This window comes from Leuciscus leuciscus, assembly GCF_965113295.1.
Source record: "Leuciscus leuciscus genome assembly, chromosome: 2".
NCBI lineage: Eukaryota > Metazoa > Chordata > Actinopteri > Cypriniformes > Leuciscidae > Leuciscus > Leuciscus leuciscus.
The window spans coordinates 60,351,843-60,423,931 of NC_138726.1; the positions used below are offsets into that span (position 1 = coordinate 60,351,843).

At 39.7% G+C, this 72,089-nt stretch overlaps 3 protein-coding genes across 3 annotated transcripts in view; all 3 read left to right on the top strand.

The window, feature by feature from the left end:
* LOC309483512 (aerolysin-like protein) overlaps nucleotides 1-1,484 on the top strand; it is a gene marked incomplete at both ends in the record, with an annotated part of 5,475 nt that extends 3,991 nt beyond the window's left edge. Inside the window, one exon of the mRNA XM_082149391.1 lies at nucleotides 648-1,484. Coding sequence (XP_082005517.1) covers nucleotides 648-1,484 — 837 coding nt within the window. The remainder of the gene's footprint in view (nucleotides 1-647) is intronic.
* A 23,151-nt stretch (nucleotides 1,485-24,635) lies between these two features.
* Nucleotides 24,636-51,281, top strand: LOC309492440 (serine/threonine-protein kinase Nek3-like). Its single transcript, XM_082161418.1, has 12 exons — nucleotides 24,636-24,889; nucleotides 26,722-26,782; nucleotides 28,509-28,608; nucleotides 40,361-40,402; nucleotides 40,974-41,098; nucleotides 41,380-41,476; nucleotides 43,951-44,045; nucleotides 47,179-47,262; nucleotides 47,346-47,413; nucleotides 47,499-47,582; nucleotides 48,400-48,454; nucleotides 48,932-51,281. Exons 2-12 carry the CDS (start codon nucleotides 26,768-26,770, stop codon nucleotides 49,925-49,927), a joined length of 1,761 nt encoding a protein of 586 aa, XP_082017544.1. The 5' UTR covers nucleotides 24,636-24,889; nucleotides 26,722-26,767; the 3' UTR covers nucleotides 49,928-51,281.
* LOC309492452 (uncharacterized protein) lies at nucleotides 51,255-52,897 on the top strand. The gene has a single exon (XM_082161442.1). It carries the CDS (start codon nucleotides 51,280-51,282, stop codon nucleotides 52,789-52,791), a length of 1,512 nt encoding a protein of 503 aa, XP_082017568.1. The 5' UTR covers nucleotides 51,255-51,279; the 3' UTR covers nucleotides 52,792-52,897.
* The last annotated feature ends 19,192 nt before the right edge of the window (nucleotides 52,898-72,089 follow it).

A 72,089-nucleotide genomic window follows, 5' to 3' on the forward strand; every position in this document is an offset into this window, starting at 1 on the left:
CGGTGACCAGTGAAAGTGCAGTTCTGACTCTCTGCCCATTCATTTAGATAGGAGCCTGGTCTTGTTAGTCCGAAATAGCTGCCCGGAGGCGTTGCCAAGATGGCGGCCGAGTGGCACGACTTGCCTAAAAGGACTTTGGCTCAGGGGAGGGGTGGGATGATATTGGGGAGGGCAAAGGTCGGGGAGTGCATTATAGCACATTTGACACATTTTACCTCAAAACAAAATACAAACTAAGTAAAAGTAGCCTGATAATATTAATAATAATAACTTAATTATTAATTAGTTAATAATAGTTCATAGTTAAAAACAACTATTTTTGCAATATCTAAGCAGTTTCTTCACATGACATCTCAAATCTGAATATGGCATTGAATTGCCCATGTAGGAAAACTTACAAAAGCACATTTATTTCATGTTTGTACCTTGTTTAGTCAAAAAGATATATTGAAAAATAGATTTCAGCCTGGTGGCGGCGGCCATTTTGAATTTCTCAATTTTGAGGCATTTTGGGACATTTTTGAGCTTCATATACAGCAGATTTGGATTCAGCACCCCTTAATACCCCTAGAAATGTTGTACAATATAAATAATCACAAAATGCCTCCAGCACTTTAAATAAGCACATTTTCAGAAATTCTGCCTAGTCTAATGGGAGAGTTAATGAATTTGGTGGACGAAGTCCAAACTTTGATGCACGAGGACCGTATCAAGAGTTCAAGTTCACACCTGGTGAGTGTTTCACCTCACTGTCCCTGTGGGCGAACGGAGCAGGAACACGTCTTGGAGCCATCAAATTCAAGACCAGTCAGGGGAGAAAATTTTTTGCAAAAATGACAAGCTGGGGTTTAAGAAGAGAAAATCCCATGGATGTCGGCTCTGGATTTTGTTTGGGAGTTGTAGGAAGAGGTGGTTTTGACATTGACTGCATGGGATTCATGTTTCTCAAAGCAGTTGAATCAGCAGTTCTCACCGATGTCCACTATCCCACTCTCCACCAACTGATACCACAGGTGACAGTAGAAGAAATCAAATCCCTCACTTTCAGGAACAACTCCTCCGCCACTCAAAAACAAAAAATTGAAACCTCAAAGAAAGTGATCAAAACATCTTCATGGTCTGTGAGTGGAAGTTTATCTGCAACATTTAGTATGGAAGTGAAGGCTGGGATTCCAGTGGTTGCTGAAGGTACTACAGGATTCAGTGTCACCATTGGAAATGAAAGCACTTATGGTCGTGAGAACACAGATGAGAGAACCGAAACTCTGACTACAGATTTAGAAGTGCCACCATGGAAGAAGCTGCATGTTTCCATCACTATTGGCAGAGCCACTTTTGACCTGCCTTACACTGGCACAGTGAAGATGACCTGCAAGAACGGCAGTGTGTTTGAGTATGGAACCAAGGGCACATACAAAGGCATCACTTATTATACCCCTTTTCCACCAAGGCAGAACTGGTGCTGGTTCAGAGCCAGAGCCTAGTTTCAAATCGGTTCTTTGTTTTTCCACCGCCAAAGCACCAGCTCCGAACCAGTAAAAGTGGTTCTTAAGTAGCACCAAATCATTGCAGGGTCTAGAACGGAGCCAAGAAAGAACCGCTTGCGTCAGAGGCTGGGGGCGGGGTTACCGTGGCCAACAAGACTGAACAGAAACTTGTGACCGCCATTTTTAAATAGCAGCTAGTCGAGCTAATAGCAGCTCGATTATAATATCCGTCTATATAAGTTACGGCAAGATGCACGAACGCGTTGGATTCGCCGTGTTTGGATGCCGATTTATTTTCGCAAACCCATGAGCATCCATAGTAACGCAACGTCTATTATTGTTGATGCCTTGTTCGAGATGCATCGGAGCAGCGTGGACCGATCAGAGCTGCGGGAGTGTTTGGAGATCATACGACTCCTTGTGCTTTTTGATCGCTTTCGCAGTGCTTTGATTTCATGTGCTGATCGTTCTGCGAGAAGCCGATGCATCTCGAACAAGTCTGGTGTGTTTGTGTTTGGCGCTGCCGCCTGCCGCACTAGCGTTGCTGGGCAACATGATACGTATGCAGTGACGTAAGATATAGCTCTGTTGTGGCTCTCTGGCCGGTGGAAACGCAAACCGGTTCTAAGTAAGCTCGTCAGTCGAACCAACTCCGAACTGGCAATAGCTCTAGCTCTGAACCAGCACCCGGTTCTTGTTGGTGGAAAAGGGGTATATCATTGATATCAAAGTGGATACCAAGGAATCTCCTCTGTAATGTCAAGTAGGGCTGCACGATGTATCGTTTTAGCATCGATATTGTGGTGTGCGCATCCACGATAGTCACATCGCAGGATGTGGGATGTTAAGAATAGGTAGTTGATCCGTGATTCATGATCCGTATGGGCCAGCTGCTCCCCAGCCCATAACGCTTGTGATTCGCGGATTAATTGCAAAGTTTAACCAGCATAGAGTGAAAGTTTATCATTTGCATGTTTTTAAGTCCTGTCAGTTTAAACATCAAGCGCAAGAAGAAGACTGGAACTTGGGAGCTGTTTTCTGTGTGTGCGCACAGAGCCGGGCACACTCTAAAAACTAATTCATTTACATTTACATTTATTCATTTAGCTGACGCTTTTTATCCAAAGCGACTTACAATTGCTATATATGTCAGAGGTCGCACGCCTCTGGAGCAACTAGGGGTTAAGTGTCTTGCTCAGGGACACATTGGTGTCTCACAGTGGATTCGAACCCGGGTCTCTCACACCAAAGGCATGTGTCTTATCCATTGCGCCACACCACCTAATTCAGAGGACCTTTAGTCATTACTTCAATATATATATTGTTGTGAAATAAAAAAATCAAGTTCTGAGATACTTTTTACTTGTAATTGTTATTTTATTGAGTTGGGATGACACACAAATGCCTATTGATTAAATATACTATCATGACTTGTCAGAGTTTAACATTTTCAGTTAATCTGTTAATGTAAAAAAACAATTTGATGACGTGTAAACGGCCCACAGTTTCCGTGCGCATGTTCAAGGCCAGACGAGTGTGGCCACAGCTGAAACTCGCTGAAGCGTAATGTGGTGAATGGTAAGTAATTTTATGCTTACTGTAGAAATTTAGCAGAAATTCTAGGCTGATTTGGCTGTTGCTACTGGAATGGTGGGTCCATTAAAACTCATTCAGTCATCAAGTACTTTTCCCAGTTTATTTGTGGTGACATATAGGAGTAGACATTTCACAGATGGCAGTGATGGTAATTGTTGGTTTCTAAAACCCATGAACAAAACCATTAATAAATACGAACACAATTGCAAATCTTAAATCATACATCTGAAATCAGCTTTAACAATCAAATGAATATAACATTAAAGAGCTACTAAACATAACTAGAATTCAATATATCATATCAAACACATAATCCTTTAAACTAAACAAACAATCAAAAAGGAAACTTACATGGTCAACAACGCAACAATTCCACACAAGCCATGTCTGAACGACAGCTTTTTGGTTCAAACAAGAGGAGACTGAAACATAATTAGTAAGGGGCCACAGGTGCTCTTTATCAAGACTCAGTCAGCCAATCAGATCACAGCAGGATTTTCTACACTTACACATATTCGCATTCGCTCAGGATTCTGTTGGTGATAGCCTACTGTAACCAGATACCGAAATCTGGAAGTCCTTACTCTGAAATTTGAGCAGTGTTGATACGTTAATACGTTAGTCTGTGTCATCATCATATTCTTTATTCAGGACAAACATAAAAAATGGTCCATAGCACTATACAAACACATATAAATAAAAAAATACAAGATAAAACATATACAATAAAAATAAAAAAATAAAAGACTACAACAGTCAAAATTCCACAATACACAAAAAGAGTGTTCAAATATAGACTAAAACGCCAGTGGTTCCACAATCTCGAAGTGAACCGCACTCAATGCAGGGTTCACTAGTGTTGCGATGATGCTGTTATGTGACTCTGCTAATCTACACATACATCTGTACATGAGATTCCTGAGTACAGCAGGACACGTGAATACATTAACACTTACACACTTGGTTCTCCATTAGGTCACCTGATGGAGTTTTAGGACACCATTAGGTCACCTGATGGAGTTTTTTCGGTTCCTTGCCACTGTTGCCTTTGGCTTGCTCAGTTGGGGATATTTTGGGAATATTTAATTTAATTTGATCAATCAATAAATTTCACTAGAAACAAACCTTGTTGTATTATTTTAATTTAATACTGTGAAGCTGCTTTGATACAATCTGTATTGTGAAAAGCGCTATACAAATATACTTGACTTGACTTGACTTGACTTGACATTTGTGCCGAGGTAAAGTTAGCTAGCTGTAGGCTGTCCCTGATTGAGTAGCTATACTATTTGTTCAGATACTTTGCTCAAAACCAGTCGGAGTTATGTAGGGCCCTATGAATTCCGTTTTAGTTTTCCAAATTTTGTTTTTATTGTTTACAATTGTGACAGGCGCCCGCGCATGTTACTAAGAGAACGAGAGAGAGAGAGACCCTCCCAGACATCCCAAGTCTCCCGGAAGTTCCGGGAGTCTCCCGCATGTTGATCGCGGCTCCCTGATGCCCGCAAATTAGTCAAAATCTCCCGGAATCTAGAGCGAGCGACCGAGCAAGAGTTTGATTTGAAGTGATAAGTACACAGGTTAATTTCTAAGAAAATGTATGCTTTACATTGTATTAGAAAGGACAGTAATGGTAATACAGTTCATTTAAATGTTTTGAAAGGGAAATAGGCTATATTAAAAGATGAATGTTACATGTATGTTTAAAAGAGTAATCAACTTCAAATCAAATCAAAAGGGCTCAACTTAACTCTTGCAGAGATCAATTTAATTATTAAGTTCATGTTACTTAGAAATGTGTTTTATTGTGGCCAAAAAACTTCTTCACCTAACTTAAAACATTATGTTGGATCAACTTAATTACTTGCATTCATGTTGAAAATTATTAAGTTCATGTTACTTAGAAATGCATTTTATTGTGGCCTAAAAGGTAATTCACCATACTCAAAACATCGCTTTGAATTAATGTAATTCTGCCAGCAGTTTTAACGTAAAAATTCTAGTGGAAAACGTTAACAATTTTTTTTTTTTTTTTTTTTTTTTGACCCAATGTTTTATTTTTTAGAGTGCAGACATGTGCACAAAGTTCAGTTATGGAAGTAAAATAATGTCAAATGTTTTTGAAATAAAAAGCTCTCCATAGTCAACTAAAATTCAAGTAATGCGTAGTCACATCATATGACGCTTAGCCTCGATGATCCAATTGCAGCCTAATAGCATAAGTTGTTTTGAAATGCCATGAATTTCTGTTTATCCTTCATTCTAACTTATTTTGCCTCACGTAACAGTAAAAATAAGTTTCCATTAAATACGATACTTGATCATGATTAACATAAGTGTTTTTTATATGTAAATATCATTCAGAAACTGTTTTTAAAATTAAATTAATAAGAATCAATAAATAAATATTGATGCAAAAACATAAGAAATTACGTTTATTGATTATGACTGATATTTGCCATGCACATCATGGACCGATGCACACAGCGGCGCGCTGTTTAGTATGGCGGCAAATCAATGCCAATAATAAACGAGCGCACAACTGATGCGGGCGCGCGCGGTAAATGACATACGCGAGAGGATAACAGATCTACACGCGAAGAAACGGGAACTCGCGAGCTCATTCAAACCCTGCGCGCGCGCATGACATCATCTCTGCACGCAATACAAGCCCTAGCGTGCGCGCATGATCATTCCCCACGCGCTCGCGCTTGATCTGCTCTCGCCTGCTGCTTTTGCTCGCTCGAACACTTTTATTTTTGGCAGTCGAGGGGCGGGACTTACTGTTTTAATAACCTCAAATGTCATTGGTTACTTTTCCCCTTTTCCAGAAGTCAGTTGCGATTGGACGCCTGTCCAATGACTCGTAATTCACTTGACTTGAGACATGAGACATCACTTCATTTGTTTTATTTATTGTGTGTAATGTGATTTAATGCATTGTTAATATAGAATAGATTCTTACCAGATACTTTATTAACAGAAAGTCTTATTGCATTGTGTTGTTAAGAGATATTTAGGCTACAGACTATGACGCATTTCCATGGTTATTAGCATTGCAAATTGACCCAAATTTGTATACATTTTTACATTTTATATTTATAACACTGTGATTTGTGATATTGGCATTAAAATATCTAAAATAAATTGGAGAAAAATGGGAATGTAAAGTCATACAGGTGAAACTCGAAAAATTAGAATAAGTTCATGTGCAAAAGTTTATTTATTTCAGTAATTCAACTTACAAGGTGAAACTAATATATAGACTTGTTACATGCAAAGTGAGATATTTCAAGCCTTTATTTGTTATAATTTTGATGATTATGGCTTACAGTTTATGAAAACCTTTTCACAATATTCTAATTTTGAATTTGTTTCTATTTTTGAACTTTTGCACGATGTTCTAACTTTTCGAGTTTCACCTGTATTTGCTGTATATCACCACTACATTACCACTATACTCTCATTCACCACTATTTACGTTTACCCAACCAAAATTATATTGGTTCTGAGAACCTCAGAAATGTAAAACGTGTCCATTAAATAGTTGCAAATATAACAAGGGCTTTGGGTGAAAGATACATTTGTTTATCAATATTCAAGAGTTGTTGTGTAAGCTTTTGTTATCATCCTGTGTATTACTATTATGTCAATTTTGAGTGGTTTATTATATTTTCTATTAAATGTAAAAGGGATTCTGGCTTCTCAAGTTAAGATACAGTACACAGCATAAATGATTACACCCCTCTAGACCCAACAAATTCAGATTTTTTTCTTTATCTAGGGCTTTTTTTTTTTGAAGATATGTTATGTTCAGATGGGGTGTAATCATTTATACGGTGTACTGTACTTGCCTCATACTTTCTCTTATTAGGTTATTAGCTTACAAAAAGTTAGATGGTTAAGATCACTATATAATATTTTAATATCTAATTTGCTGGGTTTAATTTTGTTCCTCTATATTTTGTAGCAAATTCTGAAAAGGCATTTGTAAGCTAATTCATGCTGTGTACTGTATCTTAACTTTGAGAAGCCAGAACCCCTTTTGCATTTAATAGAAAACATAATTAACCACTTATATTACCTAAAAATTTATAAAAGATTTGGTCAATTTGCAATGCTAATAACCATGGAAATGCGTCATAGTCTGTAGCCTAAATATCTTTTAACGACACAATGCAATAAGACTTTCTGTTAATAAAGTATCTGGTAAGAATCTATTCTGTATTAACAATGCATTAAATCACATTACACACAATAAATAAAACAAATGAAGTGATGTCTCATGTCTCAAGTCAAGTGAATTACGAGTCATTGGACAGGCGTCCAATCGCAACTGACTTCTGGAAAAGGGGAAAAGTAACCAATGACATTTGAGGTTATTAAAACAGTAAGTCCCGCCCCTCGACTGCCAAAAATAAAAGTGTTCGAGCGAGCAAAAGCAGCAGGCGAGAGCAGATCAAGCGCGAGCGCGTGGGGAATGATCATGCGCGCACGCTAGGGCTTGTATTGCGTGCAGAGATGATGTCATGCGCGCGCGCAGGGTTTGAATGAGCTCGCGAGTTCCCGTTTCTTCGCGTGTAGATCTGTTATCCTCTCGCGTATGTCATTTACCGCGCGCGCCCGCATCAGTTGTGCGCTCGTTTATTATTGGCATTGATTTGCCGCCATAGTATAGGACGGGTTCGTGTTAAAGAGCCGCCAACAAAGTAGGCTAATATTTTCACATAATGTTCTCTCTCTTAAAATGTAAGCGAGTGTCAGCATCAGGCACGTGCACACATAGACATCAAAGGGGGCTTGAGCACCTGCCCTTTTTATTCCTGGAGAGAAAGTGCCCTTTTTTCTGGGGTGCTTTTTTTTTTTTTTTTTTTTTTAATAATATATATTCCTGTTTGCGCACAGCTTCCCTGTCAAACAAATATATTTATTGAAGAATAGTATATCTAAATATCAGGTCAGGAGTTCTGAAGCGCGATTGTATTGCTTCCGCTAAAGAAAATAGTACGCTCCGTCTCTACGGTTAGAATCCTGTGAGTCCATAGCAACGCTCTGTTTTTCATGGCAACGGTCTGTTATACTCCGCACAGCGATCTGATATCAAGAAATAACCGCATTCTACTGTAGCCTACATTGGAATTCAACCAAGCCATGTAATAAAATAAGTTAGTAATAAAATAAGCATATATCACCACCAGATTTATTTTTATAAATCTATTTTGCCCTGTCAATTAGATGCAAATGTGCGCATTTTAACTAGTTGACGCCTAATTTGCATACAGAACGTCCCCAGTTAATGATCAAGAGTCTTTTCCCCTGAAATTTTGAAATCTAAATTGGTGAATTTAGAAGAAATCTACAGATGCAAACAGATGGAGGATACACTCTAAAAAATGTAGTAAATCTGAGTAACTGCATCTGGTACATTAATAAATAAAACTGAGTAGAAATAAGTTAACATTAAACATTAAAAATAGCAATATTTATAAATTAACTTTTTATTTATGAGTAATTAATAAATTAGCAGATTTTGCTATCTGTAACAAAACAGTTTAGAGTGAATATTTGTGTTGATTTTAAAGTGTTATGTATTCTGATAACACCAAAATAATTAAAATGATGTAGTGCCTTGTGCAAAAATAAACAAATTATTAGTAAAACACGCCCCTCTGCTTGATGCAGTTATTTAGGTTATTCTAAATATATACTTGAAACTAGTAGCATAGAAAATGTTTTCAAAACATGCACATTGTGGAATGGTTTCCTTTGCTGCTCTATAAACCTAGTGAATACTAAGGAGACCATGGTTTCTGTGTGAACTGATTATTTTGTAGACATCTTTTGAAAATGAAACAATTGTGTGAGTTTGAGGAAGATAAAATTAATTAACTTTTTAAATAATTTTTTTAAAAAAGGAAGTCAGAGTTGCGTTAATATATATACTTTTTTTGTTTAAAAATAAATAAATAAATAATAATTATGAGAAGTGCCCTTTATTTCACTTGAGCCCCTGCCCCTCAAAATGTCTGTGCACGTCCCTGGTGTGGATATTACAATACAAAGTTTCCTCACAGTAAATGAGTATCTGAGATGGGCTCTGATACAAATTAAGTACAGCCAACACGTCACATAATGAAAAGTTAGTATATCCCAAAAAAATAAATTAAATAAAAGTTGCTATAAAGGTGGTAGCGATTCATTACCGAACTAATTAGATGCTACCTTCACAGCTGGCGAAGTCGCGCTAGCTAACTAGCAAGCAGGCAATGCTAGAAAATTGGTTGAAACAACCAAGATAAAATATAAATAATTACGCTGTGCATATACAAATGAAGACCAGTATAAGCATCGCAAAGGGCCTCTGATACAATATAGACGGTTTCAACGGCAACAACATAAACAAACGTTACTGCGCATGCGCGCTTTTGTGGCCCAAACTTAACTTCCGGTAGAATCAATAACAACAGAGTTCATCTGTAGAAACAAACAAATCACATTAGCTAGCAAGTATGTCTAGCCAGTATTATTTGGGACTACCAATAGAAGAAAAGAGACGTTACTTGGCCAAACTTAAATGTGACAACGTTACACTACCAGACCCGTTCAACAAAATTTTGAGGCAAACATTTTTTTCTACAGACCTGGGGTGCGTTTCCCGAAAGCATCGTTGGCCAACTATGGTCGCAAGTTCATCGAAATGTCTATTGAACAATATTGGTAATGACGGAACTTGCGACCATAGTTGGCTAACGATGCTTTCGGGAAACGCACCCCTGTCTGATTTACCGGAGGTCAGTCAGGTAAATATCTTTGGATACTTACGGAGGCGTTCAAGGCATATCGCAGCTTGGATGCCTATAACTATTTTCATTCCGGAAAAGTTACAAAAATTCTAACACACACGGATGGAAATACCTGTGTCGTTTACGGGGAAATCGAGGCGGGTCAGACGCTTTCAAAGAGCTACTCCGCCTGGATCATTGCGAAGAAGTCCGGCGAAATCCAGAGTGGGCATTGCACCTGCATGGCAGGGTAAGTTGGCTATGGCTGGCTAGCTAACGTTACATTTTACAATAGCATTTAGATACACCTTCTCAATACTTGCATTTATCCCGTTGATAAAATGTCTATCTGCATCTATGCAGCAATGGAGAGGTGTGTAGCCATGTGGGTACGATTTTGGTTGCTGCGGAGCAGTGTGTTCAGGATGGACTCCAGAGTGGCCCATCTGTCACTTCAAAACCAAGTGTTTGGTCATGAGTGACTAAAAAGGGGAGCATTTTAACAATATTATATTTAATAATTATATCCTAGTCTTTTCAAATATCAGTGTACAATTGGTGGTATTTTGTACAACACTACATATGCCAATTTTCATTAATAATTATTTTTATTATCATGTATATTTATGTATAATGTACATTTCAAATATCCTTTCAGGCTGATCCACAACCAGTAGTTCAGTGTGATTTCTTGAAACCTGGCAAGAAGATCAAGCTACAAGCTCCCCTCTGCCTTCCCCCACTTAATCCAGATGGGTCACCAAAAAAGCTTTTTAAAGCCCTGAAAGTAAGTTATAGTTCATATATCTCTAACAAATCAACTAGTCGAATGTAAAAGATTCAGTACTTTTTTAATATATATATATATATATATATATATATATATATGGCAGTGTAGGTAAAGTCTTTTCACCATTTACTTTAGGAAGTTGTGCCAGGCTGTGCTCTCTTTTCCGTCATGTGTGACAGCAGTGAGACAGACACAGCCTCTGAGTCAGGTAGTCAGGATTTCACCAGCAGTCAGGGAGAACAGGATGCTCAGGGAGAGGAACTCAACGTGTTCAGCAGCTTAGCTCAGCCCCACAGTGAGCATGGTAGTGCTCTGAGCTGTCCAAAGTGCACAACATTTTATGAGGCCTTTGTTAAACTGAACCCAGATCAAGTGGTGGAACTAGAGAGAAACACTAGAAAACAGAGCATAGAACCACTCTGGCATGATGCGCGCAAGCTACGCATAACAGCAAGCACAGCCAGCAAGGTGCCTCAGCGTGAGACAACTGACCCGGCTAAGTTTATCACTGAACACCTCTACCCAAAGTTCCAGGGGAATATGGCCACAAGGTATGGGAAGGAAAGCGAGGGTCTTGCTAAGGATCAGATTAGGGAGAGGGGCTGCATAGTGGTGGACAAAGGGTTGGTGGTGTGTGCAGGAGACCCATGGCTGGCAGCAAGCCCTGATGGTATCATTGATGACAAGCTGCTAGAAGTAAAATGCCCTATCACACTCAGTGCTTGCATGCTTAATGATGCACTCACTGCCACAAACCAAGACATCAGAGTGGAGGGCGGGCAGTACATTGTGAACCCAAAAGGCCCCAGAGGTTACTACAGGCAGATACAGTTAGGGATGCACTGTCTCGGGCTGAAAACATCCTGTCTTGTTATTTGGACCCCATCACAGCACCTGGAACTTGATGTGCCTTATGACAATGGTTTTGTCTCCACATATATGCAAAGGCTACGTAGCTTTTACTTTAAACACATGCTGCCAAAAGTTGTGGATGAATTTGTAGAGGGAAGACTGCAGTTGAGTGACAGCTACATGAAAATTTTCTCAAAAGCAGCTCAATAGTGCTGATCTGAAATCAGTTTTACAATATATATATTTTTTTTTTTCTTAAAGCATAGGTTGTTCCTGCCTTTTTGAGCACCAAGCTTTTTCACTTTTTACATCAAATACATAAATACATTAAAAACGGAAACTGTAGTCTGTAGTACTTTATTCATCAGTCAATAAATCAGTTAATCAATAAATCAGTTAATCAATAGTTGTTGGTGTTCATTACTGAATATATCATTTCATTTTATAATTACAATCCATTTGAAACATTGTGATACAAGTTCAACACTACAAATATTATAATGCATGTGTTTGGTATTTTAATATATTTAATAAAAATAAAAAAAATAATCCCGTAGGTAAAAGTATCAAATTAAAGGGTTAGCCTTTAACGGAATGAGCCTATGTGTACTTTTCTGTGAGCTCTTCTTGGTAAATAATCCACTGTTATGTCGCGGATTGTCCAGAACACAAAACGCGCTTGACCGGAGAAACACGCGATCTACACATCATCATCAAAGCGTGCAAGCGTCCTCTAATCATGACGATGATATACATATCAGACACGTGTTAAAACCTAAGGATGTCAGCTTTACAATCATATGTCAATCATGTCTCTAGTCCAGTCAGATGCTGAAACAGTCGACGAATCGAGAAGGGTCTGTGGATCGAATCAATGGAGCAGATGGGCGGGATCACGGCGTTGTTGGTGAGAGGCGCGTCATGTGATCAGCTGATTAGCAGTGACAGAGACGAGTGAGGGAAGATTTGAGGGGTATATTTGTATTTTGTGAGCGTTTTAGATTTAACAATGGCATCTGGAGAGGGAAAAGCAGCAAAAAGAGGTGTTATCTTACGTTGAAGCGATATTAGAAGAGCTTGAACAGAGCTTGAACGAGAAAGTGACGATGCATCATGCAGCGACTAGTAATGACTGAAGTAACTAAGAGGCGCTGGATTTGACGGGTAAGTTCATTTATAACTGCATTTATAATGATGATAATTATTTTATCATTTTTATTTTGAAATTGAACAGTACAGCAACTGAGCCAACTAATTGTTTCTTGACAGAATATGTGGAAACTTGATTTAGCATTTATGTTTTATTAGCAAACATGAGTTGCATATTCAGTATTTGAATAAAATCAGACTTGAATAAAATTATGTATTTTGCCTAATTTATATATATATATATATATATATAACCATGCAAACAACCAGTTTGTGTGTAATAAAAACAATTTACTTTGTGTTACAGCCGAGACACATCTGAGAGATGGGCCTGAGACCTCAACACCCACCCATCATATTTCTATTTATGTTTTCAATTTGTACAAGTGGTCTGTTTTAATAGAGCATATAACATCTACAAGACTGTTTTGTAAGTTATTAGTGTCTCTTGAAAGGAAAATAAAATGTTTGTGTTTTTATTCACAAAACACAAACAATTTTAACGTTACTTGGTCTCTCATTCCTTTTTGCCATTTTGCATATTGTGTTTCTCAGATACAAAGATTAAACCTGAATGAAAATGAAGAAAATCTATCAATAATCAAGTAAAGTACTTTAAAGCCACACCGCGGAACTTTTGCGGGCGCTAGGGGCGCTAGACCTGTAACTTTCACGTCTAGCGCCCCTAGAGGCCACAAGCGCCGCAGCACTGTCGCAAAAGTCTGCTCCATGAGTATATCAGAGCCTATGGTCACGTGATGGCCGTAAAGCGATACGTTCTCCAGGTCACATGACCTGGCCAAGGACGGTCCGTCTTCTCCAAACTTACATAGGCGGTATTTCAAGAGGGCAGCCCCGCTCGGAGCATTAATAGTGTCAAACGCTGTATATTGGCCTGAGGAATCATTTAAAATAACTTGTATGCGTCAACTCTTTAGGTCACAAAGTCCACGGTGTGGCTTTAACATATATTAAAAGTAGGATTTTTGGGGTAATGTCCTTTGTAAAAACATTTTTTGCATTTGAGTATTTGAAAACTCCAAAGGACACATATAGGCGCTAAAATTACACTTAGCCTCCCTTCGGTTACATTTGAATAACTCTAGTTTAGAATTTGATAGAGAAAAAGGGTTTTTTTTCTGGTGGATACTGGCATCTAGTGCAATCAAACAATATAATCAGAAGGTCCCAGAGCAAACAGTACCTGAATTACAGACTTTCAAAGACAGGATTCTGGGAAAAAAATTAATAAAAATGGCCTATTTTTTTTGTTTATCATAATATTTTAAACACATACAATGCTATTTATGAAGTTTTGCAATCTGATTTAGTAAATGTGAACGGTTTTCTGTACAATGACACCAGTTTTTTAAATTTCCTACACTGTATGTGTGTAGGGTGAATATTTAAACTTGGGTTGTGTTAAATTCAGGCGGAATTCCAAAATATGCCTTGGAGTGGAAGATGTTAAGGTTGAGTGATCATGACAGCATATATATATATTTTTTTATCTAACGTTAATAGAAAACGTAACTGTTAGTGTTGTTTTTATTTTCCCCCCCATCTTCAAGTTTGCAAGACGTGTGACATTTGGAACCTCATTATGTTGTGATTCTAGGTTTGTATTACATTTACGTTGTCTTTGCCAGTCGTATTTTTACTCAGTGTAACGTCTTTTTCAGTTCAGCTATATTCAATTTGACCAATCAGAGCCAAGCTTTTCAAGTCGAAGTCGAAACAGACTCGAAGAGATGAATACTGCTATCAGAAGTTACTGGTAAGTTTTAGTTGCTGTTTACATAAATAAATAGCTCACTATTTTTTTTTTTTTTTTTCTTAGTTGGATTTGTCTCATGCATTTGCTAATATGACGTGTACGTGTAATACTGACGTTAACCGCTGTAACATGATGCTGACACTGATTTCTAGCAACTTCAGCTCTGAGTATATAGTCAAAGTCTAAAGTCTTTGATAAATGTGTTTAAAATCTATGTGGAGAGATTTGTCTCTGTCTTAAAACAACTATAAAACATTGTCCAATGCATCTGCAAAAAAACAGAATTAGTTATTATAACATGTACAACATGACATAAATTTTGTTTGTATTTGCAAAATGAAGCTGTGTATTTATTTCTGATTACCTGAAAATGTTGGCTTTATTGTTATTTTGTAAATGATCTTTGAAAAGTAAAAAAAAAAAAAAAAAAAAACTGACCAGCCAATTATGAAAGTGTGTGATTGGTGTTTATATTTGTTCAAGCTTGACAACCTTATTGCCTTTTTGATAACTTTCTATGGCTGCGTTTACACTTTTTGACATTAACATGCGACCTGTATCCGGAAGTTGTCCACTTACACATTTAAAAGGCAAGTGTAAACACGCTTCTTTATTTGCAATCAATTTCCAATCAGTACACACTTCCATAATTGGCTTGTCAGTTTTTTGCAAACTTTTCTAAAAAAAAGATTGTTTACAAAATCTTATTATAGATTAGGCTAAAGATGATAGATTTATTATAATGATAGAATGATGATAGATGATACTCTATTATTAATAGAGTTAAAGATGTTTAATTTGTATAATCTTTTCTCTTAATCTGGTGTCCTGCTTCAGACCTAATTTACATTTATGCAGGAAACAGAATCCGATCAGTTATCCAGATACAGAGGCTACTTAATGTGAACAAATGTAAACGCGCCATGCCTGACTGATATATAAATATGTATATATGTTTGTAAATCTCTCTCTTTTTTAAAATATTAATATTTGTTGTTTTTCAGACCAGCTGCTATAGAAGAAAAACTGAAATCTGAGTGCAGTGACAAGTGAAGAGTAGAGTAGTAAGTATGGTTTAATCTCATATCACCTCTGTTATAGAGATTTTTGAATCAGGCTTATTGAAAGGTGATTCGGTCAGTCTTGGTAGGAAAATGTTAGCAAAACGTCCATTTCAGGCTGTATCACGCATCTTTTTTTTAAATTATATTATTTAATTTGCCAATATTTACTTTTTTAACAAAGGTTCATTTTGCTTTAATATAAAAATAAACTCCTCTTTTTCCCCTTTCACAGACACTGTGATCAAACAATTTCCAACACGTCTGAGGTGTGAGCACTGATTCGAAGGAAATGCAACGAGGCAAACTCAAAGACCAATCACTCCAATTCACTTGAAGGATGAAGATGGTTTGAGTTGTAACAGTACTGTTTGCAGCTATTAATGACAGCACTTTATTGACTGTAGTTAGGTTTATTGACTCAAGTTAGTTTTTTTGTTGTTGTTTATAATACATCTGCAGATCACTGTATTTTATGTTAATGTATTTTTTTTTTTTTACAGTTTACATATGCTGCTGTACTGATGTACACTGGGTGTAGTACGTTAAAGTTTACTAGCTTTCAAAGTGTGTGTGTGTTTTATACAAATATTTTTTACTGTGTTTTACGGAATGATAATTTTTCACTGTATTTGTAATACATTAAAATATATTATTTTCATACTGAATGGTTTTATAAAAATGTATTTTTATTATACTAATAGTGGCTCTTATAGTGTTCTTCTAATACATTATTAATAAGCTGATATTATATTTAAAATATACTGGGAACACATTAATGTGAAGCTTAAAATATACTTAAACTGTAGTTCTAAAACATATTTAAAGTGTATTAAAAATACAATTTTATGAAGTGCTATTAAATTACACTAAATGTACTTAAAATAGGTCCATTTTAACACAAGTATATTAAATATATTACTATTACCTTAAAATTGAACTTAAATACATATTAAAGTCCATTTAGTATACTTTAAGATGTCTCAAAATAACACAATTAAATATATAATTAATACAGTACACGTAAAATACATTAAGTATATCAAAATAAGCACAATTTAAATATATTTCCTTTTCACCTGGGATGTATCACTGCTGCAAGCTAAACCACAACAGTGGCGTTTGTATTTATTTATTTTACATGTGGATTTTTTTGCTTTGATTGTAGCTGCTGTCATGAAATGGGACCCAGCTGCAACAGAGGCCCAAATAAAGTCTGTAGCCGATCATCTGAAACTGCTTGCTGCTATAAATGAAGCTTGTGAACCTTATAGCAGCCACATTTTGTTAATTGATATGTTATACTGTTTTAACAGCATTTTATAGATTATTTAAAGGTAAATTGTGTTAATTTATACTTTACTGTTCTGGCTGTTAAGTTTTGGTCCAGCAGAACAAAATAGTAATAAAAATATATTTTGAGATTTAAATAGTTGATTTCTTGGAGTGATCAGTTTGGTTTAGAGGAAAATGGTAAGCAGTTTATTACAGTTATATTGATAAGATATAGAAATGCACGATTATATACACTACACAATTTTTGCCAATTGAGTATTCAATATTATCAATATTCTTTAAAATCTTATTTAGGTCTATGGTCTGTGTGTCTGCAGTTTCATGACACGACAACCATTAACAATGAGTAACTGGGTTCTCTTACGAGAGGTTCTCTCGTATTGCGTAAGCTGTGCTTACGCAGCGGGAAAAGCCTTCTTTTCTCGAGATACTGAAACCAAAAATTATCCTTAATTTCATATATTGTCAACGCAGTGCAGCTGCAGGCAGCTGAGCTAGAGCGGCATACTGCGCGCTCATTGGCTGCCGCGCGGCAACTGCTTAAGCCTACCAGTGAGCCTGGCGTGACGTCACGCCCAATGAGGGCGCGCGCGACCTCGCGCGTCACAGCCCGCCAGAATGGGCGGCGTCAGAGCGTATATAAGGAAGGCTCGTAGGCTATATTCTCTGATTTCTGTCTTTTCAGCGAAGCACTCGCATCGCTGATCTCTGAGAGGAAACCGTCGCCGTGGCCTTCTTGGATCAAGCTAACGAGCCAGCTTAGGACAGCCTGAGGAAGCCGGACGATCTCTTCGCCGCCTTCAGCCTGCCGTGCCAGCTCAGCTATCCGGCGATACATATCCTTCTTGATAAGCTCTTTTGTGTGTGTTTGCCTTTTCTCCGCAGCACTCTAAAAGAGCACGAGGCGTTGTTGCAAATGCCTCGCACCACGTGCGGCTCATGCCGCTCGCCGCTCAGCGACAGAGACCGCCATCTCCTCTGCGCTCTCTGCCTGGGACGGGATCATGCAGCCGTCGCGTTTTCCTCGGGCGGCTGCGAATTCTGCGAAGAGCTGCAGATGTCGACCCTGCGGGCTCGACTCGCCCTCTTTACAGACACCGCTCCTGCCGTTGCTGGGCCGCGTAAGAAGAAACGCCGCTCACAACGCCCACCGGAGCCTGAGACACGAGCCAAGGCCTCGCCGGAGCCTCTCCCGCGAGCCTCGCTCTCTCCCTCTCCGCCCCCGCTCCCCGACGCGCAGCCGACGGCTCTCGCCCTCGATGCCGTCGACACAGCGGATGAAGCGGATGACAACGATCGACTGGACACGTGCTCTTTGATGGCGTCGGACAGCGAGGTGTGGTCCGGCTCCGCCCGATCCGCCTCCTCCACCAGAGCTTCCAGCAGGGCTCCCGCCGGGGTGGAGGCCGAGCTTCTCTGCCTCCTCACTATGGCCGTCGAGCGCCTGGGCCTCGAGTGGTCACCGCCAGAGGTACCCCCGCCTAACAGGCTCGATGAATGCTTCCTGACCTCCGGTCGCCAGGCCCCAGCGTCTAGACCAGCGCCGTTTCTGCCTGAGCTTCACGACGAGCTTGCTAAATCGTGGAACGCTCCAGTTTCGGCCAGACTCCGTTCTCCAGCCTCATCGACTCTCTCCCGCGTGGACGGAGCCACGGAGAAGGGGTATGACCGGATTCCACCGGTCGAACAGGCGGTTGCAGCGCATCTTTGCCCCCCATCCAAGAGATGGCGCTCAAAGACTGCCCTCCCGTCTAAAGCCTGCAGGACTACTTCGGCGTTCGCCAGCCGCGCCTTCTCCGCCGCTGGGCAAGCCGCCTCAGCCCTGCACACAATGGCGGTCCTTCAAGTTCTCCAAGCGGACCTCCTCCGCCAGCTCGACGAGGGAGAACTGGACAGATCGGCCTTAACCGACCTGCGCAGTGCGACGGACCTTTCCCTTCGCACGACGAAGACAGCGGCCCAAGCTATCGGACGATCCATGGCTTCGCTGACCGTCATTGAGCGCCACCTTTGGTTAACGCTAGCCGACATGGGGGAACAAGAGCGGTCCGTCTTCCTGAACGCCCCGCTCTCGTCTACTGGTCTCTTCGGCCCTGCAGTGAGTGGCCTCGTGGACCGTTTTTCTGAGGTACAGAAAGCGTCACAGGCCATGAACCTCTTCCTGCCCCGCCGCTCGAGCTCCGCTGCAGGCCGCTCTAACCAGCCTCCTGCACGCAGCTCCGCACAGCGGCCATCTCGACCCCCAGCCTCCCAGCAGCGCCAGCGCGGCCGCCCTAGGTCCCGCTCCACCAGCCAGCACAAGCCGCCGCCCCCGCGTGGGCCTCGGCCTAAGGTAACGCTGAAGCCCGAGCCTGCAAAGTCCTCCTAGCATCCGCCGGGAGGAAAAGACGGTCGAGTCCCGCTGCGGCCGGACCACCGTCAAAGCTAAAATGTATCCCTCTGCCAGTCCCCTTATCAAAGGCTACTGCAGTAGTGCCCACAGCAGCCAACGAGCCAGTTTTTCAACTCTCTCGCCTGCACACAAACGCCGTTTTTACGGCGACCCAGATAAATCGAATAAAGAGTGTAATATCTGGTCAGTCGGCTCACGCCGTCAGTGTTATGAGTGTAGTAAGCTTGCCCACTTCCCAGTGCTCATCACTACACACAAGCACAAATCCCCCTGTGTACCCCACAGAGTGCACTCACATAAAGCGCGCTACGGCCGCTCGAGTGATAACTGTAGGTCACGTGCCCACACTTCAGTGCTCACACCTACACAGTGCTCGCTCTGTCTCACACGCTTGGGGACCAGAACATTCTGCCACTGGCCGCGTGTTAATAAAGAGCCCTGTGCCCGCTACACAGCACGCACACTCTCATGTAAACACGCACGAGCCAGCCACCGGCTGTGTGTTAAAAAAGAGCCCTGTGCCCGCTACACAGCGCGCACACTCTCATGTAAACACGTACGAGTCAGCCACCGGCTGTGTGATAATAAAGAGCTCTGTGCCCGCTTTACAGCACGCACACTCTCCGATAAACATGCGCAAGCCCGCCCCGCTTCCGCGCCGCGAGCCGTCACACACAACGCTCTCTCACAGCGCCGTTCAGCCGGCTGCCGCCATCAGCGAACCCCCGTTCCCCCTCACTGCCACTGCGCGACTCGCGCTTACACCGCCACAGATCCCCCGTCCCGCGCTGTGCGGCGGGCGAGACTCAGAGGCGATTCGACCCCTAGCTATGAGTGCGAATGCATGGAAAGCTATTCAGGGAGTGTCGAAGTGGGTACTGAACACAGTGATAAAGGGCTATTCGCTTCAATTCGCTTGCCGCCCTCCGCGCTATCGCACTCGGGCCGAGACTATAGTGAAAGCGGATGCAGCGCATCTGCTTCACACAGAAATAGTGAATTTGCTGCACAAAGGGGCGATAGAACGGGTTCTCCCTCCGGGTTCCGAGGCAGGCGTATACAGCCGCTATTTCCTCGTACCCAAGAAGGGCGGAGCACTCAGACCTATATTGGATCTGAGATATTTGAACAAAACGCTTATGAAACGGCCGTTCAAAATGCTCACAACCAGTCAAATCCTCGCGCAGATTCGCCCGGGGGACTGGTTCATATCTCTCGACCTGAAAGACGCATACTTTCAGATTCAGATTATACCCCGTCACAGGCCATTCTTGAGATTCGCCTTCGACGACCAGGTATATCAGTACACCGTCCTGCCGTTCGGCCTATCCCTGGCACCCCGTACATTTACGAAGTGCATGGATGCGGCTCTCGCACCCCTGAGATCGAGGGGAATGCGAATCCTGAACTATCTGGACGATTGGCTCATTATAGCGCACTCAGCGGAGGAACTAGTTTCCCACAGAGAAGCGCTTCTCGGTCACCTGCAAAGCTTGGGTCTTTCCGTGAACTGGGACAAGAGCTCTTTAGCCCCCAGCCAGTCTATCACTTTTCTGGGTATAGATCTGGACTCGGCGGCGATGACGGCCAGACTGTCCGCACAGCGCGCGTGCTGTGTTCGACACCTCGCCGCCTCCTTTCAGGAGGGAAAAGTTTTTCCATTGAAAACTTTTCAGAGGTTGCTGGGCCACATGGCATCAGCAGCAGCTGTCCTGCAGCTGGGTTTACTCCGAATGCGTCCGCTTCAACGCTGGCTAAAAACGGAAATGCCCCGCAAAGCATGGATTTCGGGCCGTGCTCCAATCAGAGTGACTCAGCGCTGTGTTACAGCCCTGCAGCCCTGGCTGGCGGCCGAATGGTATCAGCGGGGAGTGTCGATGGGAACCATCGCACACCGCAAAGTGATCTCGACAGACGCGTCCAACATGGGTTGGGGAGCGACTCACGAAGGCAGTCCGATTTGCGGCCCGTGGTCGAATACGGAGAAAGACCTTCACATAAACTGTCTAGAGATGCTGGCGGTCGAGAAAGCGCTGAAGCACTTTCTACCGCTTCTACGGGGACACCATGTGCTAGTTCGCTCGGACAACATGTCAGTGGTGTCGTACGTGAACCGCCAGGGCGGAATCAAATCCAGAACCCTGTGCGCGCTCGCAGAGCGCCTCCTATCCTGGGCTCAAGGCCCGTTGCGCTCCCTAAGGGCAGCTCATGTACCCGGTCGTTTGAACGACGGCCCGGACAGACTGTCCAGGGACAACGTTCCCCCAGGGGAATGGTCTCTACACCGCCAGACGATACAGACGCTTTGGCGTCGTTTCGGCGAGGCGAAGATCGACCTCTTCGCCACGAGCGAGAACGCTCAGTGCCAGAGGTTTTTCTCGAAACAGGAGGACGCGCTGGCCCAGACCTGGCCCAGCGCTCCGCTGTACGCGTTCCCACCGATCTCGATGCTACCTCAAGTGCTAGCGAGGATCAGGGAGGCGAACTGCGCAGTGCTCCTCATAGCCCCGCGCTGGGTAAACCAACCATGGTTCCCCGAGCTAATGAGACTGGCAGACACAGCCCCATGGCCGATTCCGGTGAGGAGAGATCTCCTCTCTCAAGCCCGAGGCTCGATTCTGCATCCCCATCCAGAGCACTGGTCTCTGTATGCGTGGATAATCAACGATTACTCGTTGGCCTGCCAGAAGGGGTAATTAACACGATCACGCAGTCCAGAGCCCCCTCGACGAGACGGCTCTATGCGTCTAAATGGTCAGTGTTTAACAAGTGGTGTGTGAATATGGGTTCTAATGCTCGGACCTGTGGAGTTCCACAGGTATTGAAATTTCTCCAAGAGATGTTGGACGCGGGCAGGTCCCCCTCCACGCTCAAAGTTTATGTCGCGGCCATAGCAGCGTTCGCTGAGTCGGCGCGCGGCCGTGCACTGGGCAGAAATGAACTCATTACCCGCTTTCTACGCGGGGCCAGGAGAATGAACCCTCCGCGGCCCCCGTCGGTTCCTATTTGGGACCTGTCTCTGGTCCTGGAGTCCTTAAAAGCGCATCCCTTTGAGCCTTTGGACTCTGTGGAGTTGAAATACTTAACGCTTAAGACCGTTTTTCTGCTAGCTCTGGCTTCAGTTAAACGTGTGGGAGATTTACATGCGCTGTCCATCAGCGCGTCGTGCCTCGAGTTTGGACCTAACGACTCGTTAGCCATTCTCAAACCGAAGCACGGCTATGTCCCCAAAGTGTTAGGCACTCCCTTCAGGACTCAGGTCGTTACCCTATCGGCCCTGCCGTCCTCCAGCAGTGAGGAAGGGGTTAACCGCCTTTGCCCGGTCAGGGCGTTAAGGTGTTATGTGACGCGCTCTGCAGCCTTCAGGTTCTCAGAGCAGCTTTTCGTTTCGTTTGGCGGGCGCACCAAGGGTCGCGCCGCTTCGAAACAGACACTATCCAGATGGATAGTAGACGCGATTGCAGCAGCTTATGCGTCCAAAGACCTGCAATGTCCGTTAGGCATACGGGCTCATTCCACCAGAGGCATGGCCTCATCGTGGGCATGGTCCAGTGGGATTTCCATTGACGACATTTGTAGGGCGGCGGGCTGGGCGTCCCCCTCCACATTTGTTAGGTTTTATAACCTGGAAGTTCCCGCTATGCAGGCTAAACTTCTGTCAGTCTAGTCGTGTTTCATGTCCTGCCCAAGGGTCAGGCTGTATTACCGATTAGCTTGTCTGTTGAGCTGCACGCTCAGGGTATCAGTTACATGAACCGGCAGTGCCGTTCTGTGTTTTTTCCCTATGTGTGCTTATGAACATGCGCTGGCCCGCACCGCTGGCCACCTGTTTTGATCACCTCTATGTTTTTTCTATGAGTCATATGTGATTGTTAGGCTCGCACGGCGTGGACAAAGGGTTCCCGCTGCGTAAGCACAGCTTACGCAATACGAGAGAACCTCTCGTAAGAGAACGATACTTGGTTACTCACGTAACCTCGGTTCTCTCTAGAGAGGGAACGAGTATTGCGTTCCCTGACCGTGCTGAGCCTATCGCTCGTGTCGCTTCAGTCGACAGAAAACAGAGAATATAGCCTACGAGCCTTCCTTATATACGCTCTGACGCCGCCCATTCTGGCGGGCTGTGACGCGCGAGGTCGCGCGCGCCCTCATTGGGCGTGACGTCACGCCAGGCTCACTGGTAGGCTTAAGCAGTTGCCGCGCGGCAGCCAATGAGCGCGCAGTATGCCGCTCTAGCTCAGCTGCCTGCAGCTGCACTGCGTTGACAATATATGAAATTAAGGATAATTTTTGGTTTCAGTATCTCGAGAAAAGAAGGCTTTTCCCGCTGCGTAAGCACAGCTTACGCAATACTCGTTCCCTCTCTAGAGAGAACCGAGGTTACGTGAGTAACCAAGTATCGTTTTTCTGAGAACTAACTCACTGCCACTGTTTTGAAGTAAAGATTTTTTAAAGTTGGATTCTTGCAAAATGCACATATGGGATTTCCATGTCAGTATGGGTCTTTAACAGCCTTTGACATTTATACTACAGAAAACGCATTTAATACAACTTTTATTCTGGCTGCCTTTAGATGTCTAACAATTACGTATATTTAGCATGTCTTTAATTGACGTCTAAACAATGTCCAGAAAAGACGTATAAAAACGTTCATTCTGGCTCCTGTGAGGACGTCTTCTGGATGTCTTACAATTACGTCTTGTGTTCTAGACGACTTTTTGCTCGCTGGGCAATGTTACCTTCATCAAGATGGCAGTGTTTTCACTCTCACAATCTGAGGCTTCGAATCTTTTCCCGAAACAATCAGAGAAAAGCTTCAAAGATTTAAGAGGCTTCAGTTCTCCATCCCTAATCAATAGTTTTAGGCCCTTTTGTTTTTAATATTATTATTATTTTTATAATCTAGTTGAAATCTAGTTTATCTTAGTCTATGTGTTTGTATGGATGTTTTATTGTAATCAGTAAATTCAGTGTCCTTCAGTGAACCTGCAATGATGGTGAAAAAGTTAATAACGTCTGTAACTGTTCACTCATTTTGAGTCTGGTTTAAAACATTAACTGTCTATCTGTAATGTTTTCGTGTGCGGAAAAAAAGCGCCAACTAAACTAAACTAAACCAAGAGTATAGAAGCCCAAGAGGCGAAACTCTGTTGTGTTATGGGTAACAGTCTGTAGATGGCGCTGCGGAGTTTTGTTAAGTTTTTCAGTGCCATTGACTCCCATTATTTTTCGGCGTTTTCCTTCAGTTTTCAGTCCATAATGGCGGCCGCGCCGTCACGTACGTCATGGGGGCAACTGTTGCTATGGAGCGTTCTATTGAGTTTCGCCTCTTGGGCTTCTATACTCTTTGACTAAACTAAACTAGTCAATATTGAAACATCATTTGCATGTGTATTTTGTTCTTCCGGCTGTTTGATCTGTTCTTCCTCTTTTGAGGTGGGACTCAGAGAAGAAAGAAGAAGAAGGGCGGAGCATTGAAAGTTTGATGTTGTTCATTTTGGCTGATTTTCAACGATTTAGACCTTGTTTGCCTGTTATTTATGTTACGAAAATGGTTTAAAACTAAATAGAATATATTAGTTCCGTATGTTAAGTATAATTTAGTTTCTATCGTCGCGCTTTAAAACTCTTCAAGCTCGAGCTTCGTCCGTTTCAATTTTCATGAGGACGCAAAATACAGAAGAGCTTCGATCAAGACTGCAACCAGGTTAGTGTAGTGCAGTGGTTCTCAAACTTTTTTGGTCGCGCCCCCCTTTAAACCTTTAAAAAAATCTGCCCCCCCCTCCCAAAAAAATTATATATATATATATATATATATATATATATATATATATATATATATATATATAAGCGGAAAGTTTTTTTTACAATGAAATATGTGCAATGATAAACTTACAAGTGATTTAGGAAATTATTGAAGGCCTGCTTTCTGTATTTCTCCTTGAAAAATAAAAAATAACAAAATAACAAAATAAAATAAAAACGTGCAATGAAAAACAGGAATAGTTTTAATTTGTCATGTCATTGAATCAACAGTAAGAGAGAATAATAAACCAGAACTTTAACTTTTAATTTATAATTAAAAGTTAATATATAGCAGCTTTGGAGAGTGCCTCACGAGCTCAGCTTCTGGTTCTGCGCTCACCAGAGCGAGCACAGCAGCGGCCAGTGCCACGTTCACAATAGCAGCTCGTGATTCGGTCCGCTGAAGAGGTTTTTTTCTTTGGCGAGCAACTTCTAGGTTGGGCTTGTTCCAACGGTCTGAAGAAGAACGATTCAGTGTAATTGCCGTTCGTTGGCGATTTATAAAAGAAAAGAACGATTCAGTGTAATTGCCGTTCGTTGCCGATTTATAAAAGAAGAGCATCACTACCCGCTTTCACGCACTTGAACGCCGTAGTAACGTAACGGCTGTATTTTTTTTTTTTTTTTTTTTTGCAGATCTCCCGCGCCCCCCCTGCAGTAACGCCCCACACTTTGAGAACCACTGGTCTAGTGTGATGGGTTACTAGTGTACAGTTTGCAATAACTGATTGAATTTGCGAGGATTAAGTAATGACGCACCGTAAACCTGACAAAAACGAAACCAAAAGGGACATTTGATATATTAGACTTTGTTTGTAATAGAAATAAGCGTGAGCTCGTGATTCGGCTAATGCTATATGATTAGAGTCTACAGTATGTATAATTTTTACTCAAAATGAGCCCTTTGTAGAGAAACTTGAAACTTTATTTTACTGATTATATTACTGACCCGTTTCCACAGAGATGTTTGATTGGTCTGTTGAGGCTAAAGTGTGTCTTTGTATGGCCATGTGAAACTATGGGATTATTTTTTTTGCCTTTAATATCGTAACTTTTCAAGAAACAAATGAAAATATAAATAGACAGTGAATAAAATGTCTTTGAAACCGGAGAAAAAAACCTCAGTCACGTGTGTCGTATTTGCCAGAGTTACTTCCTGTGTTTTTACTGAGGTGGTGTTTGGACTGGAAGAACACAGTAACGTAATGTTAACTTGTTTTATGTAGTCCAGTGACGTTTAATAAAGTATTGTTTGAAATCAATAAGAGCTTCTGTAGACGTCTGACAGAAATACAGTCTATCTGGCTAATAACAAGTGAAAAGCGCAGTGAATGCAGCATTTGAAAAAGGTATGAAGTGATTGGCTGCCAAAAAACACCCTTCAATCTTTAAGGTTTTAAAAATTCATATTTTATTTATTTGTCTTCATTTATTGTATTATTTATTTTAGAGCTTTTATAGGAGACCATTTAAAATATATCTTATTTTGTCATAAATACAAAATACCTTCAACACAGTTTTGTTTTATAACACATCTTTTTACTGTGTGTGTGTGTATATATATATATATATATAGAGAGAGAGAGAGATAAACAGATAGACAGACACACACACACACACAGAGAGAGAGAGAGACCAATAATTATATTATATATAAAATTGTTTAAATACAAAAATTGGGGAAAAAAATCTGAGTAATGAGTGTTTATTTGTAATGAATTATTTTGTGTTTAGCAGATAACTGAAGAGTTGTGAATGTCTTCTGTGACGAGGAAACAAGATGGAAGAAAACCCTGTGAGTTAAAACTTATGTTCATGAACCTTATTTGAAGACGTAAAACTATTAATCTGCAATAGTTTAATTTTAATACATTTGATGTATGATGATTTGATAGATCTTTTATTGAATTTGTAATCAATTGTAAGTTCTGTAACAAGTATGGCACCGTATACCAAAATATTTGTTGATATTTTTTTTCCGCCTTTGTGCAAAATGGAAATACTATTTTAAATACTATACAATTAAAAAGGTTGACAGATGAGAATAAAACCCTTAAATGTAAAAGTAAACACATCTTAAAGGGATAGTAAAAAATTAAAATGATCCCATGATTTACTCACCCTCAAGCCACCCTAGATGTATATGACTTTCTTCTTTCAGCCAAACATAATCAGAGTTATATTAAATAATATCCTGCTCTTCAAAGCTTTATAATGGCAGTGAATGGTACCCTAGATTTTGAGGCCCCAGAAAGCGCATCCATCATCATAACAGTAATCCACACGACTCCAATAAAGCGAATGTAATGCTATGTGACATTGTTTTACAATTGCAAACTGAGTGTAAAACGTATAATGTGCTTCATGGGCAGCGCTAGGGAGGGGCTAGCAGGAGCTTCAGCACCCCAAGAAAGACCAAAGCACCCCCCAATAATTTCTGGAAGCATATATATATATATATATATATATATATATATATATATATATATATATATATATATATATATATTGCCTATAATTGCGCAGCTCCCCCTTGTCAATGATCTAGCACCCACTCAGCACATGCGTTAAAAATGATCTGCCGCCGCCCCTGATGTGCTTGTAGTTTTGCAGACTTGGTCTGAAGATTCGGCACATGAGTGAATGCTTTCACTGAGTGAGCCTCAAGTAACACTTTTACTCTGCAAGCAATTAAAAAACTAGCCTGGGAAAACCCAGACAATTTCCAGTAAATGTAGATTTGCTCTGCAAGTAGTCTGGCAAAGAGCTCATTCAAGCCCATTTCTAATCCGTTGAAATCGCGGCACCAATCAGAAACGTTGAGGCGGGCTTTACACGATGACGATCGCTCTGATTGGTTTTAGGTCTATCCAATATCCCAGAGGCATTTGAGCGACGTCCGTTGGTGAAGCCACCAACTTTTAGATGCATTATTATATTCAAATTGCAAACACATGAGGACAGTCTCCATGAAAGACCCACTGGCAGATGAACGTGCAACTACATTTCTCTCTGAAACGGTAGGAAATTAAATTAGATTTAATAGAGGATTTTAACTGTGACAAGATGATTGACAGGGAAGTTTACGTGACAGGATGCACGCGACAGATCCATCAAATGCATTAAATACATTTTCTTCACAAAAAAGAGTACATACTTTTATGGCGTAGTGTAACTTAGGCGAATTGGGACGCAGCATATGGCTTTACACGATGATGATCGCTCTGATTGGTTTGCGCCCAGAGGCATTTGAGCGACGTCCGTTGGTGACGCCCCTTTGGAAATGAGTTATTAATGAAGCTTTGCCAGACCATAACTCAGTTACTACTGAGAATGGTCTGGTTTTAACCAGGCTATTAAAAAACTGTAATGTTTCATAATCAGAAATTCAATAACAAGCTACCACAGATTTAAGGTTCACAAGGAATATTTAGTTTTAATATTTGTTTTCATTCAACAATATTTAATATGTGAATTTCATAGATTCTTTATTAAGAGGATGTATTTTCTCCCCCCTAAAGATGCATCACTATCGCAAACTCCCTGATGCCAGTGATGTCTGTGTTGACAGTGGTTTCAGTGATTCCTCAAATAAGAGCATTGGAAACCCTCCTTCATTCAGTAAGTAAATTTCACAATGAATTTGAGCAACAATAGTTTTATGTTATCAGCTTTAAACATCAAATCACCCTCAGAAAATGTTAATTTATGTTTGTACTAAATTTATTTGAAAACAATCATGTTTAAATCAAATCAAATCAAATCAAGTATATTTGTATAGCGCTTTTCACAATACAGATTGTATCAAAGCAGCTTCACAGTATTAAATTAAAATAATACAACAAAGTTTGTTTCTAGTGGAACTTTAAATACATTTCGTGGGTGTGTCTTTTTATCCTACACCTTTAATATGGGATCAATATCCCGTCAAACGAATTGCAGTCACGGATACAAAATTAATAAGCATGAATCAAAAATATAAAAAACACATGTAAAAATAAAACTTAAAACTTATGTTCATGTTTTCTTAAAAAATAATTTTCCTTGATTTTATTACTCTGTACTTTGTGCTCTCTTACATTTTCTGCTCTTATTTTACTCTTTTGGACGCTTCTGCTGTTTTTCTCTTCGCTCTTCTTTCCACTTTCTGCGCTTGCTCTTCCAAATGTTGTAGTTCTAGTTTCACTACTCATGCGTTGCTCATTCATATAAGTGAAGATAACAGTCAGCTCAGCTGGCAAAATTCTTTCCGTGTCAGGACACCGTTAAACTGCACGTGTGCCTGCAACTCGACCTGTTACAGATACACGTCTACCTGTCGATCCCTTTTCGTAAAATTTGTCATCCTAACGGCAACTTGTCACAGTTGTGCCTGTCTGACGATCCATCATTCACCTTCAATGCACTTACCTCTGGACCTGGCACCGCGAGAATCGATCTTCTCCGAGCAACACAACAGTGTTTCATCAAAGAATTCCCGATTGGAACAAGAAGTTTGAATGAATGACTCACTCGTAAAGACAGTAACTTGCCAACACCTACTGACCGTTTTACTTTCATATTTAAAGGGTTAGTTCACCCAAAAATGAAAATTCTGTCAGTAATTACTCACCCTCATGTTGTTCCAACCGCATAAGACCTTCGTTCATCTTCGGAACACAAAATATGATATTTTTGATGAAATCTGAGCCTTGTCTCACTCCTCCATAGGCTGCTAGGTGGCCCAAACTTGCTGGCCCAGAAAAGTTATTAAAGAGATCGTTAATATAGTCCAAGTGACTCCAGTGGCTCAATCTTAAGTATATCAAGCGACGAGAATACTTTTTGTGTGCAAAAACAAACAAAAATAACGACTTTATTACACTATTCATTTCCTTCTCTCTGGACCTCTAGTTGGTTCACGTAGTGTTTTTGCGCAGCGCGTCTGTGTTACACGTCACCACGTAGGCTCACTATTGGCCGACGCTGGTCATGTGTGTGATGCGTGGTGACGTGTAACACAGACGCGCTGCGCAAAAACACCACCTGTTGTGATATCTTGATTAATCCAAGTCCTATGGTAGAGTTCCCTCTTACTTGAATGTAGCTCACTCACTTGCCCTAACACACATGCACACTCACATACACCTACAGAACCTCTCCTGACTTTTCTCTTTCTCGCTCTCTCTGGTTCTCTATCTCTCCCTCCCAGTGTTGAAATTAAGTTATAATTGCCTCATTAAATTGTGATTAAATATGTTATCAATTCATTTTGGAAAGATATTTCATGTCTTTACTTGTCACTTTACTTAACACTTAACACTGCACAGTTGAAGTTTGAAGCTGTGTTGGTAGTAAAAATATTGTGATGGTAGTAAAATAGGTAGTAAAAAGGTAGTAAATTCAATTTAAGAATCTCTGTATAAACCCTGTGTACTGTGCTCATAGCCAATTGTTTCAGTTATACCAGATGACATATGTAGAGCGACAGAAATTCGACGAGGAAGAAGACGGAATAAACTTGCGTTTTAAACTATAAGAACACTATCTAAGGCTGCATCGAAAGGTAACTTCGCGTCTGATGCCATGTTGGATCCATAGATATAAACAAACTGCTTCGGAGTGTCGCATAGACGTCATCATCGTCAGATAGCTTTGCAGCTTATATTTTGATCAGTCACCACATTGTTTGCTATTCTGATCATTTTGCATAATATATTTTTTTGTATTTAATATATTTTTACTGTGTAGAGTTTTTTTTTTAAATAAATCTCGAACCACAGTGCTTCATGCTGCTGTTAAACTAAATAATATTGTTCATTGTAAATAACACATGATAGCTAAACATGTTTCAGAAGATCCTCTGTGCCTCTTGGTTTCATATGGATTAAATAATAGGATAAAATTCATTAAAGGGGTGGTAAAACACCTTTTTTCGAAGGCTTGATTGTGTTTGTGGAGTTCACTGTAACGTGTTCATGCTTCGTTTTTAAAAATTCGCATTATTTTTCACATATTTAACCATTATTCTACACCGCTCTGTCCCTCCTTGTAAAAAAGGTCGGATGATTTCCTGGTTCTATGAAGCCCCGCCCTCAAAAATACGCAATGGGCTCAGATTGGTTAGCTGGCCCAGTGTGTTGTGATTTGCTTCTACCACAACAACTCTTTTCCAAAGCAACATAAAATGGCCTCGCCCCCTTTATGTATTGTGTTCCCAGAGGAGGGGTTTATGTAAATACTGGGCTTAGTGATGTCAGCAAGCCCACAGGAATGTCGTGTAGTCCCTATCAGCCGTTTCTGTAGTTCTTAGAAATTGATTTCTTTAAATGCAAATATCTCCCTTTGCTTTAAACTTTGAACGTTGTAACTTTGCAGATGTTGTTTATGCTCAAACAGCAACATTACACACTAACTAAAGTTAGAAAAGTGAAATCGTGTTTTACCACCCCTTTAAATATTGAGACATTTAAAGCTTTAGACGTATTTTTTATTGTGACTAAGCTGCTAGTGGCTTTCGGTTCATTTTTGTGATGCGCAGTTCCAAGAGACAGAGACGACAGACAAACTTTTGTCGCTAGCCTAATATGAATAAAAGTTTACAGTTTTGAACAATGTACTCTTATTTGTATGACCCCAAAAGTATTAAGTTATTTTATGCCAAAATAAAACACGATTTTAGAACAATGCATAGCGCCACTCATCGTGGTGTGCCAAAATATGAATTATAAACTGCAATATTTCATTCAAACCAATCCCAAAACGCTTTGTGACATTTTGAAAAGCCATGCATTAAAGGGCACCTATTATGACCCTTTTCACAAGATGTAAAATAAGTCTCTGATGTCCCCAGAGTATGTATGTGAAGTCTTAGCTCAAAATACACAACAGATAATTTTTTACAGCATGTTTAAATTGTCATTTTTTGGGGCTCAGAAAACGTGCTGTTTTAGTGTGTGCCCTTTAAATGCAAATTAACTGCTGCTGCTGCTGCTGCACGTCACAGGGGGCGGAGCCTCACGAGCTCGCGCTCAGAGCCAGCAGGACAATATCATCTGATAATATCAGAACAGAAACTCTGTTGCGGTGTTCATTTCGACTCGGGAGTCGGACAATAATGCCCACAGAGCCAGAGAATATATGCTGTATGAGATAGAACAGGTATAGTTTAGTTTAATTATGGTTATAACTTATTTGTCATCTGCTTTTATCCACTATTAATACAAGCCTGCTGTAGCAGACCTCGTCCGAATGATGACCAAAATGTACAATAAACTTCACTGAACTCATCAGTATATCACGCAAAAGATGAGCGTTAGTTTTACTCCAGAGAATCACTGTAAGAGCTGAATAAACACGGTATAAGAAGTGCGCATTAAAGTCTTATCCATAAACTCTCTCTCTCTCCATTTAATTAGCATGGAACGTACACAGCAAAGTACACAAAACACTCGTTACAACTAACAGTAAACAAATATATACACACCTTTTCAGTGGGTGCTTAATAAACTGGTAAACCTTATATCCGTGAAACTATTCGATGAGCTGTCATAAAGTGTGCGCTCTCACTTTCATTTCTGCCGTGGTCAGTAACGTTAGGCCTGTCGCTCTGAAGACTGTAAGCTGGATTACGAACAGTACAGATCCATCCTCGAGTAACAACAAGAGTGAATGAAGACTGCTATGTTCATTCTTACATCCAACAACAACACACCTCAATCGCTTAGGAGACATTCTTGTCTACAGCGGCTCAAGCGTCGAACAATGGCGGACTCTGTGTCCAGCTCACTCAGGGCGGGTCTATGCTCAAACTGCAGTGTCAATCAACCGTTGTGGGAGGGGCCTGTGCAATTCTACGTCACACTGCATAGAATCTTAGAACAGCTCATTCTGAGACAGTGCTTATGATTTATTTTAGAACTAGACAAATCTCTCTAGATTAATAATCTAAAATGCATTAAAAATATAAAAATTACAGTAGTCTATGTTTGTTCGGGATTTGAACCCAAATCATCTAAATGATTGAAACCCTGAGTTCTACCACTCGTCCACAAATTCTCTCGCTGAGAAATGCTCAGAAGTTTGGTTGTCCAGCCGTGTGTGTTTGCTCACACGAGAGAGAAGCGCTCCTCATTTGTCTCATTCCTCTATAGAATAGTAAAAATAATCAGTGTCATTTCACCTCATTTTTAGGGGTTCAAGCATGAAATGCTGAAACCCTATTGTAATTGTAAGGATTTGTAAAACGCATCGTGCAGGCCAAACCGTAAGGCCTAGAGACTTGAAACCTGGCCAGATGGTAGGCCTCAATTTGGGGACAACCTATCAGAGTATGACCCCGAATGGCCCATAGGTGGCGCTACAGCAACCAAAAGTTCAAAATCGCTCATAACTCTTAGACCGTTTGTCCCAGGATCAAGTGTCTTATATCGTTGGAATCCGTGGCTCAAGGCGGACAAAATGGCTAAGTCACGGCAGTTTCCTGTGGCGTCGCTATGACAACCAGGTACTATTGTGGAGGTACTATCTGCAATGGAAAACGGAGCGAAAAGCGAGCCGAGTCGAGTCGAGTTGAGCTGGTACTGGTAATGGAAAAGCGCCAAAAGTCTCACCTTTCAAATGTAGTAATTTTTTAGAGACATTTAAACAATAAATACCGTTTTGTGACTCTTTAATGTGTCTGACAGATCGCAGTAGACTCAAGGCTCAGTTAAAGCTGCTCGTGAACCGATCATCTCTTCCTTCTAGTTAATTTATAGCATTAAAATAAACATGAATGAACATAAAAGGAATGTTGTTTTAAATTGCTAAGACGTCAGCACACTTTGTTTTTCAAATTTAAATCCTCCAATGTTAATCTACTAACTCTCCTGACTGCTTTGTGGGACAAAATGGCGGATTATGATTAGTCAGATCGCCTGTCAATCAAACTCCCTGCGAAGGGTCAATTGAGAATGCCTGTGCGCACAATCCTGATCTAATCGACAACTTTGCAGTTGCACATAGGAAAGCCCGGAAAATCCCGCTATAATGTAAGAGAGCATCTTTTTTATGTATTTGGACCTAGGCCAAACAATGTGTTATGGTGCGCTGTCACCAGTGTTTGTTTTTTGGGGTTTTTTTGGTGAGCGTAGGCTCCTCCTGATTTTGTTAGTCATCTCATCTCTTATATGCTGTGTATGATCATATCCTGCCCTATTCTTGGTAGCCTACTCGCGGACATTGCGTCATCAATGTCATCAATTGCGTCATCAAGGGGCCCGCCTTGATAATCCTACTTAAGGGCCCGGTGTTGGCTCGTTACGCCACTGAATATAATTGTCTAAACTCCTTATCAAAATTACATATTTACAACAAATTTGACACATATGAAGAGTTTGGTTCCAAAACGCGATAAACGCCATTTAAAAAAAAAAATTGAGTTCCCGCAAAAATCAGTATTGTATAGGGTCGGTATTGAAAAGTCAATTTTAAATTTTACGTAAAATGCGATATCCGCCGTGTTATTCTGTCATGTTTTAGTTTGAACTGTAGGATTATATGAATGCCTGGCTGAAGAGATGCGACTTTAATCTAGTTTTAAACTGGGAGAGCGAGTCTGAGCAACGAACAGTATCAGGAAGACTATTCCAGAGTTTTGGAGCCAAATGTGAGAATGCTCTCCCTCCTTTGGTGGTTCTGGATATCCTAGGTATGACCAAAAGCCTTGAATTTAGTGATCTTAAAGAGCGCGATGGATTATAGGGTGATAAAAGATCCGTTAAATAGACTGGAGCTAAGCCGTTTAGGGCTTTATAGGTCAGTAGCAATACCTTGTAATTAATACGGAACTTTATAGGTAACCAATGCAGTGATGATAAAATCGGTGTTATATGATCATATTTTCTTGATCTAGTAAGAACTCTAGCGGCGGCATTTTGGACTAACTGTAGCTTGTTTATTGAGGATGCAGGACAACCAGCTAGTAAAGCATTACAGTAATCCAGTCTCGAGGTCATGAATGCATGAACTAACTTTTCTGCATCAGAAACTGATAGCATATTACGTAGCTTAGCAATGTTTCTAAGGTGGAAAAATGCTGTTTTTGTAACATATGAAATATGATTTTCAAAAGACAGGTTGCAATCGAGTATAACACCCAGGTCTTTTACTGTAGAGGATAAAGTAACAGGACATCCTATGATGTTAAAGTTGTATTGTGCGAGGTTTTGTGGGCGGTTTTTTGAACCGATAAGTATTACCTCTGTCTTGTCTGGATTTAATAAAAGAAAATTACGGGTCATCCAATCTTTTATATCTTTAACACACTCTGTCAATTTGGAAAATTTTGCGTTTTCATCCGGCCGTGATGAAATATATATTTGAGTGTCATCAGCATAACAATGGAAACTAATTCCATGTTTCCTTATAATATTTCCAAGTGGCATCATATATATTGAAAATAACAGAGGGCCTAATACAGATCCCTGCGGCACTCCATAGTTTACTGGAGTTATGATCGATTTTTCTCCATTTAAATAGACAAAATGGTAGCGGTCAGATAGGTATGATTTGAACCAGCTTAGTGCTTGTCCTTGAACACCAGTATAATTTTGTAGTCGATCTAAGAGTATTGTGTGATCTATAGTATCGAACGCAGCACTAAGATCAAGTAAAACTAGTATTGAGATACAGCCTTGGTCAGAAGCTAAAAGTAAATCATTTGTGATTTTAACGAGCGCAGTTTCAGTGCTATGATGCGGTCTGAATCCAGACTGAAACTTTTCATAGATCTCATTTTGTTGCAAGAAAGAGCCCAGTTGAGCGGACACCACTTTTTCTAATATTTTAGACATAAATGGAAGATTTGAAATGGGTCTATAATTTGCTAGATTATTATGATCTAATTGTGGTTTCTTAATGAGAGGTTTTATAACTGCCAGTTTAAATGTTCTTGGAACATGACCTAAAGATAAAGACGAGTTAATAATATTGAGGAGAGGATCTTCCACTACAGGTAACACTTCTTTCAGTAGTTTAGTTGGTATAGGATCTAATAAACATGTTGTTGTTTTAGATGAAGTGATAAGTTTATTTAACTCTTTTTGTTCTATAGTTGTAAAGCACTGTAATTGTTCTTTCGGGGTGATAATTGAAGCTGAATTATAAGGCGCGATTGAAGATTGAACGTTTACAATTGTGGTTCTGATGCTTTCTATTTTCTCAGTGAAGAAGTTCATGAAATCATTACTACTGAACTGTAACGGGATATTTTGTTCGGGTGACGTCTGTTTATTTGTTAATCTAGCCACGGTGTTAAATAAAAACCTTGGATTGTTTTGGTTGTTTTCTATTAGTTTGCGGAGGTGCTCAGCCCTGGCAGCTTTTAGGGCCTTTTTATAACGTGACATACTGTCTTTCCACGCGATTCTAAAGACCTCTAAATTAGTTTGTTTCCATTTACGCTCTAAAATACGCGTTTCTCTCTTTAAAACATGCGTAGTATTGTTATACCATGGTGCTTTATTTTTCTCTCTGACCTTTTTTAATTTAATAGGTGCAACCACATCCAATGTTCTAGAGAGAATGGTGCTCATAGTGCTAGTTAGTTCTTCTAGTTCATCTGTTTGTTTGGGTTCAGGCAGCAGCTGAGACAGATTAGATAAGCAATTTGAGAAATTATCTATGGTGGATGGGAGGATTGTTCTGCCTGGTTGATAACGCGACGCCGCATGACATATTACAGCAGTACGTAATATGCAAGTTACCATGTAGTGATCAGTGACTTCATCACTTTGTGGAATGATATCTATATCGGTTGGATCGGTTCCATGTGATATAATTAAATCGAGTGTATGATTAAGACGATGTGTTGGTCCGGTGACGTTTTGCTTGACCCCAAATGAATTTAATAAATCTGTAAACGCAGCTCCTAACGCATCATTTGGATTATCTACGTGTATGTTAAAATCTCCAACAATTAGTGCTTTATCGACATTGACTAATAGGTCTGAGAGAAAATCTGCAAACTCTTTTAGGAAATCAGCGTAAGGCCCTGGCGGTCTATATACGGTTGCCAAGGCTAGAGATAATAGGGATGTTTTTCTAACATCTAAGAGCGTAACATTTAGTACAAGTACTTCAAATGAAATAAACTTATAACCCGTTTTCTGGGTAACATTTAGAATATCTTTATAAATGGTTGCAACACCTCCGCCACGACCAATCAGACGGGGCTCATGCTTATAACAGTATCCAGGAGGAGTAGACTCATTAATACCGAAATAATCATTTGGTTTAAGCCAGGTTTCAGTAAGGCAAAGTATATCGAAGCTATTATCTGTGACTATTTCATTTACAATAACTGCCTTAGGTGTGAGTGATCTAATGTTTAGAAGACCTAGCTTTAGAAATAGTTTTTGTTTACTAATAGCAACATTTTCTGTTTTAATAACAATTAGATTTTTCCTAGATCCTGCATTAGATTTATTATTTGATCTCACTAAACGAGGAATAGACACGGTTTCTATGCAATGTTCTACACTAGTATTTATATCAGTTGAATTGGTGCAGCAGAGACTATGATTTGGACTTTTGGTTACTAGTCAAAGGGTATTTAACATTTTGGAGATGTTGTCTGACAGAAGATCCGCTCCGAATCTGCTTGGGTGTAAGCCATCAGCACGGAAAAGCCTAGGACGCTCCCAAAACAGATTCCAATTATTTACAAAGAGCAGTTTCTGCTCATTGCACCATGACATTAACCATTCATTTAGCGCAAATAATCTGCTGAACTTTTCATGCCCTAGTCGGTACGTGGGAAGCGGTCCTGACACAATGATCGTTGTTTCAGGCGATGTGCTGCGTACCGTATCGATTAGATTCCTGAAGTCTTTCTTCAGAATCTCCGTCTGGCGCAGCCTGATGTCGTTCACTCCCGCGTGCAGGACCACAGTTCCGACGCGCTCGTCACCGTTCAGGATCTCGGGAACGCGAGCAGCGATTTCAGAAACACGAGCACCAGGAAAGCAGTGACTTTGCACCTTACTTTTACCTAACGTAGCGTGTACGTGCCGAACGATGGAATCGCCGATGATCACAGCATCGCGTTCTGTTTCGCGTAGAGGGGAGAAGCGGTTTTGTGTCGATAACTCGAAAACCGGGAGGGTCGGAGAAAGTCTTGGTCTAAACCTGACTCGCGTCTTCCGCTGCGGAACCACCCAGGCTTCGTGGTGGCGTGTTGGAGCCGGAGTGAACGAGACCATGGCTGATTTCGACCGATGCTGAGGAACGCACGGAGTAGACGCGGTCGGAGTCAGCGGGTTAGTAACGTTAAACACTGATTTGTGTGCATCGGCGCGTGATGTTTCAAGAGCCGAACACCGGTCTCTCAGCTCGGCCTGTCTCAATAAAAGGTTGTGGATCTGTTTCTCAACAGCTTCCAGCTCAGACTGCAGTGCGTGAAGCTCAAATGTGTCCTCACCTGCACCAAGCGGTAGACTACTTACATCTGATATATTCGCCATTTTAACAGATGGACAGTGAGTTAGCAACGAAGCTACCAGTGATGCTATCAATATTAATACTAATTTATATTATAAGTTTGTTTGTAAGTGAGTGTGGAGAAGACGCGTTCAGCCGTGATCCATGGACGTAACCTTTAAGAGTATGCAGCGTTGGATCACTAATAGGCTTGAGACGCGTCTGCTCAACAGTCCGCGTTGTAACTATGAGGTTTTTTAGGTTTTTTAGTGGTAGGGGTGTGCACGATAGGCGAAAAAAAATGTTTGTTTATAAGTGAGTGTGGAGAAGACGCGTTCAGCCGTGATCCACGGACGTAGTAACCTTTAAGAGTATGCAGCGTTGGATCACTAATAGGCTTGAGACGCGTCTGCTCAACAGTCCGCGTTGTAACAATGAGGTTTGAGCAGTAACATTAGTGCTTCTCAGTGAGGAAAAGTAGAAAATGTTCGTTGTAAGCGAGTTTAAAGAGAAAAATCAAGAATTATAAATCAAATCGATAGAGCTCCAAAAACAACAACGCATTCAGACGCAACGCATGATAATAACAGGACAAGACATTACTCACCGTGTTTGTTGAGTGTTTCTTACTCACCTGAGCTTTTCTGAACTCAAAGGCGCGAGCGCGCGAGAGAAAATAAATAAATAAAAATAGCTGAGCGCACACGGGTGGCGCGTTTACCATAGACAGTATTTACAGGCTAGCGAATTACTAGCGTGTTGTGCTAGTAGTAACGTAAGCTAGCGATGTCAGGGTTGGGTAAGCTGTATTTAGTAGTAATATAAACAACTAGAAATTGAAGTAAATGATGGTTCAAAACGAGGAAATACGAGGCTAAGACGGAGCTTACAGCACCGAAGCAGACACACTCACAGCAGGCAGCGAGAAAAATCAAGAATTATAAATCAAATCGATAGAGCTCCAAAAACAACAACGTATTCAGACGCGACGCATGATAATAACAGGACAAGACATTACTCACCGTGTTTGTTGAGTGATTCTTACTCACCTGAGCTTTTATGAACTCAAAGGCGCGAGCGCGCGAGAGAAAATAAATAAATAAAAATAGCTGAGCGCACACGGGTGGCGCGCGTTTACAGGCTAGCGAATTACCAGCGTGCTGTGCTAGTAGTAACGGAAGCTAGCGATGTTGGGTAAGCTGTATTTAGTAGTAGTATAAACAACTAGAAATTGTAGTAGATGATGGTTCAAAACAAGGAAAATACGAGGCTAAGACGGAGCTTACAGCACAGAGCAAACACACTCACAGCAGGCAGCGAGGCAGACAGGCTGAAGACTCCTAACCGTTTGAATGTTTAGTTCTGTCCTCATCGTCACTCATTAAGCAGGGCTGTTGTGTTGTGCGCGCCGTGGCTCCACGTGAAAGATCTCTCTCTCTCTCTCTCTCTCTCTCTCTCTCTCTCTCTCTCTCTCTCTCTCTCTCTCTCTCTCTAGCAAAAATGCATCACAGTCAAATAGTTCAATATTATTATATATAGAAGTGGCTGGCGAGATGAAATTTGCAAGATAATAATTTCTTAATAGCAATAGCACTTTCTTAATTTATCCAGTACCGACAGCAGAACCGATAACGTCCGAGCTTATCGATCCAGCGGTATTTCAAAATTCAGCACCGGGGCCCGTTTAATACCGGGTTTCGGTACCCATCCCTACTGAGCACTCAGAAAGATGCAACTGAAACTATCCAATAAACAGCTCATTTTAACAATCACTTTGCCTCATTCAATAATCTCGGTCCACTTTGTTGCTAAACTGACCGAGAAAAGCCCACGTGTGCTTTGAATGTTGTTATGTGCTGCATTGTGTAACACAATATACCGTTTTGTTTCTTTAAGTACTGAATTTGAACCTCTTGTCCTATTTTCATAACAGCACAAAACAATGAAAATGATAGCAGAGCAACAGCAAGAGCAGGTGAGTGTAATTAGTTAAAGTCTGAATGCTTCTATAACAATGAATGTGAGGGTCTTTTGTGATTTGCATATTTAAACTGAGTCTTCTGGCCTTTCTTAGCTGGGATGAAGTGAAAACTAAAACTTCTCTCAACAACCAGCTTATTAGTATACAAGTTAACACACATTCATTAAAGCAAAGTAAAGAGGGCTGCAACTGATCCCGTGTGTGTGTGTGTGTTAACTGTCACAGTTGTTTCTACCTTCTAATTTTTATTAACATAAATTGTATATACATATTTATATAATATTATGTAAATTAAATGGTAGTTTAATTTATATAATATTGTGTTATATTGAACATTGCACACCAAGAATTGCAACCACAACACATTAGTATTGTATACTAATAAGTATTAGTGTTAAATAAATGTATTCAATAATTAGCATTAATAATCAATAAGCATAAGGTAATCAGTAGCTACTAAATATATTGTAAATACTTTTTTGCCAATCATGTTTTTGAGTAATATTTGTATTTATATAGTGTTATTTTTTCTAATGGTAATTTTCGATTTGAATCTTGATTGTAGAAGTGTTAAAAAAACATGACTACAACATAACAGAAGAACTTGGAAAAGGGATTTCAGGAAGAGCGTTTCTGGTGAAAAATCCAGATGAAGATTCCCTTGTGGTTAAAGAGATCAACTACAGAGATGTAAGTAAAATCAAGAATTGTTTAAAGTATTGAACGTATTAATTAGGGACGGCACTGTCGTCTCACAGTAAGATAGTCCCTGGTTCGATGCCAAAAAAATTGTACGTGGTGTATCTGAATGTGTCCCAACTCTGGCATAAAACCTGTGCCAAATCTAAATGTGTGTGTGAAGTGAACCCTGCAACAAGTGGAAATAATGTTAGGAAGATAGATGGATTGATTGAACATATTAATACGATCCTATAGATAAACATCACATAGATTAAATGTGTTCTTTGCAGAATGTGAATTTTAATCTAGACGCAGCCACAAACGAAATCAACATCCTGAAGAAACTGCAGCATGGATATATCGTTGGTTACGAGGACTCCTTTGAAGGTGAGTCTGGTTACATTATAGAAAGAGAAGCATGACAATGTTCCTTCAGTCTGAAAGTAAATGTTAGTTTTTTTTTTAGAAAGTGTGAAACCTTTTTATGAGTGTGAACATCTAACAGTGAACATGTGGGGTTAGATGGGGTAAGATGAAGATATAAATAACCTAAAATGCTCAAAATTCTTACTAAAAATGCTAAAACTACCTTTATTATGTCTACATGATGTCTAGGACCCAGAGGAACAGCTCATTTGCTCTATATAGAGCTATAAGCCCATCTAGAGTCAAGAGTCATGAAATATCGTTATGTTATTTATTTTTTTCCACCAGAGGTCTGCAAAGACGCCCAATGTAAGATATTTTGAGTTGAATAAAACGGTTATGAATGAAATTGTTATTTTAAATTTAAATTAAAAGAATTTGAGGAATGTGCTTAAAGCTGTAGTCTACGATGTTGAAAATCGGTCGAGAAAGCCTGAGACGGTTGGGAAGTTTTAAAAAACTCATCCCGCCCCTCCACACACACACCCCTCCCCTCTGTGCTACCTGATCCCTCCCACCAGGAAACGACCTGAACAACGTCACTCAGTCAAGCTGTGATCACCGGTAGTAAACAGCGCATCTTGTTCAAATTCCGATCGGCTCGAACAGAAACGCGAGCGCCACGCGGAGTTTCAAGTGGAGCGGGGGATTGGATGAGAGCAGTTGACCAATGTAAGCTGTCCGGCCGGACAGCTTACATTGGTCAACTTCTCTGCAGGTGTACACCCAATAGAGTGAATGGATTTTTTTTCATTCTTTTTTCTCTTCATATTGTTAGGATTGTACTGTAGAACCATAACCAGCATCTAAATGAGGTTATTAATAATGAACAATCTTTGAAATCGTAGACCATAGCTTTAAATTACTATTTATTTATTTATTATTTATTGATCAAGAGACTTAAATTAAGTGGACACATAAGCTAACAGTCAACATGACGATCGATCCAGCACAGGACTGCAAACACAAGGAGAATAAGCAGGGAGCAAAAAAGGCAGGTAACGAAGGAGGACAGGTGGGGCAAATGCACCAATAATCAGGTAACAAGATGGGCGGGGTTAGCAAACACATGACAAGCCATGTGCTCACAACAAACATGACAAACACAAGCACATGACCAGTGAAAAACAATCACAAGCCATGTGTTAACACAAAACAAGACATGTTCATGCAGCTAATGATACTAATAAGCCACGTGTTCACACAAAACATTACAACATGAAAGCACACAGTCAGTGTAAAACACAAGCCGCATGCAACAGCACAAGACAAAACATGACATGAAAGCACAAAACACACAGACAGAAAAACACACGAGAATGAGTTAATACTCATTCCATGCACTCATGACAGAAGACAATAGGCTTGTTGGACTTGAACCGGCGCTGCACAGACGGATCGGTGAATGACATCAAAGTACCGCAAGAGCGATTAGAGAGCAGACGGCTCTGTGTGCTTTTGAATCACTCTCGCGGTACTTTGATGTCATAAACCGATCAGTCTGTGCAGCGCCGGTTCAAGTCCAACAAGCCTAAACACTCAGAGCATTAATATCCGAATCCCGACACAGAACTGATACCGAACATGACATTATTGCCGGAATCCGAACACCATGCTCCGAACATGAAACCAGGCACACAGACTAAGACAAGAAAATACAGGAGTCAAGTCAAGTCAAGTGTATTTATATAGCGCTTTTCACAATACAGATTGCATCAAAGCAGCTTCACAGCATTAAACCAAAATAACACAACAAGGTTGTTTCTAGTGTAAATTTATTGATTGATAAAATTAAATTAATATCCCCAAAATATCGGAGTGTCGGAGCTCTGTCACAAGAACAAACTAGACCGAAGTGACAGAACACTGACAATGTGAGGGAAGGATGAATTTTAAAGAGGTAAATTTTCCCATTGGCAAGAAGCCCTTAACTTTTAAAGAATATTGTATATTAATAACATATAGTGCATTTATTTAAAACTGTGTTTTGACAAATTAGTTTAATAAGTGAATAAAAAATGACAGAAAAATCAGCATCTTAGTATAAGAGATTATTCTGAAAGGTAAATTTATTACTTGTATATGACTTTTATACAGGCATATGAATACACTACCGGTCAGCAGTTTAGAATAAATATGATTTTGGGGTCACCAAGACTTTATTTATTTGATCAAACATACAGTGATATTGTAAAATATTTTGTTACTGTATCAAATAAGTGTTTTCTATGTGAATATATTATATATATATGATCAAAGCAGTGTGACACTGCAGACTGGGGTAATGAGGCTACTGAAAATGTTTTGGAAATAAGAGAATTCCCAAACTTTTGACTGGTAGTTTATACATATTTAATTTCCTACATTTGTAAATTAAAATATTCCATGATAAATACATCATTGGTTTTATTTTCTGGATGTTTTTTATGATGAAGAATCTGGGTACTTTTACATTGTGTCGGAGTACTGTGCAGGAGGAGATCTATACAAGAAAATGCAAACACAAAAAGGAAGTTTTGAAGAAAAACAGGTGAGTGTTTCATGCACTCTTGAGTCAGAGAGAGCTCATTCGCTCTAGAGCTGTTAATTATAGTATGTGATGCTAATTGCAGCTCTAATTATATTTTAGGATGTATTTTGTCAAAAGCATCGTACGCATTATAGTTTGTTTCTGGTGTAGTACCAAACTTTATCTTAATTTACTGTTGTACGTTGTGCAGGGAAAGAGGTTAAATCCACATGGATAAACCTTTGAGATACAGACACAAGGGAAAATACATTTTCGGTCAGCACCACCTATCGGTCAGGCGTGAAATAGCCAAAAGGCAATCGTCTCAGTTATGTATGGTAACCCTCGTTCCCCGAGGAGGGAACAGAGACGTAAGTCAAGACTGACGAATAGGGATTGCTTGCGGGAGCCAATCTACTTCGAGTGAAACTTAATGAGCCAATGCACATAGGCATGTGATAATTGCACCAGCTGCTGTGCAGGAGCTGATCGTGGAGGAACACACATATGGGGTCGCCGCAGGGACCGCTACATATGAACACCCAGTCTAGAACAGATTCCACAATGCATAGAAGTGTAGGCCTGGCATCAGACACTCCGTAACGCCTGACTGCCGCAGGGGTGACGGAGGAACTCAACAGGGTTTACCATTTCTGGAGAACACTACTGGAGCACACAGACGCACATATCCAGCCCAGCGGGGTGGGAGTGGCATTGCAAGCCGACACTAAGAACGCGTCCTTCGCGCTTCTGGCCACTGGGGGCGAGTATGCGGGAAGATACCGGCTATAGTATCTAGCGAACGTGTTAGGTGTCGCCCAGCCTGTAGCTCTACATATCTGTCACCGAATCGCCTTGAACCAGCGCCCAGGTGGAAGCCACACTTCTAGTTGAGTGTGCTCGCAACCAAAACGGGCAAGGCATGTCTTGGGACTGATACGCCAAGACAATATCATCCACTATCCAGTGCAAGCCGATGGGTCGAGTCCGGCGAGGGAAACAGATCTATCTGAGCGGCACAGAAGAAGTCCCATATCAGCTGGACCACTGGGGGATGGAGACGCCACTCTCCCGGAAGCGTAGGCTGTCATGAGAGCTCGTCGGCTGCACGATTGAGCACGCCAGGGATGTACGCAACGGTCACGGTGCTGTCCATACGGACCAGTACGTGCTTGCCCTGTAGCGCCCCTTGAGGTGCAAGGCGTACTGCGAGCAACTCGAGGCAATTGATATCCACCTGAAACGAAGGGTCCGACCACGGGCTGAAGGTTGGGAGGCAGTGCGGAGTGATGTGCACCCGGTATGTGCCGCTCTGCCACGCCCATCTCGGGACTTGGCCGTGAAGCCAGTGTTGAAGCGGTCTCATATGAAGCAATCAGAGCGGCGTTACTGCGGCTGCAGATGCTGTATGCCCCAGGAACCTCTGAAAAAGTTTCAGTGGGACCGCTGTCCTGCTCTAGATTGTACTCAAGCAGTTCATCACTGACCAGACACGTTCCTCTGTGAGTTGCGCTGTCTGGTTGACACTGACACAAAAAGATTCTCTGCCCGGCCCTCCACCAGGGAAGAGCAGCTGACTTCCTGTGAAAGCTTGACATCATAGTAGAGCTGGCTGTGACAGTTTTGGCTTTTTCGCAGGTGACTGACACCCTTGGCGACAAACCGACTGAGGGGAAGCCAACGAGTGAATCTGGTAGCACATTGGGACAAGCTCTTGGTTACCTCAGCCTGTTTCTGAACTGTGGAAAACCGCTGGGTACAGTCTCCAACAGTGTCTCCGAAAAAGGCCACCTCGATGTCTCGCACCTCTGCAAGGTTTACCCCTGGGGTGCTTCTGGACCACCATCGTGGACATAATCTAACTGAGGGCCAGTGCTGTGACTTACACCACGGTCAGTCACTATGCGCAGCTCAACCCCAACTTGGAACTACCCTTGTGTTTTTGGCCTTCCACAGACTTGTAGGGTGGCCCTCACATGCAGGGAAAAGGCGGTCTGCAATCACCAAGGGTAGTGAGAGAGGCTTGCCATATTGGCGCCAATATGCTTCCATACTGCTAAAGTTTTTCACACACATCCGGCAGCCACGGGGGCGGGGGAAGGCGATTACGCATCGCACTGCGCCCCCAGAGTAGCCCGGGAAAGTGTGGCTGTCAAGTCTGAATCTGATTCAGCATGAGCACACACAACATTACAGTGGAACTCAGCATCATCTTAATTTCCAGAGCGTAACAGCCCTCTCTCCGATACAGTAATCCCAGTAATCCCAGTAATCCCATCCGAAAGCTGCTAGGCATGCAAGACAGTGAGCGTGGCCGTCAAACTCGATGACACACGGCACGCTGAGTGCTCAAGCCCTCATGAGAGAAGCAAGACGAACAACATGCCGACGTGGTCATGCTCTCATGGGAGAGCATAAACCACCCACGAACGCAGTGTCAGCATGTTTGTGACGCCCTAGAGGAGTGAGGGGCCTGAGGAGGTGGTCTCGTCGGGAAACGCTCACTGTAATCCTCAGATCACGAGAGCTATTAGCCAAATTAGCCCTTTTCTGGTGCACCTCCTGAAGAAGCAGACTCATCTGAAGTTAAAAGTTGAAGTTAAAACACTCTCAGATAAGATTGCAGAGCAGGAATAGCATTCACCATCTGGCTCCGAAGCGAAAGACAAGGATGCGATGCACCTGCTGCTCATTATATGCTCACGCCGCGATGCACAGCAGCTGGTGCAATTATCGCATGCCAATGTGCATTGGCTCGTTTAGTTTCACTCAAAGTAGTTTCACTCTCAGCGACCAGAGAAATGCTTTAAAACATGCTGCACTTCTTTTTAAAGAATAGAAAAATTACACTAAAAACACTTTGGTGGACAAGCGACCTTAATGTCACATTTATTACAGAACAGTTTTCCAGTGATTACAGTTTGTTAGTTAGCTATAAAGTACTCCAGAGAAGAGCTAATATCACTCAGCCTTGTTAATACTCAACACTGAATGATACATTTGGGGCTATACTGTAAAACAAGCACCCTTTTTGTTTAAAAAACCTTTTTTCACTAATGGCAAATATGCAACCCTTTTTTAACTCAAATATACAAAATAAAACAAATACAATGCATGGAATAAATGACTGTTTTCTTGTTTCTTCTGTGTGTAGATCCTTGACTGGTTGGTTCAGATTTGTCTGGCTCTGCAGTATCTCCATAAGAACAATGTTCTCCACAGAGATATAAAACCACAGGTAAACATTGACCATGGTCATTTAATCATTTATTAACATGAAAGACAAATGTGTTCATGTGATGATTTATGGTGTTCTTCTAGAATGTTTTTCTTACTGAGGATGGTTACATCAATCTAGGAGATTTTGGATGCTCAAAAGTGCTGCAAAGGTGAAATTAAATATTAATAGGATTTTTGAAGAGATTTTGTCAGTTTCATCCATTTGAATTTACATGTTTGATTTTTCTTTTTAAGAGCTGATGAATATGCAACATCGGTTGTGGGTTCAGGTCTCTATATCAGCCCAGAAATCTATGAAAACAGACACAATTCAAAAAGGTATGCTTTCTGTTAAAGATATGATAATGAATACATTGAGGCCTGGTTTCACAGACAATTTTAAATTAAACCAGGATTAGGCCTTAGTTCAGTTAGGAGATTTTATAAACATGTCTTAGAAAAAAAAACAAAAAAAAAAACACATTACTGGTGTGCATCTTGAGACATACTTTAAGATATGCTTTCAGTTAAAACAGCTCAATAATGCATTTTAGTCCGAGACTTAAGAATTGTCTGCAAAACCGGGTGTTAAAGAACATGAAAGTTAAGCATTCAGATGAAGGTCATCCAAAACAATACAGTTAACTATATGTAATGAGTGACTGTTATAATAAAGTGCAAAAGGAAGAATAGTTCTGAGTAGTATTTAATCCAATAATCCATTTACATTTAATCATTTAGAAGACACTTTTATCCAAAGTGACTTACAAATGAGGAGAGCAATAGAAACAATAAAAATAAAAATAGGGCAACAATGTATAAGTGCTGTGAAAGGTTTTTGATGAAAAACATGCACATTGAGTCGTTTCTTGAAAATGGTTAAAGATTTAGAGTAGACAGGAGAACCACAGGAGAATCACAGGGAAACAAGACCTGTAAACTGAAACGACACCAAACTCAAAGAACACAGGGCTTAAATACACAGAAGATGACAATAACTAATATAATGGGGACAGGTGTAACCTAATTAACAATCAATGAGATTAACTAGAACACAATCTAGCAGGCAAACAGGGAAAACCAAATCAATCCAAAACAGAACATTGATGTGACACTATATCAACTGAAGTAACTAACTAAATTATACTGACTTTAGTGACATATGGTCATTGGGATGGTGGCTTCATGATCTCTGCATGCTGGATGTGTGGGTGAGTATATATATATATATATATATATATATATATATATATATATATATATATATATATATATATATATATTAGTTAATCCTATGGCTCAATCAATTAACTTCAAAGTGTACAAACAAAGAGAACAGTCCTAACCTATTTTAAGATCTTGGTAACTGCTATGGAGGAAAAGTTTGCCAAAAGTAAATATTAGTTTACATTTGCACACACAGAAATCTTCTTTTTTTTTTCTCTGCATTTCTCCTCTTCTCTAGCTTGCTTCTTAATCTTCGGTATCATAAGTCTGGAATTGTGTCCTACAAATACTGTTGGCTTTGCTTAACAAATTGCCTTTGTTCTTCTATGGCAAGATACTTTGGAGAAAAGTGTCTGAATTATAAATTCAGTCACATAAATAAAGGTCTTGGTTTTTAATATATTTTAAATGTTTAATAATCTAGAGGTTAATCTGACTTTTATTTTTCCTTTATCTGACAGTCAAACACCCTAGAGCGTCACTGTCTACATGCCAAAAGCTTGGAAGGAACCATACCCAAAATCTCAAATAGGTACTCTGAAGATCTAAAGGGATTAATCCGTCAAATGCTCAGCCGTGACCCTCATATGAGACCTTCAGCTGATGAGATTCTGGCAAAACCATTCCTGAGGGTTGCAGTAAATAGAAATAGGAGGATTCTAGATGCACTGCAGCAAAGGCTCTTGACTTCCATCAGTATCTTTAATGAGGCCTACGACATGCACTATAAAGACTTTAAGACTGTAGTTAGCGAGTGGAAAACAGCAACAGATTCACTAGAGGAGGTCCACCGTAAATGCACTGTAGGCAGTCTGACAGGTTCAGTGATCGGGGCAGCTGGAGGAATCACTGCATTGGTTGGTGCATGTTTGGCACCGTTCACATTCGGAGCGTCTCTGATTGTAGCAGGTGTTGGGATTGGTGTTGGAGTTGCAGGGGGTGCAACAGGTGCTGCATCCAACATTACCAATTCAGTCAAACAAAAATCACTCCGTGAGAGCTTTGAAAAAATTCAGCAGAACTACAAAAAAGCAAGTGAACCGATTCTTAAGTCACTCAGAAAACTGAGAAAGTTACTGAGAAAACTTACAAAGTTCAGTGATTTTGTCCGTAGCTCAACTCTTGATAATGTGCAAATGTCATGGAGAATAGGCAGAACCACAGTAGCATGTGTCACAGAATTTGTGGCTCTTGGAATGTTGGCAAGTTTCGGCAGAATTGCTGTTCAGTCTGCCGGTGTCAGGCGAGCAGTAGCTGCAGCTTCAGGAGTGTTGAGTGCAATCTTAGTCATAGCTGACGTCGCCTTCATCGTGAAAGATGCCAGAGAGATTCACCAGATGAGACAGGGAAGAGTAGATGATCCAGAAAAGGTCAAATCGCCTGTACTCAAAGCCATCGCGCAGATGAGGAAAACACATACAGAGCTTTGCCAGGTCTTGAATTCCCAAATCATATAAATTATATATCCGCGAATGAATTAGTTTGTGTGTCACCTGAACGTTTGATCACACTATTTTGTGTCATCATAATGAATTAACTGCTAGGATCGTGAAATGTAATGTTTTAGCCTGTTACTGATACGTGACTATTTGTCAAAAGATTTGGAGAGTTAAAACTGCTCAGTTTTACACGTTTAAAACAATCATACATAAAATAAAATTTGAACAAACCCACAGTATTTGAAAGTAATGGGAATATATTTCTGTGCAACACTAGGCTACTGTATTTAATTTCACTGCCATAGACTTGGTCACCAGACTTGATAAAAAGTGTTACTGAAGTACAAACAAAGTGCGATATAACTGTATGTGTACAATAACTAATATATATTTGCTTTCCTGTCTATTAAAACATATGCGAGAGCGGAGTCTCTGTCGACAGATCAAGTCTAAGTTTGTCCCGAAGCTTTCTCCATCCTGAAAACCTTGTTTTATTTCTCCGTTTGTCCCAAAGCCGGCTTGCCTCAGTTGATCTACATTTACATTTTTAATTTTTTATTTTTTTTTATGTTCTGTACTCGCAATCAGTAATCGTGAACCGTGATGACTGAACCACACAACAACGGTGTGCGTGATATTGTATCATAGATATACAGTACATACATAGAACCTTGTTAGCGGTTTACATATAGCGGTCCATTGAAACGGCCGCTAATGAGGAATCTATGTATATAATCTATGGTTTCTACAAGTGGAAACCGAGGATAGCGCTGATATTACGTAATTGATATTACTTGTAATGTCAATGACAAGGAATGAGCCATTATTTAAAACTGGAATTTCTCTGGATTTACAAATCCTTGAGAGCTGTAATGTAAGTACACAACTGCATTAAATATATCACACTGTGCAAGTGTTTTTTTGTTTGTTTTTTAAATATTACAAAAATCTTACATATTGTACCTTTAAATCGCATCAATATACTGTAATGCTGCTTGTCTTGGAAGGAAGAAAAAAAAGTTACAAGCTTCTCAAAAACTTCAAAACTCCAAAAAAGAGAATGAAAAATAATAGTCAGTGTATGGAAACTAATGTTCAAAAAAAACAAAACAAAAATAAACACTCCACTAACAGTTATAAAGTCACTGCAAACCAGGCAATATAATGAATAGCTGATTTAAATAATATGTTGATGCTAAATCAATTCTCTCTTCTGTAGATCACGTCATGATGCCACACTATTGAATCCAGGTCCTCCAGCACTTTATCGTCTGAACACAGAAAGAAAATATCTTGATGGGACTGATGAAAAGGTCAGACAGTGGACATATGGAAGAAGAGACAGAAACAAGCAGAACAAAGTCATACTGATGGTGGGAGAAACCGGCTCTGGGAAAACCACCATGATCAACACCATGATCAACTACTTACTGGGAGTGAAGTTTGAGGATCAAGAGTTTTATCAAATCACAGATGAAGGTGAAGAACATCAAGATCAGTCACAATCCCAGACATCTGAGATCACTGTTTATGAGGCGTTTGTTGAAGAAAACCCAACATCTCTGACCATCATTGACACTCCAGGATACGGAGACACTGGAGGAGACGAGAAAGACAGAGAGATTGCTGAGTATCTGAGCAGATTATTTTCAGATAAGGATGATGGGATTCATTATATTGATGCAGTGTGTTTTGTGATGAAGGCGTCTCAGAATCGTCTCTCAGGAAAAGAGCTTTACATATTTCACTCAGTTCTGTCTCTGTTTGGTAGAGATATAAAGAACAACATAGTGTTTCTACTCACACACTCAGATGGAGGACCTCCAACAGATGCTCTCAATGTCATTAACACAGCAGAAATACCCTGCAGAAGAGACGTGAGAGGAAAACCTGTTTACTTCTTGTTCAGCAACCAGCAGAAAGAAGAAAGAGACGAGCAGTATGATCATACCTACAGATCAGCCTGGGAAATGGGAGAGAGAAGCATGAATGAGTTCTTCAAACTCCTGGAAGAAGAGAACAGAAAAAGTGTTGAGATGACATTAGATGTTCTGAAAGAGCGAAGACGACTTGAGGCCTGTGTCTCTAATCTGAAGGACCGAATCTCTGAGAAAGAGTCAAAAACTGAAGAACTGAATCAGATTCAGGAAGCCCTCAGACAGAACAGAGACAAGATTGAGAAATGTGAAAACTTTCAGTTTGAAGTGATGAAGTCCTTCAAAGAAAAAGTCCCCATTGTAAATGAATGGTTGTGGAACAGTAAGGCAACCTGCTGCTCCGTCTGTAAGGAGAACTGTCATGAGTGGGGCTGCTGGGTGAATGATCTCTCATGGTGTGAAGTCATGAGTAACAACCACTGTACTGTGTGTTCAGGAAAGTGTCATTACAGTGTACATGTCAAAGAGGACAAAAAATATGTGCTGAAGACAGAGGACGTCACAATGACATTTGACCAGCTTATACAGGAGTATGAACGCAATAGTGAAAAGCCTAAAACCAGCTTTGATAAAAATAAATTTGATACTACTAAAGAGGAACACGTAAGTATCCTGAAAGAGTTAGAGAATAAAACAGGAATAGAAGAACAACTGAAGAGCGATCTGAAGAAGAAAATAAAAGAAAAGTCCAACCAGCTGCATGAAGCTTATATCAGCATCGTGAGTCTGTCTAAGATCGCATTAAAAGCAGACAGCGCCTTCACTCTTCTACATCTGGATTTCCTGATTCCCAGACTGAAGGAGGAGGGAAAAGATGAATGGATGAAGGAGCTGGAGGATCTGAGGAAAGCTGGAGAAGAGCAGAGAAACAAGGGAGCTTTACGTTATGTGTGGGAACACACTGGGCAAAAAATGTACAATTATTTCAGTCGTGGTAAAAAATAATAAATGCAACAAATCTGAAAATACATGATGAAAGAGCAGAATATATGTTAATCCATCAGTGAAAATGATTCTCAAAATGTCTTTACATTATCAAATTACTGAATATATGAAAATGTAACAACACAATACTTAGAAATAACAAAATTGATGAAAGACTATCATTTAAATGTTTATTGATTTATTTAGTCTCTACTGTTTTAGTAATTGTGGAAGACATTTAATATGTTATGTACTATGTTTGCTATATGTTTGATTTTCCTTTACTATTGGAATTAGATTGGTAGCTTAACAGGTTTCTTGGTGAAATAGTCTTATGTTTGTATCAGTGGCTGTGAATTCATCTGGAACTATTTTTAACCATGATATCATGTTCCATGTTCACCATTAGCTGTGTTTCCATCCAAAGTTGTGAATTAAACTTATGTGCAAAATTAGAATATCACATTAAACATTCGCAAATAAAGCACTGTTTCCATCCAATGTGTTCAAGAGAATACAATCGTCACTTCCTTGTAAAGTGCCACAAAGTATCAGTAATACAACTGAAAGATGCTGCAACCTGGACACACTGTTGCTTTTTTCCTACATAATAAATGACTTCGCCTCAAAGCGCACAGAAGAAACTCAATAACAAACACTGTCATGATATCTTGTGTTTAACATAACGATGCACCTAATGAGTGTGAACGCAATTGTGTCATCATTTTGATGATGGACTTTGACTCAAAATACTTAAAAAAAAAAATTGACTTGACATTTGACGTAGGAGAGAGCGGGACACAACCTAACACTTTTGATTTTCTCAGTTTGTGTAAATTCACTTGGGATTCAGAGAATCATTATTTTTTCCACATTAATTTTGGTTAACCACTAATTGTGGTTTTGTTTTATTAATACAGTGTATAATTTTTTTTCTTCATTTACCCCGAAAGAATGGAAGTGAAATGTGACAATATGCCCCACCTATGGACATGAACATGACCATATGACAGATTAATATGTTATCTGATCTAATCAAACAAATATACAAGACAAACTAAAATATGTTGTCAATAAAATACAATTATTTACTTTTTCATATAAAATAATGGCATTTTTTAATAATTAAAAATAAACAAATGTTTGAGTTTGGCAACAAACACACTGCAAAACACAGCTATACAGCACAGTTCAAAACAATAATAATAATTAATATTTTCTGAATATTGACTCAGTCTTTATTCACCTTTTTCTAATGGTTTCTCAATAGAATTCATAAAAGTATGTAATAGAATATCATAGGGGCTCATTGTAAGGCAGTGTGACAACATGCCCCGCCTGCACAACTGGGGTTTAAACACTGCTCGTGTCTTCTGCTATAGTTATATCAACATGAGAACCATCTCAACTGTTAACAGATATAAGATTAAAATGGAATATAAGATAAAAAAAATTAACTCAAGAAATTTACTTTTGCTATGGTTAAAGAAATGTTCAGTGATATCTTCCAAAGATTTTTCAATTGTGCACATTTTTTTTTTTCAATATAGTGTTGATATGGCAACTAGTAAATACACTAACTCTCGTCATGCTGGCATGTGTGGAAAGATGGGAACGTTTTTAACAGAATAAAATGCTACAAATAACAGGATGGTATGTGCTCTGATTTGATAAAATACTTGGCCTGAAAAGTTTGAGAACCACTGGTCTATAGGAAACATTTGGTCTTAGATTACCATGCTAAACTATAAAATAAACTAATCATTATTTGTAATAAATGAATAAATAATAATAAAAATCCCTTAATTCCACTAAAACTTGGTGTATATCTCATTAACTGAGGTTGTGAAAATGTTTTTATTTTATTTTATAAATTCTCTCCCCCAAAATGAAACTCAAATATTACATGTGTAGAAGAGGAAGTTCAGCTGCGCCCTCTGCTGGACACCATTATTACCCATTCAACAATCATACAGAAGAGCAAGGCTCTTACTTTTGAAAGACACACAATGACTTTATATACGATGCACTTTCAGATTTAAAACTTTGCAGGATGTTTTCATACACTTGGAGCTATGTTACACACTACATGAAAGGTCATTTTCAAAAATCCATAATAGGGTCACTTTAAGTGGTGCCTATTTCTTTACAGTTCATTTAAAGTATACTTTTATATATGTAAATCTACAGTTATATATTCATAGAACCTTTCAATAACATTTCAGTTAATTAGAAATGTATTAGCATTACACTAGTTTATTATAAAGAAGTTTTTTGTCAGTATTCAAAATGGTATATTAAAATTGCAAAAATAATTACAAAATATAGCTGCGAGCAGTGATGATGGGCCCAGGCCGGTGGCACCGCCACCCCGGTGCCTTTAGGGTAACTGTGCACGACAGGCAATATGAAGTTAAACCTGGTAAATGTAAAAGAACCATAGCATGTTGTCTGAATACACCACATGTTTTTTGCATCAGCTGGTACAGCCACATCCATGACATAATTTAAATTTAGATGGATTTAGATTTAGATTTTATCGGTTGAGTCAAAGATTCAATGATCAATTCATAAACATCGTTTGCCCTGTCCCAAATGGCACACTCCGAGCTTGTGGACTTCCTCAGAGTCCACACTTTGGTGACGTCATGTAGTGCAGACCTATAGGGCCCTTGGCGTGAGTTCACGAAGGCGCATTGAGAGGTTGTTTTGGGACAGACTTGATCGTCACGCCGGAAATAACGGTCTGGTTGTTGTTGGACAGGAGAAATCACATTTTTGTATCTTATCTCCATGTCAACTACACAGCCTGCTTTTACAGTTCTATACTTTGATATTGTGCATGCCACCTGGGCATTAGACAATAGATACATCATGCTTATTTAAATGATGTATACAGTTGTACATAATAATACATAAAGTTCCATTTGAACTAAGATTATAATTTTGACACATAATGAAAATGTGCATGAGTTTCAGATGAATTTACAGGTTTCAATATTCATACTATGTTTACATATGACTCAGTAAAGCCCTGACATTCAGTTCTATTTATTTAATGAATCATAATGCGATCGTTATTCAACACACTATTATTATGTTTGAGACATCAACCACTGGTCGATGACCATAATGTTTTTATAAACTGTAGGTAGCAACTGGTAAAATGTACACCTAGGTCATAAAAACTGTAATATTTTCTTCTCAGCCATGTTAACAATTATACGTGAGCGAAATCTCCTCCCATCCGTTGTCTGATTGGCCTTTCGCAAGGATTCCTGGGTAGTTAAAGTGCGTGGAGCCTGCTTCTATGCGGGCTTCGCGGAAGACGCTTCAAGGGTACAAAGTGGGCGCTGTTGAGCACACTTCAGAGCGTTAAAATGCTGAATGGGACGCCCTACGGACTCGTAGACTCAGCGAGCATGCGCAATTTAAGTCCACATGAAGTGCGCCATTTGTGACAGGGCCTCTCTCATTCATGAATGAATCAATTGTTTGAACGAATGAATCAATGACTCACTCATTAAGACGGTCGCCTCCCGCCACCTGTTGGCGGATTAGTGTTATGTTGAAAAATATCCTTCTTTCCAACGATTATTAATTCACTTATATTTAAAACAATCTCATAACATTATTTAATGCAATTGTTATTTTTCAGTGTAAAATATTTAATTTGATCAGGCCTTCCTAGGGTATCAGCCCTATAGTGTCTTATTGTTCTAAATAATTGAATATATTGATCACATTTAGAAATTAAAAATTAAAGATGAAGCATACATTTAACAAGACTAGGGGGTGCCCTTTAAAAGTGCAGATATTATAATATGCAGATTTAAATATATCACCACCCCCCACCATCGATTTGATTTGTGTGTGTGTGTGTGTGTGTGTGTGTGTGTGTGTGTGTGTGTGTGTGTGTGTGTGCGCACGGGCATTCATGTCTGTCCCTGAATTGCATGTCTTCAAATATTTATACAGAGGATTTTAAAATAAAATAAATAAAATCTGAAGGGGAAAAAACTGATTCTAGACTCTTTATGCATGTTACACATTTGTAACACTGATACCTAAAAAAGATACTGATTTATTAATGGCTCCGGCTAATTTTAGGCCAGTAAATCTTATTTATGTGGACTGTAAGGTGTTGGCAAAACTTTTAGCTTCACGGTTAGAAAAGGTTACCAAGTATAATATAAGGACCAAGTGGGCTTCATTAAAGTGTTTGCTATACTTAGAAAGCATCTAAGTAAATAAGTATAGATTCCATTCTGTATCTATATAATAGAAGTAATATGACACCTGAACACAGAGACCTCAATACTTGGTACACAATACACAATGACGGTACCATTCGATAGATCGTTTAAGAGTAGGGCTGGGTATCGATTCAGATGTTACAATTCGATTCGATTTCGATTCGCAAGCTCTCAAATCGATTCGATTTCGATTCTCGATTCGATTTTCGATTTCGATTCTCGATTCGATTTTTCGATTTCGATTCTGAATTAGATTTCGATTCGACTCAATGAATATTTAATACAAATCCTATATTTATTAAAAAAAGAAAAAGAAAAGAAAAGAAAAGTGAACATAAGTTTTCAAGTGTTTAATTAATAAAAAGAAATTAAGAGCCACAAACCTGTATATTAAACTCTTTTTATTTTAGGTACACTTGGGTATTAAAACAGAACCCAACTCTATATTTCAAATGCATACAATGAATAGACAGGATTTTGATGCAAGATGAAAAATTGATGCTGAAAATTGGACCAGTCAGAACAGTCGCATGTCTTGATCAAACAGGTTAACAATCCTCACATAAACCCATATAAAAACATTGCATATAATTTTTATCTGTGCCCTTCCTGTCTAACAGCTAGGCCATATACATAAATTGAATAAAGTTATCAAACAGTCTGTGCTGCATTAATTATAAATTATATATAGACTAATCAAAGTTAAAAAAGTTCTTTAGTCAAGAGCAGTGAGTGTTTTTCTCTGTTCCCTTTGTTATTTGATTAACTTTAACGACAGAGATAATTAGTGGCTACTGTGTACTGTCCCTTTAAGACCAGCCGCTGTTGACAGAGACGCGGATCTCACACGCGCCTCATTCTCTCACGAGTCATAACTCTTCACGTTCATCATAAGACTGCTCTTATGTTATGAAAATACTCAACAAAAAGACATTTTGGCATTATTGTGTGTTTTATTGTTCGTTCAAGCGCGAAAGATAACTCTATTCTGGGCTGTCTTGTGCGCACGCACGATATCATCGCAAGTTTTTCTGTGTCACAGTCAGGACATTCACAGGAAGCGAGATCTATTTTGTCTTGTCGCGTATGAATGGTTTAAAAGCATTTGCATGAATAAGAGCGGGATCATGTAACACTAGCCAAAGGATGACAAAAAATTAACAGATGCTGCATTGCGTTAAAAGCCCAGATTTGTTTATTTCATACAAAATCGCAGCATTTTGCGTCATATAGCCTAATTGCGTATAGGCTTGACATCGCGATTGCGATATGATTAAACGTGCAGCACTAATTGAGGTTATTTTATGATTTAGATAAAACTAACATAAAATCTCACAGCATTAGCTATAAAATTGAGTTTGCAAGCCTATATGAACAGTGGGTAATAGATAAATAAAGATGGAAAAAAATCGATTCTTGGCGTTTGAGAATCGATTTTGAATCGACCACATTTTAAAAAACGATTAATCGAAAAATCGATTTTTTTGCCCAGCCCTATTTATGAGTATGAATGTGTCATTTTGAGTAGAAAATGAATCCAGATGTCACAAAATGGCAAGTTAGCAAACTAAACTAAACTAAACTAAAAACTAAAAACAAAACTAATGATAAAACAACCTTATTAATTATTCATGCCCCAGTGCATGATGGGAACACTATTAGAAAAGTTAAGTAGGTTTTACTTAATTTTATATTGTTGATATGTATGCTTTAAGATTAAGCTCTACAAGCTTGAATTGAGTACAAATAAATTATTTACTTAGATGTTTTGAATTCTTGCCTGAATAATTTTTTTCATGTAGAAATTACTTTTCTTTTTTTTTCTTTTTTTTCAGTAGCATTTACTTCAGCACTGAATCATGTTTATCAGCAGCCGATAATATGAGAAGGCTAATTCATCTGATGTAGATGAACTCTTCAGAAAACACCCCAATCACGTCTATATCTTTAGATGCCGAAAAGTCTAAAAATATGACTAAACCCGAAATTTAACGGCCAAAAAGCCCCAATCCACCCTGTCGAAGTTGGGGTTTGGTCATATTTGTAGGTCCTGGGTTAGTTTATTATATAGAAATCTTTGAGCGGCAGTGATGACAAATGACACGTTTTCCTCATGTTTTACAGTATTAAGAGGAACTCATCAACATTAACCCTAACCCTAGACCCAAACATTATGGGAGTAGAGGAGGGGATAGAGCATAAGTTCATGTTATATGCGGATGATGTTTTGTTGTTATCTCGTGATCCTCTCAAATCTCTACTTCATTGAATATGAGCGTTATCCAATTACATTCAAGCGTGTCAGGATACAAAATAAAGTTGGAGAAGTCTGAGACTATGCCAATATCTATAACATGTCATTCCCATACAGTGACCCAAAAGGTATTTGAAGTACCTCGGTGTTAAACTAACACAGAATGTGGAGGATATAATGATGTTGAATTATGAACCACTGCTGTCAAAGATAAAAAAAATAATGTGGACAGATGGGAACAGCTGAAACTCTCTCTGGGGTAAAGTTAATATTGTCAAAATGATTTTTGCATATATTCAATTATATATCCATGATGATACCCGTGAACATTCCAGACCCTATCTTTAAAAGATATGACAACATTATCAAGGACTTCTTATCGGCAGGGATGGGCAGTATTTCAGATACATGTATTTAACATACCTATTTGAAATACAAAATACTATTTTGTATTTTATAGCCTTTGGGGAAAAAAATCTAATTTAATTTGTATCTAAATACATTTAAGATGAGTAGTTTTGTACTTTCAAAATACATGAAATTTTTGCCAGTCAACCTCTTCAGCAGGATACTGGGTTCGTGCAGAAACTAGTTCAGATACACCCCCAACCCCAACCCCAACCCCAACCCCAACCCCAACCCCATCATTCATGCATGATCAATTCTACTAGTGATTCAAGTTAAAACAGTGCATTATTCATACTTGCCGTCAGTTAACAAAGAATAAAAGAGCACAGACAAGTGGGACAATAACGTTAGCCAATCAGTATGGACCGGTTGTTGATTTGTATCAATAGCTTGTAAAATGTGTTTAAAGCAATACTGCATGTTAGGGCTGGGTGTTATGACACTATATATCATATCAATGACATAAAGTTTGAATTTATGGAACTTTTCCTAAATCGTTTACATATATAGGCCTATTTGTGGGGTAAGCAAATTTATTCATGCTGGAATATTGGAACGTTGGAGTGGAAAAAGAAGCACTTATGAATGATACACCACAAAAATCTTCAGCTTTTAGTTTTATTGTTCAAAATAAATAAATAAATAAATAAAATAAAAAGCTTCAAAAGAGTTTGAAATTCAGTTTATTCTGTGGAATCAAAACTGATATTGAGAATTGTGAAGCCATGATATATTGTTACTGTGAAGTGAAATAAAGATTTTGTTCATACCGCCCATCCATGTTCTTTGCTAGATAGCAGAAAAGGTTCCCACAGTTTTACATACAGTATGTTTTTTTTTTTTAATGTTTAAGTAATAGACTACATTGTAACCAGAAATAAATATATAAATGGCTACTATTTTGGGCAAGTATTGTCAAGTCAAGTCAAGTCAAGTATATTTGTATAGCGCTTTTCACAATACAGATTGTATCAAAGCAGCTTCACAGTATTAAATTAAAATAATACAACAAGGTTTCTTTCTAGTGGAAAAAACTTCCACGTTTGGTAAGGCTGATCAATAGTATTATTGATTGATTAAATTAAATGAAATATCCCCAAATGAGCAAGCCAAAGGCAACAGTGGCAAGGAAACGAAAAACTCCATCAGGTGACCTAATGGTGTCCTAAAACTCCATCAAGTGACCTAATGGAAAAGAAAAAAAAAAAACCTTGGGAGAACCCAGGCTCAGTCGGGGGCCAGTTCTCCTCTGGCATTTATGAACTAGAGGCCGGATTTAACTGTAAGATTAAAATATTATATGAATGCCTGGCTGAAGATATGCGTCTTTAATCTAGTTTTAAACTGGGAGAGCGAGTCTGAGCAACGAACAGTATCAGGAAGGCTATTCCAGAGTTTTGGAGCTAAATGTGAAAATGCTCTCCCTCCTTTGGTGGACCTGGATCCTAGGAATGACCAAAAGCCTAGAATTTAGTGATCTTAAAGAGCGCGATGGATTATAAGGCGATAGAAGATCCGTTAAATAGACTGGAGCTAAGCCGTTTAGGGCTTTATAAGTCAGTAGCAATACCTTGTAATTAATACGGGACTTTATAGGTAACCAATGTAGTGATGATAAAATTGGTGTTATATGATCATATTTTCTTGATCTAGTAAGAACTCTAGCGGCGGCATTTTGGACTAACTGTAGCTTGTTTATTGAGGATGCAGGACAACCAGCTAATAAAGCATTACAGTAATCCAGTCTCGAGGTCATGAATGCATGAACTAATTTTTCTGCATCAGAAACTGATAGCATATTACGTAGCTTAGCAATGTTTCTAAGGTGGAAAAAGGCTGTTTTTGTAACATATGAAATATGATTTTCAAACGACTTGCAGGTCTAGTATAACACCCAGGTCTTTTACTGTAGAGGATAAAGTAACAGGACATCCTACGATGTTAAAGTTGTATTGTGAGAGGTTTTGTGGGCGGTTTTTTGAACCGATAAGTAGTACCTCTGTCTTGTCTGGATTTAATAAAAGAAAATTACGCGTCATCCAATCTTTTATATCTTTAACACACTCTGTCAATTTGGATAATTTAGCGTTTTCATCCGGCCGTGATGAAATATATATTTGAGTGTCATCAGCATAACAATGGAAACTAATATCATGTTTCCTTATAATATTTCCAAGTGGCATCATATATATTGAGAATAACAGAGGGCCTAACACAGATCCCTGCGGCACTCCATAGTTTACTGAAGTTATGATCGATTTTCTCCATTTAAATAGACAAAATGGTAGCGGTCAGATAAGTATGATCTGAACTAGCTTAATGCTTGTCCTTGAACACCAGTATAATTTTGTAGTCGATCTAAGAGTATTGTGTGATCTATAGTATCACTAGTATTCTATCACTAAGTAAAACTAGTATTGAGATACAGCCTTGTGGTCAGAAGCTAAAAGTAAATCATTTGTGATTTTAACGAGCGCAATAACTTACTTTGCACAATCCTCAGCTGGATCCGTTGCTCCTCGAAACGAAACTGAAACCAGCAATTCTGAGGTACATATTCCAGGATTATTAATAATAATCAGAAATGTTTTTTGAGCATATTATTCCCTCAGGAAGATTACATGTTTTCTTGCGTGGCTGGATGTTGGACTCATGGATTATGTTCGCAAATCAAACAATGATTTGTCTCAAAACAATGATTAAAAAAAGCTGTGATATGTAATCATATTGGATGATGACAGGTGTCGGGGATCATTCTCAAGTGTCGTGATCAGCACTGCTGCTGTTGCATCAGTCAGTGGTTAGAACAGCGTATAGGCTGGTCAAAAAACGGGACAAGGGAGGTCACGCACGGGACAAATAAATTAGGCCCAAAATACGGGACGTCCTGGCTAATTCGGGACAGTTGGCAACCCTAGTGCAGCGGGTTCAGCAAAAGATGAAACGTGGAGCTAGACCACCACCCTTCAAGTGTGGAGATTGTGTACGTGCAAGAAAACCAATGCATGTACCAAAGGCTGGAGGGAAATTCATTGTTCTGTTGTCAATGTATAAAAAACTGAGACCATTGATTGTCTTTAGCGATGGAAAGAAATGGAACGCGGCTCACTTGTCTCTATAGTTCCAGAAGACACTCAAACTGCATTAGAGATAATCAGGTTAACCTGATTAGATGGAACTGAGAATGTTGTTCATGAGTCAGTTAAGTAGTAAGTAAGTAAGTAAGTAAGTAGACTTTATTAATCTCACACCGGGGAAATTCGCTTATTACAGCAGCTCCACAAAAAACAAAAAAAACAAAAGTATGGAAAAATACATTGAATAAAAATACTAGATAGACAAAAATAGATACAATAAGTGCTACATAGTGTTGTTACAGCAGTTTCTTGCTCTGAGGGTACACCAGTCTGTTGCTGAAATGTTGATGTCTGATGCTTAAAGGGATAGTTCACCCAAAAATGAAAATTCTGTCATCATTTACTCTCCCTCAAGTTGTTCCAAACCTGTATGACTTTCTTTCTTCTGCTGAACACAAAAGAAGATATTTTGAAGAAAGTCAGTAACCAAACGACTGATGGACCCCATTGACTTCCATAGTAGAAAAAAAAATAAATACTATGGATGTCAATGGGGACCAGCAACTGTTTAATTACCAACCTTCTTTAAAATATCTTCTTTTGTGTTTAGCAGAAGAAAGGAAATCATACAGGTTTGGAACAACTTGAGGGAGAGTAAATGATGACAGAATTTTCATTTCAGGGTGAACTATCCCTTTAAGAGCACACGGGCTACACAGCCTCCTCTGTGGTTTAAAGACTAGAGTAAAGTAAAAAAAAAAGAGAAGAAAAAAGAGTGAATAAGGGAACACTAGTGTTATGGTAGGGAAGTAATTGAAAACATTTGTTGAATGCGTTCATGTGTTTATTCATGTGCTAATACCAGAAATTACATTTATAGTTTAAGGGCATAATTCATAAATTGGGCTGAAAAATATTCATAAACTGCAATACTGGACCAGTCCACTAGAGGCTGTGAGAGAATCAAACATGCCACTTAACACAAAGAGCAGTGAGCAACATTACCACCTCAAACCACTGTCAGTAGCTTATATTATTATATTAATATTGTGTGATATTATATTATTGTATGTTATATCATTCCTCCAGTCATAATGCTGCATAAAACCTGAATTTAATAAATCTGCCTAGCAATTGTTGAGCAGTCATGCACAGGTAATTGTGATTGGTTAAACAATTCAAGCGCCGCCCTGCTATGCTAGGTATATGTGTGTATTTTTTATTTGTGTGTGTCCAGTTCATTGTTAGTTCATGATCTATATGTATATACTGTCAGTGGCCACTTTATTGGTACACCTGTTTAACTGCTTTGTAACACAAATATCTAATCAGCAGATCACATGGCAGCGACTCCTTGCATTAAGGCATGCAGACAGATCGAGACGATCTGCTGAAGTTCAAACTGTCACGTCAAAGTACGTGTCTTTGTTAAGGTGTTGTGAATGCTTGGCTGAGTCCCAATTCGCATACTATCCGTCCTAAATAGTATGCAAAACTAGAATTAGTACGTCCCAAATCGTAGAATGTTGAAATGAGTATTCCAAAGATACCCGGATGGTCATGCACACTCTAACGGCTAATATTGCCCACAACCCATTGCGTGCGGGAGGGAGGAGCTTTGTGGTGATGGTGGTGATGTAAACATGTCAGCCGGTGTGGTGAACAATCGTGTCCGATTGAAGAGATGAGTGAGTCCGAGCTGCGTCAATAGCAGAGGAGAAAGACCGCGAAATTTAAAAATACAACTTTTTTTTACACACCGGATGCAGCAGCGGAGATGCGCCACAGTTTTTAAGTGTAAGAATTCAAATGTTTAACCCTAATTAAAGTTGTATTTTATTGTCTCGTAATATTAATGGGTTTATGTTGTGCCAAAAAAAGTACAGTGTTTATCTTGTAGGGTAAATAAAAAGGCTCTAGTACAGTGTCATGCAAGTGTCTTTTTTTATGTATTTTTTATTGTTACTGTCTTAGATTTATACCTTACTATAAACTCTTATGAAAATAAACACCTTTTACTACACTAACCATAGTTTAACCACACTGACTTATTTGTAGTAATACTGTGGCTGTACAAATGTTAACTTTATCAGTTCAACCAAAGAAACATGGTTACTACACTTTTACTATAGTAAAAGCGGTTCATTTTCATCAGGGTATTTTTGAGTATTATACATAAGTATAAAATACGTTAAACAATAGTTATACTATAAACGTTAAATATTTTTAACTCAGAAAATAAGTAGCTTTTGTTACACACATTGCACATGACATGAATGTCAGAACCAGCCGCCTCACACACGACCTGCGTTTGGTTGATCTACGACGACGCCCTGCTTCACTCCTCAATTTGGTAGAACACATTGTAAATGTATTGTGGAAAAAATGATGAGGAAAAAAAGATGTGAATAGTAAATAAAATTATATTGGACATATAATAATGAATGAAATGTAAAATGTTTTGTTAACAGTCGCGGTGTGCATAACTAGGCAACCGCGTTCTCGTTCACGTTGCATGACGTCATCGAAGTATGTCCCAGAACGTGCATACTCTTTTGCTACACACTCAAAAGTATGTACTTTTTCCTCACAAAAAAAGTACATACTTTTAGGTCGTAGTATAAGTAGGCGAATTGGGACTCAGCCCTTGTTTCTGCTAGGATGATTGCCAGCACATGTTGTTAATCCGCGCTCCTGCTGATTTGCTCTTGTGGTCATGCGCTCCGCCATCAAAGCTGAGCAGTTTTGCAGAATCCCTTCTCCTGTAGCGGACCTGTGTTTTAGCTCTCTCCAATTGTTTTTGTGTATCATGATGTGAGATATATTACTGGTGTGTGAGATTAGTGCAAGGGGGATATTATTTGGACTGTTACAGGATTTCTTTTCACTTGTTTTATCCCTGAGAGAAGGGCGAGTTGAGTTGTATTTCAAGTTTTGTATGCATTATTTCTTTAATGTCTTAATTTAAGGAAGCCATTTAATTTTTGAATCCCTTATTTTTCTGCTGTTTATTAGGGAGGGAGTTGGGTTTAGTATTGTCTTTTGTTTGCATCGTCATTAAAACTGTTAGATTTGTATTGTTTGTTATTTTGTCATTTGCCTCCTCCCTGAAGTTAATTGCTTCCCTGTAAAGATCTTGAGTTTTCTTGGTCACTGTTATCATCTTATGTTCCCTACATAAATAGTTTTTGACAGTGGCTCTGAAGACCTTTAATTCATTTTGTTGATTTGAATTCTTAAATTTTTTCATCTGTTCTTTCTCCTCTACCTAGACAGGGGGGTTCATAACAAAACTGATCATCAGATTGGGGAAGAACGTGGCATGGTTGTGGTGCCAGACGGGCTGGTCTGAGTATTTCAGAAACTGCTGGTCTACTGGGATTTTCACAACAACCATCTCTAGGATTTACAGAGAATGGTCTGAAGAAGAGAACAAAAAACAAACAAAAAATGCCTTGTTGATGCCTGAGGTCCATCGTTACAACCGAGGTGCAGAAGAGCATCTCTGAACACACAACACATTCAACCTTGAAGTAGATGGGCTTTGGCAGCAGAAGACACTCACTCCTGTCTGCTGAGAACATAAAACTGAGGCTACAATTAACACAAGCGCACCAAAATCGTCACAATCAGTAAATGAGTGGCCAATGAGCTATTGCTCCACTACAATATAAGCTTGTTGTTCTTCCAGTTTTAAATGTTTGTTGGCCAACTATTTTAATATTTTAATAAAATATATTTTTTATCTGTACAGAGATAAAGGGAAGGGAAGGAGGCCTTCACAGGGGAGAGACTAGTTGACTTCAGGACTGCGTTGTCGTCGCGTCCATGCGCTGGTCTTTCATCAGATCTGGAGTGTGTGTGTGAGTGTGTCTGTGTGCATGCATGTCCTTCATCAGATCTGGAGTGTGTGTGTGAGTGTGTCTGTGTGCGTGCATGTCCTTCATCAGATCTGGAGTGTGTGTGTGTGTGTGTGTGTGTGTGTGTGGCACAGGTCCTTCATCAGATCTGGAGTGTGTGTGTGAGTGTGTCTGTGTGCATGCATGTCCTTCATCAGATCTGGAGTGTGTGTGTGAGTGTGTCTGTGTGCGTGCATGTCCTTCATCAGATCTGGAGTGTGTGTGTGTGTGTGTGTGTGTGTGTGTGTGTGTGTGTGTGTGTGTGGCACAGGTCCTTCATCAGATCTGGAGTGTGTGTGTGAGTGTGCCTGTGTGCGTGCATGTCCTTCATCAGATTTGGAGTGTGTGTGTGTTTGTGTGTGTGGTGCAGGTCCTTCATCAGATCTGGATATGGCCTTGATCCTGTGCACTGTGGTAAACCTCGGTATAAACAGACTAATATTAGCGTAGACGCCATTAGTCCGAGTTCCTCCTCCGAGTTCACACTTCCGTGTTTTCAGTTTAAGAATATTTATTTTAAACCTTCAGTTATGTTAACTAACATCTAAATAAATCACACTACACTGAACATCATATTTTGTTGGTAAGTGAAGTACAAGTGAAGTACAAAGTGAAATAAGTTAGATTGTAGTTTGCCAGAACCCTTACCAGAAATAACACAAGATAAACCCATTTTCACCTACAGGATATGACATTCTAAAGTTATAACATTAAAACACAACATGCCACAGAAAGTGTTCAAAAGCAGCGCATCCACTACAATTAATTTGAAAAATGTTGTAACTTCATTCTGGATAACGATTTCATGTAATTTGTAACTAAATTATGTATTCTTCAAAATAACTGATTACTGAAAAAATGCTGGATCACAGAGAAACTATAATCAAAAATGTATTACCTATAAAATCAAAGATTAGACAAGACCATGATGATTAAATAATCAGGACAACAGACAAAAACACCTGATCAACTTCCTCTTGGCTTTTCTTGCCATAACACATGTGCTTTATAAACACTATCATAGCAGCCAGAGAAAAATTTATGTTAAAGAGTCAAGGGTGTAAGGGTGGATTTGACTAAAGAAACGTCATCTGCAAGATGGTAAAAAACTGTATATTTATTGTCTATTACCACCCACTACTACTTGTACCAATGACGGAAATAAGTTACAATATGTTTTACAATTAAATTAAGTTATTAAATAAAGTTAACTAAAAAGTGTTAGTTAAAATCACTGTTGGATTTTCCAGGCTTGAAACAGGGTCTTCAAGGTCAATAATGAGGTGTGGTGTCACTTTGCTCTAGTTCTGTCTTGTTTAGACAGCCCCTATTATTCACTATATCATGCTGAATCAGTGAAGGAAAGAGAAACACAAGAACTGCAACTGATTTCCAGCCACAGTTTTAGATGAAATCAACTTAAGATAAAAGAAGACATTAAATCTCTCAAGATCTCAGCAGAGGAGGATAAAAAAAAAAAAAAAAAAAATGCTTTACCAGCTTCACTTATTACTAACCAGACTGACTTTATTTCTGTCATACATCTACAGAGGTTTAGATTTTGATGTTTAGTTGAAAATGTCTCATTTAAAAGAAAGAAGAGAAAAGCTAAAAAGTAGTTTATATAAATAATAATGGAAAAAGAGCAAAACAACACATACCAAAAAAAAACAAACAAAAAAAAAAACAACAACGTAGGTTTAAGTAATACAATCATAAGGAAAAGCTTGAAGACAAGTCACAACTAAACTGAAAAGCTCATCGGATAAAAGATCGAAGTACAATATATAAAGAACCAGGAGTCTGAAATATGTTCAATGATCTCCAGTTAGACACTTCTGAGAAACCACGTGATAAGCAAAGATGTCTATCTTACGTTACGTCTGAACAAAATGCGTCAAACCCTTCAGCTCATCAGGTATTCACCCATCACCCATTTAGTGAACTGATAACAGACAATGAGAACATCATGGCCGTTCTGGATTATTTACTCTGTTTGAGTGTTTGTATGTGGGTATGTTGACATTTTTGAGGAAAATGTCACATACTGCATTGGAAAATAGAAATGCTCTCTCTACAGATCAATCATGGTATTAGTAGCAAAGTGATTGTCCATGTTTATTCCATGTTTATATATATATCTTTTTTCTTGTGTTTAGTACAAGCCATGAGTGAAATGATGTACTTGTCAGACTTCCAAAAAGGACAAATCATGTGAGTCCGTTGGCATCTGTGCATCTGTACATGTAACCTTAACAGGCCGAGGAAGACAGAGGAAGAACAGTGGTTGAAAATGAATGATAGTGAATAATACACACAAACAAACCTATAGAATCTGTTTATAGAAACAAATCCTCTAGACAGTTTCTGGTCCCATTGACTTCCATAGTATATTTTTTCTCCTACTATGGAAGTCAATGAGACCAGAAACTGTTGGTTACTGATATTCTTCTAAATATCAGAAACTCGGCTGAATGGATTCGAAAACAGTAACACTCAACTGTTTAACTCTGGGGGAGTTGTAAAATGAGAGTATCCCTTTAAAGGTGCTCTAAGCATTGTCACACGTTTTTTAGGCCAAAACTTTTCACATCCAGCAAACATCTCCTCACTGTCCGCTAGCTGCCTGTCCCCTGAACACTCTGTAAAGAAACACGATCTCTGTAGACACCACAGGCTCCACAAACGGCAAGAAAAACAAACTGGCCCAGCCTGGACCACAAAACATAACAAACAGTGTTCCAGCCAATAACTGACAATAATGATTTGGGGGTGGGGGGTTAGTGCGCGTGCACATGAAGGGGGGTGTGGGGGGTGGAGGAGAGAGAAGCATGAAGAGGAAAGTTAGCTAGAGGAGTGTTAAGGAGGGCGGGTCGAGCTAGCCTCCGTTTTGTTTGGCAATACTTCGAACGTCAACAAGAAGTGACGTCACCCAACATCCCTTAGAGCACCTTTAAATCTCTCTCACATTTTGATATTTCAAACAATAAGAAACATCAATTTGATGTAATGTGTGGCACCAGTGGTTTCAACACTAGATCTAAAATAAGAGCAGAGGCTGATCTCATTTACCTCAATGGACTGACATGCTATGGATACAAACAAACAAACATTTAATTTTTTACACACTTAACAAATTAATGTAAGCGACATACAACTTCATATCACTCACGTGATAACACTTTACAATAAGGTTTCATTAGTTAACATTAGTTAAATGGTTAGTTCACCCAAAAATGAAAATTCTGTCATCTAGGCTCATGTCGTTCCAAACCCGTAAGACCTTCGTTCACAAATGAAGATATTTTTGAGGAAATCTGAGAGATTTCTGTCCCTCTATTTACAGTCTACACAACTACCACTCTGAAGCTTCAAAAAGAGCATAGAGAGATTGTAAAACTAATCCTTATGAATTAAGTGGTTTAGCACAAATGTTCTGAAGAAAGACAATCACCTTATATGATGAACATTCAACTCACACATCAGTTATGGTATCCGGAAGCTTAAACATGTTCCCTAAATGTGCGAGAACGAATTAGGTTAATTCTCGTGTTACGCAGCACGTTTGAGCTTCAGCAAGAACCAATGAGGTCCATTTTCGTGTTACGCAGCACGTTTGAGCTTCAGCAAGAACCAATGAGGTCCATTCTCGTGTTACGCAGCACATTTGAGCTTCAGCAAGAACCAATGAGGTCCATTTCCGTGTTACGCAGCACGTTTGAGCATCAGCTAGAACCAATGAGGTCCATTCCCATGTGACGCAGCACGTTTGAGCTTCAGCAAGAACCAATGAGGTCCATTCTCGTGTTACGCAGCACGTTTGAGCTTCAAGAACCAATGAGGTTAATTCTCATGTTACGCAACACATTTGAGCTTCTGCAAGAACCAATGAGGTCCATTCTCGTGTTATGCAGCACGTTTGAGCTTCAGCTAGAACCAATGAGGTCCATTTCCGTGTTACGCAGCACGTTTGAGCATCAGCTAGAACCAATGAGGTCCATTCCCATGTGACGCAGCACGTTTGAGCTTCAGCAAGAACCAATGAGGTCCATTCTCGTGTTACGCAGCACGTTTGAGCTTCAAGAACCAATGAGGTTAATTCTCATGTTACGCAACACATTTGAGCTTCTGCAAGAACCAATGAGGTCCATTCTCGTGTTATGCAGCACGTTTGAGCTTCAGCTAGAACCAATGAGGTCCATTCCCGTGTTACGCAGCACGTTTGAGCTTCAGCAAGAACCAATGAGGTCCATTCTCGTGTTACGCAGCACGTTTGAGCTTCAAGAACCAATGAGGTTCATTCTCGTGTTACGCAACACATTTGAGCTTCTGCAAGAACCAATGAGGTCCATTCTCGTGTTATGCAGCACGTTTGAGCTTCAGCTAGAACCAATGAGGTCCATTCCCGTGTTACGCAGCACGTTTGAGCTTCTGCAAGAACCAATGAGGTCCATTCTCGTGTTACGCAGCACGTTTGAGCTTCTGCAAGAACCAATGAGGTCCATTTTCGTGTTACGCAGCACGTTTGAGCTTCAGCTAGAACCAATAAGGTCCATTCCTGTGTTACGCAGCACGTTTGAGCTTCAGCAAGAACCAATGAGGTTAATTCTCATGTTACGCAACACATTTGAGCTTCTGCAAGAACCAATGAGGTCCATTCCCGTGTTATGCAGCACGTTTGAGCTTCTGCAAGAACCAATGAGGTCCATTCTCGTGTTACGCAGCACGTTTGAGCTTCAAGAACCAATGAGGTTCATTCTCGTTTTATGCAGCACGTTTGAGCTTCTGCAAGAACCAATGAGGTCCATTCTCGTGTTACGCAGCACGTTTGAGCTTCAGCAAGAACCAATGTGGACTATTTTCTCGTTACGCAGCACGTTTGAGCTTCTGCAAGAACCAATGAGGTCCATTTTCGTGTTACGCAGCACGTTTGAGCTTCAGCTAGAACCAATAAGGTCCATTCCTGTGTTACACAGCACGTTTGAGCTTCAGCAAGAACCAATGAGGTCCATTCTCGTGTTACGCAGCACGTTTGAGCTTCAAGAACCAATGAGGTTAATTCTCATGTTACGCAACACATTTGAGCTTCTGCAAGAACCAATGAGGTTCATTCTCGTGTTATGCAGCACGTTTGAACTTCAGCTAGAACCAATGAGGTCCATTCCCGTGTTATGCAGCACGTTTGAGCTTCTGCAAGAACCAATGAGGTCCATTCTCGTGTTACGCAGCACGTTTGAGCTTCAAGAACCAATGAGGTTCATTCTCGTTTTATGCAGCACGTTTGAGCTTCTGCAAGAACCAATGAGGTCCATTCTCGTGTTACGCAGCACGTTTGAGCTTCAAGAACCAATGAGGTTTATTCTCGTGTTACGCAGCACGTTTGAGCTTCAGCAAGAACCAATGAGGTTCATTCTCGTGTTAAGCA

Bases quoted from the DNA above. Each gene is read 5' to 3' on its own strand.
- LOC309492452 (XM_082161442.1), top strand. From the start codon at position 51,280: ATGGTGGGAGAAACCGGCTCTGGGAAAACCACCATGATCAACACCATG.
- LOC309492440 (XM_082161418.1), top strand. The intron at 44,046-47,178 runs GTGAGTGTTTCA...TTCTGTGTGTAG, and splicing joins GAAGTTTTGAAGAAAAACAG to ATCCTTGACTGGTTGGTTCA. The intron at 47,414-47,498 runs GTGAAATTAAAT...TTTCTTTTTAAG, and splicing joins TGCTCAAAAGTGCTGCAAAG to AGCTGATGAATATGCAACAT.